We start from the raw sequence: 72089 nt of genomic DNA, 5'->3' as shown, positions 1-72089 counted from the left end.
GAGGTCGCAACCGGGGGGACCAAGAATAAGGAGGGGCCACGTGTCCCTGGCGGGCGGGCATTGCCCTCCCGTCCGGGGCGCCTGGGCCCCTCTCAAGGACGGAGACGTGACGTGTGGGGCCCTCTCACCGGAAGCCATAAGGCACCGGTGGGAGGGCAACACCGTCCACGGAAGGGGGTTTCTCTCCTTCTGAGAGGAACCTCCTGATGAGGGCTCCCTCAGTGAACCGCCGAACCGGACCACCCTTTTGGGGGTCCGGGGGTTGCGATACTGGGGGGGGCGAGGGGCGATGGCTCGAGCGGAAGTTCTCGAGCCATGGCTCCGCCCCTCAAACTCTTTGAGAGGGCGCGGCGTGAGGTCGATGTCGCCTTGCGCCGCAACCGCGAGGAAACCCGTACGATGACGGGGGGAGGGTGTCGCCTTCCGCGGCACCCTCCCAAGAAGGGATAAGGCGGGGGGGCGGCCAGTCGGCATGGGATACCAGCATCCTGGTCGTCCCCCATTAACGCCCGTGAAGGACATCCTCTGGGGTTTTAGTGCGGTAGGTCCTGTCCCGGCTCTCCGGCCCGCTACGGCGGACCGGCCAGGCGGGGCAGGGAGTTCCACATAACCCCCGCCTCTACCCGGAGGCGGATAGTACCATGAGGTTTCCCCAGAGTAACAAAAAAAAAAAAAAAAAAAAGGGGGTATGTTTGGGAAAGATTAAATTTCTGTGTTTCCCGCGCGCCTTCGGTATGCGCTACTGAGAACTCTGTGTAGTTGTGTACACCGATAGATTGTTATTGCGTACGCTCGGGCGAAGCGCCGAATTCGGAGCGAGTTTCCGCGTTTTTCGGGAAGAGCGATGTAGCGCGAAGAGACAGGCTTGTACGACGAACCGACCGGTAAACACGTTCACGAATTCCAAGCCTCTGGAGAACACTCATATTCAAAAGACAAATAATTATTGCTTGTTCTTAATTAGAATAAGGAGAGACAAGTCCCCGCTATTCATCCTTGCCTATCGACGCAATCCACAAGTGAGAACTAGGGAAAAGTTAAAAAAAAAAAAAAAAAAAAAATTAAAAAACATGTATCTTTTTATAATTTTTTATATAAATTTCTAATTTATACAATTTTATCAATTTTATATTATAATAATTACACGTTCACACATCCGCGCACACACACACACAAATTTTTGTAAATATACAAATACACATTTTTTTATAATAAATTACATATTATATATAAACAAATTGTACAATTAAATCTTGTCGTTTTTCCATCCCTTGCAACACCCCGCTAGCATATAAAAAAGTAATTAAAAAAAAAATTAAAATATACAAAATCATTCTCTGTATCAGCATCTCTTCTTTCTCTCGCAAATGCATGGGAGAGCGCGCGCCTCTCCACGTGGGCCTTTTTTTTTTTTTTTGACGCTGGGGAAACCGTCATGGTACCACGCACCCCCGGGTAGAAATGCGGGTTATGTGGGACTCCTTGTTCCCCTTGACCGAGCCACGAATGGTTCGACCAGGGGGCCCAAGTCCTACCTCACTAAAACTCCAGCGGGTGTTCATCCCGGGCGTTGGATGGGGGACGGCGAGGATGCTAGTTTCCTATGCCGTCCCGCCGCCCCCCCGCCAAGCCGTCTCCGGGGAGCTGCCTCAACCTTGCGGCCGAGACCCCTTCCCGACCGCACAGTCAATGACTGTGCGGTTTCTTCGCCTCCACGTGGGCCTGTCTCTCGCCGCGCCGGCTCTCTGGAACACGAGACTGTAAACATTCGGCACTTGGTTTGTTTTTTGAAATAGATAGCGCCTGGCGATATAGTCCTTTGTGAAGATTTTTTAAGTGGGACCTGTGGAGAGCGGTCTGTTTTTGCAATGGGCATCATGTTTCGAGCGGTCGTCGAAGAAAGTGATATAGCGTCAAAAATGGGACCACGTACAGTAGACAGGGTCTTCCACAATTTAGTAAGTATAGTAATTTAAATACAAATAAATATAATATTTTATATATTTAATAGTAATTATTTTTCAGACGATCCAAGCCAATTCTCTTCTTGAACGAGGATACTGGCTATGGAGAAGTGGCAGGAAGGTAGGGAGTGGCGGGAGCCCACTGAGGAACAGTGGGTGAGATGGCAGAGGGCGCGAAGGCGGGAGAAATTGGACCACCTGTGGAGCGACGTTCAGTGGCTCCGCGATTTAGAAGACCATTGCCCGGATATCATGGCAAACACGTTCGACCTGATAGAACTGTTCGATTTACCAGAGCCGTTCATTTGGGGCTCGATTCTCCGAGAACTCAAAGGCGAGGACTGGAACGGTAAGAATAAAATTTAAAAAATTTTTTAAATATAATAAAATATTATAATGTTAAATTAATACATGAGCTTCCGGTTTCGGTGAGTAGAAGAACAGATCGTGTAATTTTTTTCCTGCGTATAAGAATTGATCCTCGTTTTTTTCTGGCCCGTAAGGGCAGTCATTTACAGCTATTGGCCTGGCAATCTGGAGGCTCTCCCTTGAATAGAGGAGGACCCTTAGTTAAATCATTGCCCCTAACTTACGAGGATTAGATTAGATACGTTTATTGTTGCCCCAATTGGAGATTACAAGGCGCTTTTTTCTTATTTAAAGGAGCGATCCCAAACCTTTATGCTTCCATTTACATACAATCCTTAACCTATAACTTAAACCTATAACTTAAACCTAATTAATACATTTAAGACAATTCTATTACATGACACGCCACGCCGCTTTGCTTTGCCGCCTACTACGCTTTTTCTTGCATTTCTATCCTACCTATTTCTTATCAACTCCTCCACACACACGACCTCTTTTCCCTAATCTTTCCTTTCCTACGCCTTCTTACGCATTCTTACGCATTCTTATGTACTACGCATTCTTATGTACTACTTAATTTATGTGGGACCTCCGCTTCCGGTTACTGCTACCCTTTCTCACTTCTTTCACTTATTCCCTCTCTCTCCCTCTTTCCCTCTCTCTCTCTTCTTTCACACTCACTCTCCCCCCCTCTCTCTTCCCTCCACCCTTTTTCACCCTTTTCCCCCTGTCCTCCTTTTCCATCCTTTCCCTTCTCGCCTTCCCCTTCCCCTCTTGCTTTCTCTAACCTTTTTAACCACGTTTCCCCTTCTCCCTCCTCTCCTAATACCTCTTTCACCTATTTCCTGCCAACTCTCCTCCTTTCCCCATTCCATGTATTCCTCCCACACATGCTCCCACGTCTCCATCCCTCTCCCACACATCCTGCACTTCCTATCCTCCTCCTTTTTTCAATATCTATTTCCCCTCATCCCATTTCCCAATCTATATCTTGCAATCCTCCTCCATCTACTTTCCGTCCACCCTTGTTTTAAATAGCCCGGTATCCCCTCCCCTTTAACCTGCTTGTACCATCTATTGTATTCTGACTTTTCCATTTTTTCTAACCTCTCTTCCTTCTGCTTCTTCCTTTCCCAGTCCTCAACTTCTTCCCATCTGAACTCCCCCTTTTCTCTTCTTTCTTCTATCTCCCTTAATTCCATCCCCTTATCTTCAAAGAATTTCCTCCTTTCCCTCTCCCAATCTGACAATTCTCCTCCTTTCTTTGCCCTATCTTTGATCTTCCCCAAACATACTTTTGCTAACCCCTCTCCCTTACCCTCCTCTAGTTTTTTCTCATACCCCCATGCCCTTCTTTCCATCCTTGTCCTTATCTTTTCCCTCTGCAACTCCTCCCTTACTATATACCCAGGCGTTCCCCAATCCACTTCTAGCATCCATCTCAAATAACTTTCTTGTATCCTTTCCAATCCCTCTCTCTCTTCCCACCCCCATATCTCCACCCCATATCCTAAAACCGTCTATACTAATGCATAACAGCTATATCCTCCTCCCCCAGTTACTACCAAATCTTCTCTTACCTATCCTCCATATTTGTCCCATAACTGCTGCCCCTCTCTTTATCCTGTCCCTTACCTGTCCTTCCTGCCTCCTATTCCATTGTATTACATATCCTAGGTACTTATACTCCTTAACGTCCTCTAATTTTTTTCCCTTCCAGAACCAGCTAGCCTTTTTTAACCTCCCTCCACCTTTCCTGCACCTCATCACCTTCGACTTCCTCTCATTCAATTCCAGTCCCTTCCCCTCCAGATATCTCCCTAATCTTTCCATCATGCATCTCATCCCCCTTTCATCCTCTGCCATCAATACCACGTCATCCGCGTACGCTAACGTGTAGACCTTGCTCTCTCCTAGCCTCACTTCTCCCCATCTCCCTTTCCTTAACTCCTCCTCCATGTCTGCTATCAACATATTAAAGAGAAGTGGACTCAGCGGGCACCCCTGTCTCACTTCCCTCCCCGTTCAGAACTTCTCCCCCACCTTCTCCCCTATTCTAACCCTGAATCCTATTTCTTCTAACACTTCCTCACATCTCCTCACCGTCTTTTCCTTCACCCCCCCTCCCTCTTAACGCCGCCATCAACTTCACCCTGTCCACCGAGTCAAACGGCGCTCTCAGGTCCACAAACAATAGCACCTAATTGCCTTCCTTTCCTGCTTATTTGCTTGTTTATCAAATAATTCAGCACATAGATGTTATCCACCGTTCCTATCCCTTTCCTGAACCCAGTTTGATTCGGCGGCAACATTCCTCCACCTCTCCCTTCAACCTCTCTGCTAACACCGTCGCATACACTTTGTACAATGACGGTGTCAACGTTACCCCCCCTGTACTCTGACACCTCCCTTTCCTCTCCCCTCTTCAAAATTGGCACCACCAGCCCCTCACTCCACTCCCTAAGCCACCCTTCCCCCTTCCAAATCCTATTGCATATCTCCCATACCCACTCCCCTATTCCCTCTCCTCCATATTTCCACACTTCTCCCGGTATCCCATCCACCCTTTCTTTCCTTTATCCTGTCTATCGCCCTCCTAATTTCTCTCTTTTCTATCTGATCTTCCCTCTCTTTCTCCACCCTGCTTTCTCCCATTACTACTCTCGACTCTACCCCTCCTAATAGATCCCTAAAATATCTGTTCCACTCTTCTATCTCAATCCCCCCTCCCATTCCTCCTTTACCTTTTCCCCTTTCCCTCCTAACTACCTCCCAAACCTGCCCCTCCGTCCTCGCTTCCATTGCCTTCCTCGTCTACTTCTCATTCTCCTCCTCTTTCTCTTTCCTACATTATCTCTTGTACTCCTTTTTTCTTTTTCCGTATTTTTCTCCTTTCCCCTCTATCCTCTTCCACCTTTTCAACTTCTTTGCCACCTCTCCCTTCTCTCTTCTACACTCCCTGTCAAACCACCCTCTCTTTTTCTCTCCCCTCTCCTTTCCTTCCCCCTCTTTCCCCTTTTCTAGTACTTCCTGTATCTTCTTTTTCTTCTCCCATTCTCCCTCTATCCCTTCTAAGAGGAAGCTCTTCTTGTTCGTTCCTCTGCTTCTCCCATATTTCCCCTATCCTCTCCCTAAATTCCTCCTTCCCCTCCTCTGTCCAGCTCTATCTCCTTTTCCTCCTTTTCCCTTTTCTTTTTCCTCCTCCTCCTTTCCTTGTAAACCATACTATTACCGGCATGTGATCCGAGTCCACCCTTTCTCCTATCTCTAACTTCACAATTTCCTCCCTTACTTCTTCATTCCCTATTACATAATCTATTACCGATCTTCCATTCGGCCCCATATACGTCCACCCCCCTTTCTCATCTCCTGCTACTCCTATATTCATTATCGCCCACCTCCTCTCCTCCAACCTTTTCACCATCCTTCTCCCTTCCCCATTTATCTTTGTATCTTTTGATTTTCTCCCTTTTCCCTCTCCTCCTTCTTCCTCCCCCATCACTACTCCTCCCCCTAAATTTCCCGTTCTTGCATTAAAATCCCCCCCCTTACTACCGTTCTGACCCTGCTTCCCTCCTCCTCCATCCACTCGTTCATCTCCCCTAGTTTCTCCTTCAGCTCTCCGTTAATGTACACTCCCAACAACCTCCATCTCTCCCCTCCTTCTTTCTATCATCACCTCCACCATTCCCCTTTTATCCGCTTTACACTTTTCTTCTATTCTTATCCCTTTTCTCACCCCCACTATAATTCCACCCATTGCTCTTCCTTTCCTACTCTTTCTCTTCGCATATTGCGCCTCCCACTTAAATCCTCCCGGCATCCTCCCTTTTAACTTTTCTCACCCCTTCTCATCCACCCATGTTTCTAGAAAAAACATTACATCCCATTCCCCTACCGTTTCCCAGAAATCCGCGTCCTTATTTTTTAAACCCGCCACATTCCAATATGCCACCTTCCATCCTTCCTCCCTTCCTCCTTCCTCTTTTCCTTCTTCCCCGCCTCTTTCTGGCCTTTTACCTCTCCCTTTCTCTTTTTCACTCTTCCTTTCCCATTCTCTCCCTCCCCTCCTTTCCCGTCTCCTGTGTTGTCTCCATCCCTTTTCCTTCCATTTCCCCCTCTCTCCTCTCTTCCCTTCACTCATCCCTTGCTCCTTCTTCCTTTATTTCCTCTTTCATCTCGTCCCACCTCCACCATTTACCCTTCATCCAAATTCTTTTATATCTTACCCATGCCCTCCTTCCCTCTCTTTCTTACCCTCTCGCCATCTCTCCTAATCTCTACATCATCCTTCTTTTTTTCCACATTAGATCTTCCTCAATCCTTTCCTCCTTCCCCCTCAATCTTCTTTTCTTTTCTATTATTTCCCTTTTAACCTCCATCTCTCCCACCCTTACTAAGGCTATACTTGTCTTGTCCCTTCTCCCTTCCCCTATTTTCCTCACTTCCTCTATTTGCCCCTCTACCCCTATCTCTTTTAATAATTTCTCCACCTCCCCTTTCACCCCCCCTTCTCCTCCCTTAATTCCTTTTATTATAACATTTTTTTTCTTTTCTTCCCTTTCCTTTCTCTCCCATTTCCATTCCAACCTACTTCCTACCTTCCACCTCCTCAGTCTCTTCTCCCTTCTCCTCCCTCCCTCTCTCCCCTTTCTTTCCCAATCTCTAGTTCTTCCATTTTCTTCCCCATCTCCTTAATCTTCTCCATAAACTCCTCCCTTTCCTTCCCCCACCTTTTCTCCCTCTCCTCCATTTCCTTTTTTAGCCCCCTTACCTCTTCCCTTATTTCTTCCTGCCCTCTTATTCCCTCCTTAATCTCTTCTCTAATCTCTCTTCTTATCTCTCTCATTTCCTGAATTATCTCTTCCTTCCATTCCCTCCCCATTTCTCTTATCGTCTCCCCTATCCCTCCTATCTCCTCTCTCCTTTCTACCTCTGGCGATTTTATCACCTTTTTGCTTCTCCTGAACGCCCACTCTAAATCCCCTATCTCCTCTCTCTCCTTTTTTAGCCCTATTTCCTCTAATTTCTCTCTTTTCCTTTTCAAAACTTCCTCCGCCGTCCCTGTGTTCCCTCTTCTCTCTCATTTCTCCACCTTCTTTATTCTTTCTATCTTCTCCATTTCTTTTCTTTCCATCTCTCTTCTATATCTCCTTTACTCTATGCCTAGTGACTTCCCCTATACCAGCGACTCGTTCCTCTGCTACTAGTGACTTTCTCCGCACCTACACCTGTCCCCTTTCTTCCCACTCCTTCTACACCTGCTCTCCCCTTTCCTAGTTCCCTCCTATCCCCTTGTTCCCCTGACCTATCTTCCTAAACGCTGACTCACTCTTCTTGCATCACTTCTCTTCCTTCTCACTGCTCTATTCCCTTCTCACTCCACTTGCTTGCACTCCCCTTGCATTCACTACCTCCAGCCTTTCACTCTCTCTCTCTCTCTTTCTCTTCCTTACACCTCTAATACTCCACTTAGAAACACTCACTGACAGGTACCTCAACCTTCTATCACGCAACCGGAAACGGAAGTTTCCCTAACTTACGAGGATTGGTGAGTGGTAATGATAAACATAACCTATAGTCAATGATCTGTCGGAAATAGCGCTGGTAATCTCGACCCGGCAGAAGTACCGCGCGCACGCGCACCTCAGCATAATCTGGCGCCATATATGAAATACATTATCGTTAGCTATGCAGAACCAAGGTCCATCTGAAGCTCACAGCTCGCACACACAAGAGGCAAACTGACACCATGTGATTAATAAAAAAAGGGAAAAATCTAGCCCGGGTACAACGACAACTAACAAAAAGCAAACCACGATAAACGATTATTGGCTTAAAAATTCGGTCACTACGAGCAACTCCTTTGAAGCACTCGATATAGAAGGGACGCAAGAGTCAGCAACCGGAAATACGAAGATTGACATAAATGGAGAAGAAGAAAAGATAAAATCACCTCCCATATACATAGATGGGGTAGAAAACATAGCGCCACTAAAAAAAGAGCTGGATAGAGTCGCGAAAGATCAATATACAATAAAAATATTAAAAAACAATCAAATTAGAATTCAACCGTTATCTACAATTAAATACATTTCTATCATAAAATCTCTAAAACTAAAAGACAGTCATGGATGTACATACCAATGTAAACAAGACAAAAAATTTAAAGTGGTGCTAAGAAACATGCACCCATCAACCGATATTCAGGAAATTAAGTCAAAAATAGAAGCATTGTGAATCATAAGGTTATAATAATATATTGGATATCATAAGGTTATAATAATAACAAATATATTGGAAACGAAGACAAAAAAACCGCTACCGTTATTCTTCATTAAAATTTAGCCAAGAGAAAATAACAAAGATATTTATAATATTAAACAACTTTTAAACATGATAATCTCGTTCAAACAACCCTATAAAAGGAGGGATATAGTCCAATGCATCAACTGTCAAGCTTATGGCCATACAAAAAATTTTTGTTTTAAAAGTCCTAGATGCGTGAAATGCGCAGGAAAACATCAAACTGCGGACTGCTCCATGAAGCAGAAAAGTAACGAGGTTAAATGCTATAATTGCGGAGAAAATCATCCCGCTAGCTATAAGGGTTGCTCAGTCCGTAAACAACTCCAACAAAAACTCTTTCCCAGTCTAAAACAAAAGAAAATCGAAGTACAAAATATCTACTCAAACCAGTACAAGGAACATACTAATAAAGAGGAACCAAGCCCGCCTCAACCCAAAGCTAGTTACTCACAAGCACTAAAAAATGGTAAACAAAAGCAGCAGCAACCCACAATAAACAGAAATATCGATACTAATACTACGCCCGAACATTGTGTAAACAATAAACTCGAGGACCTAATCACTCAACTTATGGTAAAAATGGATATAATTCTAAATTTACTTACAACAGTAATTGCAAAATTGTAGAGATGGCTAAGTTAATTAAAATAGGTATATGGAACGCTAACGGGCTTGCCCAAAGAAGCCGTGAACTAAAATATTTTCTCTATGAACAAGATATAGATATAATGCTAGTTGCGGAAACACATTTTACAAAGAAAAATTACGTGAACATTCCGAGATACACAGTATATAACACCTTGCATCCCGATGGCAAAGCGCATGGAGGGACTGCTATCTTAATCAAGACTAAAATAAAACACCATGAAAATGAGTCATTTAATCAAGTCTTTTTACAAGCCACCAGCATAACCATTCAGGATAGATATGGTCCGATAACGGTAGCGGCCATATACAGTCTGCCTAAACATACTATTAAGCAGGAACAATATTTCCGATTCTTTACTACTTTGGGAAATAGATTTGTGGCAGGCGGTGACTTTAACGCCAAACATTCCTTGTGGGGCTCAAGGTCTGTTGTATCCTCACCAAAAGGAAGACAACTATATCAATTTATGATCAAGAATAATCTACATCCAGTTTCCACTGGTGAGCCAACATATTGGCCTTTTGATCGCAGAAAGAATCCAGATGTTATAGATTTCTGTGTAGTGAAAGGTATTCCTGCGGGCCGGTTCGAGGCAGAATCCTGTCTTGATCTGACCTCGGATCATTCACCAATTATTGTTACCATTAACGAGGAGGCAATCAAGAAAGAAAATCCTCCAACTTTACATAATTCCAAAACTAATTGGAATTTGTTTAGGGAGCTACTAAACGAACGAACTAATTGTAAAATAGCTCTCAAAAATGAAGAAGACGTTGAAATTGCAATCGAATATATTAATAAGACTATTCAAAAGGCAGCCTGGGAATCAACCCCTGTTAAGAGCGGAAATAAAGATGCAATTTTATGTCCAGCCAATATTAAAGATAAAATATTAGAGAAGAGAAAACTGAGGAGAATTTGACAGAGGACGAGATCGCTGAGTGACAAAGCGAAATTGAACAAAGCAATCAAGCAACTTAAAACCTTGATTAATTACACACAGAATAAATCTGTTGAAGAATATCTTGAGAAGCTCACCCCGACCGAAGCTACAGACTATTCGTTATGGAAGTTAACAAAAAAAATAAAAAAAAGTCCTCAACAATTTATTCCTCCGATTAGACAGAGAAATGGCAAATGGGCAAAAACTAACAAAGATAAAGTAAATATTTTCACGGAACATCTAAGCAAGGTATTTGAACCGCATTTCACAGAAATTCCTAAAGAGAATGAGATATTCGATTATCTTGAGGCGCCTATACAAATGGATCTTCCTATTTCAAAAATTAAACCTAATGAAGTTGGTGAAGTAATATGCAATAATTTAAAAATTAAAAAGGCACCAGGATACGACCTAATCACGGTAAAGATATTGAAAGAGCTACCATCAAAAGTCATAAGATTAATAACAATAATCTAAATGCAATAATAAGACTAAACTACTTCCCGAAACAATGGAAAGTTGCCCAGATAATACTTATACCCAAGCCTGGAAAAGAACCTGAAGAATTAACATAATACAGGCCAATAAGTCTATTGCCGATCTTATCTAAAGTGTTAGAAAAACTACTTGTTAAAAGAATTAAACCAGAGATAGAACGTAACAAATTCGATAAAGCATTCGATAAAGTCTGGCACTTAGGACTGCTATATAAAATTAAAAAGTCTTTACCGCACAACTTTTATCTTCTTCTAAAATCGTATCTCACTGATAGACATTTCATGCTTAGTTACCAAGGTGAATTCTCAGATCTACAGTCCATCAAATCTGGTGTGCCTCAGGGAAGTATTCTTGGCCCTTTGTTATATCTTCTCTTTACTGCCGACATACCGACAACTAAGCAAACCGTTACAGGGACATTCGCAGATGATACAGCCATTCTAGCAATTCACGAAAACCCAGAAGTTGCGTCTAGGAATCTTCAGAGAAACGTCGATAGGCTACAAGAATGGCTAAATAAATGGCATATTAAAGCCAATGAGCTTAAGTCAACACATATAACATTCATCCTCAAAAAAGGCAGTTGTCCTGTGATCAAGTTAAATAAGAAGGAATTACCACAAGCTGATAGTGTAAAACACTTAGGAATCCATTTAGACCGTAAACTTACGTGGAAGACTCACATTTGGAATAAGAGAAAGCAGCTAGGATGTAAGCTCAGGAAAATGTACTGGATACTAGGCAATAAATCCAAACTATCACTCCACAACAAAATACTTTTCTATAAAACTGTTTTAAGGCTAATCTGGACTTATGGCGTTCAACTATGGGGATCAGCCTTTAATTCGAACATTGAAATCCTTGAAAGATTTCAATCCAAAACATTGAGAACAATGGTAAATGCGCCTTGGTTCGTAACAAATAAAATCATACGAAGAGATCTTAAAATTGAAACTGTAAAAGAAGTCATATCTAAATACACCTCGAAGTATGCATGCAGACTTGATATCCATCCTAATCTTTTAGCGAAGGATTTTCTTGAGGAGAAATCCGACGTAAGAAGATTAAAGCGATACAAATTATTGGACTCTAGTTTGCGATTTAATCACACTAACTTTTGACATTTTGTTTAGTATAGTAGGTAATAGATCAACGTAATGTTGGTAGTACTATGGGTGACCTCCAGCGGGAGCTAACCCACACGTTAATTTTGTTCCTGTTAGACCTTTTACTGAATGTCTCATCAGACAGATTGTAAATATTCTCTAGAAGTTAAAAAAAAAAAAAATTAATACATTATTATTTGTTCTGCTTACAGACCCACCGTCCGACGTTCCAGTCAGAAGACCTCAGCCAACGCCGTCGCCCCACCACCGCCGCAACTCTCGTCTCCGCAATCACCCTTTTTATCATTAAGGTTTTATTTTTTATTTTTTATATTTTTATATATTCATATTTTTTTATTTTACATATTTTATTTTTTAATTTTTATATTTACACACACACACAGTAGAGAGGGTTTGGAGTCTAAATACCGCGGGAGTAACGAACCGTGAGGTCCTTATCTCTACTGTGACACACACACACACACACACACACACACAAATGTAAATTTACTCATATTTTATAGATTAAAAAATATTATTATCAAATAAGTGTATTTATTTTAGATTAAAATGTCCTCCTTACCTCTTGTTCCCTTTTAAATTATAAGTCAATAAGTAAATATATAAAGAAATTATTAAAAATTATTATAAATTATTTTAAAAGCTCTCTGAGATGAACATCTCGCGTCTTTTCTCTCGCATCATCTTGTCGCTCCTCTTTCCCTCTCTTTGCGCTCTCCTGTGAACGCCCCGCGTTACCTATTGCATGTGTCTTGCATTATCTCACGCGCTATCTCTTTCTCTCTTGCGTGCGCCTCTCTTCTCGCGCGCGCCTCTCTTCTCTCGAGCCGTCTCTCTCTCATTCTCACGCTGCATCTCTCTCACGTCTCTCTTCTCTCGCGCTCGCGTCTTTTTTCTCGCTGTGGTCCGTATTCTTTCTCTCTCGCGCTGTCGACGAATCCAGACATAGGCCCGTCTTCTCTCTCACGCTCGCGTCTCTTTCGCTGCCGCCGAATCCAGACATGGCCCGTCTTTTCTCTCACGCTCGCATCTTCTTTTTTTTCTAGTGGTTGCTCTCTCGCAATCCCTAGCGTAGCGTTCTCGCATGATAACTCTAGCAAGGAGCTATGCATGAAAGCTGGGAGAGTGCGCGCGTATATAAAAAAAGTACACCATGATATAGACATATAAGTATTTATTTGCCTTATATTTAATACATAATTATATATAAATTTTTCTTACATATTAAGAATTAAAGACTAAAGCTCGCAATCGACGAGTTGGTGCTTGTTGAAGGCATTGCTAGCGCGTATCGCATTTGGCAATTCTCTAGCATCCGTTACAGCGGATGCAATATTAGAGAATTGCGTAAACTTGATGTCTACTGTTGCAGTTAGTCTTGTCAATCGATCAAACGTTAGCTCGATGCATGGATCGAGCTCGAACATTTGGTGTAACTCGATTTGACCATCATCATGCGCACGTCCGCTGATTCAAGACTTATGAGTTTGGTGTCGTTTATTTTGTGAAATCGCACTGTTAGCGGCCCGACACTTATGAAATTATACACATTGTTGTTGGGGGAGTCATTGTTCAGATAATTTTGAATATCGCGTGATGTTGCTCGTAGAGTCCTTTTCACGTTTTGATGGATAGTATTAGCTGTTTTCCCCGATGATCTCCTACGGCGATCTCCACATAACTCGGCAAATCAACTCTGATGCCAATTTGTGTGCGTGCGTGCGTGCTTGTGTGTGTGCGTGTGTGCGCGCGCGCGTGTGTGTGCGTGCGTGTAAGTGTGTGTGTGTGAACGTGTAATTATTATAATATAAAATTTATAAAATTGTATAAATTAGAAATTTATATAAAAAATTATAAAAAGATACAAATATATAAAAAGATATATGAAATAAAAATTATATAAAATATGTATTAAAATGTCGTGCAAATCGCTAGTAAGTTTTTTTCCCGGATGTTTTTTGATTATATTATACGTATCAGCATCTTTGAGGAGATTATTTATCTCATTGTAATAATTATCTTTGTCAAGCGCTACAGTAATATTTCTTTTGTCCGCTCTTGTTAATAACAAGTTCGGATTATTTTTAAGGAACTTGTTAGTGTGGGAAGCAAGATTATGCATTCTTGTGTTTATTTTATATTTAGGAATGTTGTAAGACGGTAAATTGTTAATAATGTCTGTGGTATGGTTCCTAATCTTTATTCTATCGTGTAATGGTATTCTTACTAAATTATTTTCTATATTCTTAACGAATTCAGTTGTTAATTTATTGGAGTCCTCTATTGGTAAGTTGAAATTTTCACCTAGCTGTAAGAGGCCTATTATGTCATGAGGGATGGATACCGACGATAAATTGATAAACCATTTGTCTCTATTATCAGTCAACGAAAATTGGTTATCTTTAAACTGCCCAGGACTTAATTTGATGCTAGAGTTAATGATTTCATTGTTGAAGGGATATGTGTTTTTCTTAGTGGAGTAATGCCACTTATTTTCATTAGTATGTGATATCTACAATAGTAATGAATAGGCTCCGTGTCCAATATTAGGCGTTTATTCTTGAGTCTTAAAAAATTAATTTTTTTGTTGAATTTATCACGCTGATTTTTACGGTATGTGAATAGAGATCCATTTTGTCTATAAAAAAAGGACTCACAAATATATGCTGGGACAAAGCGATATAAATTCTCAGAGATTTTATAAACTTGAGTATGTGCTGTTCTGGCTTGAAAATATGCATCATCAATTTCTATATGTAATAGTTTTTTAATAAATAGAAGTTTGCTATATTTGAACTTATTAATCGATCTTCGGTGTGTTAAAGTACTCTCGAAATTTTTCAATATATTGTTTAAATGTGAAGGTATAACCTTATCGTTTACACATTTACGTGGGAAACTAATCTTTAGTCTCATATAAATAAAAGTTTTTTGAAATTTAATTCACGACTTGAACAATCTGACGGTAGTAATTCCAAACTGACGCTTAATGTTATTGAAGAAAGACGGATCACGCATTTTTTCAGCTAGCGTTAAATAATAAATTGAAATTGATTGAATATGTATAAGCAATCAAACGGCTCTGCTAATTTTAAATCAATATGAGTCTCAAGCTATGAGTTAGCTGTAAGAGCTAAGCGCAGTTAATGAGGCGCGTATTTTTTTTATTATAAATTATAAAGAATTAGTTAGGTTTTAATAATCATAAGAGATAAATTCAATATACAAGTATGACATTAAAGTGCGAACGTTTCGGCTCTTTTTTTAAGCCTTCTTCAGCGCATACGGTATAAATAAATCGCAGAAATATTACATTAACAGAATAAAAATAATTACAAATAAATAATGTTCAAGACGTGAGATCTTGTTTCACTCCATAATATATTCCAATATGTTTCTTAACAATTGTCTCATTTTACTTCTTCTCTAGGTTGAAAAGCCCGGAAGGCAAAATGTGAGTTAAGTCTATATATGTTCTTGCATCTAAAGATGAGAATTTATTGTTTTAAGCCTTTGAAATTTATGGAGTGAAATCAGTTCAATAAGATTAAAGAAAGGTGACTTACATATATGTAGATTTCCATTTTATTTGCTTAAGATTATAATAAAAGCGAATAATGCTGAGACGATAACACGTTATTAGTCCTCTGAAGACGACTACGTAATGATGTTTCAAAATAACTATATGAAGACAAATAAAACAGGAAACTATGTTTTTTCGGAGATAATATAAACATCATATAATAACAAAAATTACTTTAAAAAAGTTAAAAACAAGGTATTGAGCGCTGATTTTTACATATCATGTGTATGTAACTATCTATACTAAATATCAAGTACTTAAAAAATTCTTCTCCTTTAAAAAGAAATAGAAAAATTATATTAAATTTTAGGTAACTTATTAATTATGGTAGAATAAGAGTTTGGTAACATCTCCGTGTCTGTTTGTGAGTTTAAACTATTCTTTTGTCTTTTAATATATAACATTTCGGAGACCAGTCTTTTATTTAGGTTCGGTTCATTATTTAGAATTTCTATGTCATTCCAATTAAATTCATGGTTAAACTCTGTTCTATGGTCAGTTATAACAGAACGATTTGCTGTATTTTTTCTAATGTGGTTGCGATGTTCAGCTATTCTAGTATGCACTTGTCTGCTCGTTTGTCCTACGTAAGAGGCATCGCAATTATTACAATTTATCTTATATACCACGTTCATGCAATTAGAGGTGTCTATTGGATCTTTGTGTACTTTGATGAACTTGCTCGTTTTATTTAGACCTGTGTATGCAATTTTCGCATTTATTTTTTTGGTTATAATTTTTACTTGTTCCGAAATAATTGGGACATACGGTATCGTAAAGAAGAAATTTCGCTCCTCTTTTTGTTTACAAAAATTGTTTTTTCCGTTTAAATTTATACCGTATGCGCTGAAGAAGGCTAAAAAAAAAAGAGTCGAAACGTTCGCACTTTAATGTCATACTTGTATATTGAATTTATCTCTTATGATTATTAAAACCTAACTAATTCTTTATAATTTAAAAAATAGCGCCTTATTAACTGCGCTTGGCTCCTATAGATAACTCATAGCCTGAGACTCATATTGATTTAAAATTAGCAGAGCCGTTTGATTGCTTATACATATTCAATCCATTTCAATTTAAAATATATTAAAATATATAAAAATATATAACAAAAGGCCGTCGGAGGCAAAAGAGGTACGGCGGCTCGGGATCCACACCTGGATTCAGCGGCGAAAGAGATTTGGCGGCTCGGGATCCACGCCTGGATTCAGCAGCGAGAGAGAGCCGACGGCTCGGAATCCACGCCTGGATTCAACGAGCCCGATAGGAAGGGCCGCATCAATAATCGTTGTCCGCACCTGCACACAGAAATATAATAATTTAATATATTTTTATTATAATTTATTTTGGTATTTTAATATATATATACTTACATCATTGGCATACTGGACACATATTGCCCAGGAAGATTGTAAACTTTCCAGGCAATCGATGCAATGGTGATGCGGCACATTCCCTGTACCACATCGTCTCGTGCCTCTGGATGACAGTAATGGTCGCGAACCGATCCCTGTTTCCCATGAAACAAGGAATGCAGAGATTGACGGATTCCCTCGGTGCGACGTACGAGAAGAATACGCACATCCGCGAATTCTCGTTGAGAGATACGATAGCTCGATTCTCCAATGTAATCTCGCGAGACGACTCGATCACGCGATCACTTTTGTAGCCGTCGTCTATTAATCGCTGGTGTTCCTCTGCTTCTTCTTCTTCTTTCTCCTTTTCTTCTCGTTGGGATATGCCCGGCTCGATCTCCATTTCTTCTACATTGTCCAGGATGATATTTACTTCTCTGTCGTACACAGAGTCGTACATATCATAGTCGTCTTCTTTTTCTTTTTTTTCCTCGTCGTCGACCACCTCGTCATCAGAGTCGTCGATCGTGAGAACTTCCATCTCGTCTTCAAAAACGTCGCCAGAAACGTCAACTACAACGATGTCTTTATCCATAGGAATTGGAAACATGTTTCCACAATTTTAGAACACGAAATAAGTCAATGTTCTTACTTCCGCACTTACGTAAAACAATACAAAAAAATAAACTTTTCGCGGACCGGTCAGTGTGCTGTCAAATCCTGGACTATGATTTGAGGACGCATAGGTCCTCATTATATATCCCGTTCAGCCCTTTGTGCTTCACGTGTGATCGAACTTATCTCAGAAAGAAAGATAATCGGTTATAAAAGAGCAGCCGCGGCAGCAGCCAATTATCGTTCTGTTTACACCCTACAAAAATATGTCTCGACACATTCACTACAACCCTCTCTTCCACGCGTGATAAAACGTATCTCAGAAACGTTGATATATCCTTCGCATTCACTTTTCTAATTGACAATAAGCAAACAAATCAATATTCACCCAATTTCTCCAATCGAGTGCTTTTTCTGACGGTGATGGTGATGATAGTGGTGATAGTGTTAATTCACCTGGACATCTATATTTTTTACTATTTTCACTTACAAGTTTATTTCTTGTATATATCTCTCGAAGTCCAGTATGTAACTCAAATTTATAACATGTTGGTATTATGCGTTCAGGCAAAATTTCGCACTTTTTTTGTGTGAGGTTTTTGCACACCAAGTTCGCGATTTTGTACATATTGTATAATCAAAATCACCAGAAAGTTTTCCTTCTTTTTCTCGCAAGGTTTGATTTCCCACCACGTTTCTTTATCTTTATCCCCGAGATGTCCAAACATTTTCTCCATATTTTTATAATCAATTGTGAAATGGTCGCGCTCAACATTCTCCGCGTTCTCCATTTTTATTGTCTGTCACTTTTCACACTTATTACACAGGATTACTAATCTCAGCCTATTTTTGGTGACATTCGCTGCAATCCCTAATCATTGGTGCTGGACCGTCAATGTGCTTTCGCATCCACGGTCGATTGTAATGCTCGAGACAGCGACGATATGTCTGAACCTCCGGATCCGCCTTGATGTGCTTCGGAAGCTTGTCCCACAAATGTTCTACGAAATAGCCGCACTTTTGCAGTAAAACAATCTTCGGAATATATTGAAACTGTTCAGCACTTAAACTGAGAATGTTGGAAGCACTTGATAGCATGACAAACATCTCGCACACCGAATGAGGAAAGCATGCGCTCTCGTGGTCACCGTACTTTGATTTGACTCGGCAGCATCAGGGTCCTCATTATATATCCCGTTCAACCCTTTGTTCGTCAACGTACAAACGATTGTTTAACTTCCCCGGTATGCGTATCCTCCCGGTGATAATTCGTAGGAATTTTTTATAGGAAAAATTTAGATAACGTAGTAATTGATATCTGATTATAAAGCGGCCGCTGATGTTCGGCGCTCGCCAAAGGAACGGTATAATATTTCGCAGCTTTTGTTTAACTTCCCCGATTGATTTATCCCCGTGGATAATTCCCTCAGAAATAGATAACGTAGATTATAAAGCAGCCGCAGATTTTCGGCGCTTCTTTTGTTTATAAATTCCTGCAGCCGCTGGTTATCGGCGCTGATATTTCTTCCTAAAATAAACAATGAAGAACCGCCGCTTATGGGGGGAGGGGAGATACCGCGAGGGCGAAATGCAATCCCCCGCGAAAACATGTCTTGACGCGTTTGCCGCAGATATCGTAGTAATTGATATATGATTATCTTATAATAGATATCGTTGTATTAGATATTTGTTTATCTTATTTTAGTTTATTTAATAGGTATCTTACAAAGATGCCGCTTATTTTATCTTGTAATAGATCTTGTTGTAATAGATATATGTTTATCTTTTGTTTATAAACATATCAGGTAACATGATTCGATAATGACCTCCTATCTGCGATTAGACCCCCCGCCCGCGTGATGTCATATCCTCTCGCTCCTGAAAACCCCCCCGCCTTGCACCCCCCTCAGAGGACCCGGATTAGAACTCTCATATCATACCTACTTACGCACATGCACCTGAAGGCAATTCATAATATAGATTTGCTAAAAAGAAGTACAACATCATTAAATGAAAGTTCGGGTTCAACATTGTCATGTAGTTCCAGCAGTTCTTATACATCATCCAAAAAATTAAACAAAAGTGGATATTACTCAATATTTTCCAACAGACAATAATTAATCTGCAGTATTGACACGTTTAATTAGTCGAAATGGTTTGTCCTTACGAATAATATGTACATTTTTAGATATAAGACTAGGATTAACAATTAGGGGATTTTCCGATATTCCTAAATCGGTAAGCGGTGTTTCGAATATGGTTAAAAATTATGATAATAAAATTAAAGAACAACTTAAAATAGAAAACAAAGACGTAATTTTTTCCAATCGCTAGCCAATAAATAGGTAAATCAAATAATGGACTAAACTAGCAAAAATCAGTTTATTTAATTTCACGACGTTTCGACCATATGATTGTGGTCCTTATCAAATAAACAATAATACTACAAAAAATAATTTAAAATAATATTAAAAATACAAAGCTAAAATAAAATAAAAGTATATAATAACGACTCAAAAAACTGCATATAATAATGTACAACTGCAAACCGATATTCTAGTATAGTAATATTGTTCGAGCGCGAGCAACTGCCTTTATCGATTGCGATCAAGAATGATCGAAATCGCGGGACTCACGACGCGGCGCCACTTCCCGCAATCGACACCCTCGTGAAAGCGCGATAATTCGCAATTTTTCGAGAAACAGCGCTTTTTTCCACGTGGTAGGGAAGAAGGATCGCTTCTTCCTCTTCCGTCTTGAGTTCTCGTGCGAGTCATACGTTCTTCTCAGTTTACGTATATCAACTAAAATTTATTCTAATTAGCAGCGCGCTCCGAACTTCTTGTCTAAGATTAAGTGACAAACCGCGAGTTATGGCTCTCCGTTTGTTGTTGGTGCGAAACAATTACGTGCACCGTTCGTGTGGCCGAGCCGTTCGCATATTTCTGTCGGGATATCGCCATTTTTACTAATCCTTGTCAGCCACGTGTTCGAGTGCTCCGAGAGTTGGAACTCCTCGAGAAATGTTCACGAGCTCGCGGCTACGATTACGGCTCTTGAAAGAGATCAAGTACCATTTAAACCATGCGAAGCGTGTAAATTGAATTTGTCGCAGGACAGATAATAACGCGAAATCTGCTCCAGAGCAGAGACTGCTGATGTGTACGTGATCCGACAGGTCGAACATTCTATATGTACCAAAATTGATGGTGCACGCTGCCTATATTTTGTGATTTGCTATAAAGTTGTGTTGATCCTAATTAATTTGTTTGATTGGTTGGAGTCATATTCCTGAACTATTCGCGATCCCTTGCCGCTTCCGTCAAAGCGAGCATCCAAGCCTCTCTCTCTCTCTCTCTCTCTCTCTCTCAGGGAGAAGAAAAAAGAATATTATGAAAATATGATAGATCTTAATAAAGAAAATCCTACGTCTATGTGGAAAACCTTGAAAGAAATAATTAGAGGCAAGCCAGTAGGCATAAAAGAAGTAGGAAATATAGATTTTGAAATTTTAGGCGATATCGAAGAGTGCAATATAGCTGATAAATTTAATTTATATTATATACAAAGTATTAATAGTATAATAAACTCTATAAAGGTCGTTAGATCCGGTGATATAATAGAACATTGGATGAATATAAATAAGAAAATTATTTATATTATCAAAAATAAAGGATTTATGGAAAATTTAGTGACTATTAAACTAGAGCAGTTAGAAAAAATTGTTATGGAATTGCCAAAAAAGAAAGGTACGGAAGAGGGAATAACTAGCGATATATTGAGGACAACTTTTTCTGTAATAAAAGAGGAATTTGCGAATATAATAAACAATTCTTTAAGAGAAGGTCTCTGTCCGGAAGGTTGGAAAACCTCTACGATAATACCGATTCCAAAGATAGATAAAGCGAAAAAAGCGAGCGAATATAGGCCTATAAATATGTTACCAATATTTGAGAAAGTGTTAGAATTAGTAGTAAAAGAACAACTTGAAATGTATTTGGAAACTAACGATATTATAACAGAACATCAGTCGGGGTTTAGAAAATATTACTCGTGTGAAACAGCGATTCAAACTGTCATTGACGAATGGAAATTAATAGTAAGCGAAGGAAAAATGGTAGGTGTAATTTTCATGGATCTTAAGAGAGCGTTTGAAACAATAGACAGAGAAAGATTATTAGGAAAAATGTATTATTATGGAATTAGAGGAATGGCCTTAGAATGGTTCAAATCATATTTAAATAATAGGAAACAGCAAGTGCGTTTCAATCATACATGGTCTAAATTATTGACAACAGAATACGGAGTGCCACAAGGCTCGGTACTAGGACCTTTACTATTTATAATATATATAAATGATATAATCGAAGGCTGTCCAGAAGGGTGCAATATAAAAATGTTTGCAGACGACACGCTTATATACGTAAATGGAGAAAGTAGCACGGATATAGAGATAAAATTGAACACGGCTTTTAATATAATCGAACGTTGGATGAATATAAATAAGTTAAAAATGAATGCAAGTAAAACGAAGTATATGATAGTTAGAAGTATTCGAAAAGAATTGAGAGGTAATACTATTTTGAAATGTCTGGACGGAATTGAAATAGAGCGTGTAGAGACTATGAAATATCTAGGTATAATTATCGATGACAGACTTCGATTTCAAGATCACTGTGATTATATGTTAAAGAAAATAGGTAAGAAAACGAGTTTCTTAAATAGAGTAGGTAATTACATATCAGTGTATACTAGATGCATTATATATAAGACAATCATAGCTCCTCATTTTGAGTATTGCGCGACAATATTAATAGGCATGGGGGAGACGCAGATAACCCAACTGCAGAAGGTACAAAACAGAGCTATGAGGATAATACTTCAATGTGATAGATACACCAAAGTGGAAGACATGCTAGAGGCGTTGCAATTTATGTCAGTAAGACAAAGATTACAATATAATATATGTATATTTATTTATAAGATATTGAATAACCTGTTACCAATTCAGTTAAGAGATAAGTTACAAATAGTAGGGAACGAATGCGATAGGGAAACAAGACAAGCGGGTAATATCGAAATTCAATTTCGAAAAACAAGGAGTGCACAGAAAAGTTTGTTTTATGAAGGAAGTATATTGTATAACGTCCTGCCAGTAGAAATTAAAACTTGCGATAGGCTCGAATTATTTAAAAGAAGATTAAAAGCGCATATCTTACATATGTAAATGTTAAACTGTATAAGAAAATAGCTGAGAAAGCTAAATAAAAGCTCATCAATCAATCTCCCCCTCCCTCCCTCCTCCCCTCCCTCCCTCACCCCTTTCTCTCTCTCCCTCTCCCTCTTTCTCTCCCTCTCCCCCCTCTCTTTTTCCTCCCCCTCTTTCTCCCTCTCTTTCCCTCTCTCTCCCTCTCCCCCCCCTCTCTCTCTTCCTTTCTTTCTCTCTCACCCTCTCTTTCCCGCTCTCTCCCTCTTTCTCACTCTCTCTCCCTCTCTCTCTCTCTCGTTCCCTCTCCCTTCTTCTCTCTCCCTTTCTCCCCTTTCCCCCCCTCTCTCTCTCTCTCTCTCTCTCTCTCTCTCTCTCTCTGAGTAGACGTGTGTCACATCGCTCCGTCAAAATTCTAAGTTTTCGTTAGTAAATAGAGAGAGAAGAAGGTAAATAAGTTGCTCAAGTTACGCCGCTATAGACCGGGGATAACTATGAGGGTTATCTAGCCGGGATGTCGCGATATGTGAATGTGAGCAGTGAATATATTGTGGAACAGAGAAGTTTTCGCAAGACAGGTAGACATTTTTTGCATTATACGTGGTCATTAGTGCTGACGTGTGTAAGTGGATCACAGGTCTGCGAACGCTTAGATAGCGCTCTCGGCCGGTAATTATCGACATGGACGATGAATATGCAGAGTATAGATGCTCGGCATGTAAAAAGGCTATTGAGGTAAACCGATTGGAAGGCGAGAAGGAGAGTCTCTGAGGAGAATTGTCGAGCAGGTTGAGAAAATAGTTCACTTTTTTTTTCTTTCGGAATAATAATGAAAATAAACTTTATTTCTCTAACTCGTTGCTTGTGTACAAAAAAATATATAAAGAATAATATAAAGACCGAGATTCCGACTGTATGATAATAGCGTGCTCTCTCTCGCGAACTGCCGAACACGAAGTGAAGAACGGAAGCCGGACACGCGCGCTTTCGAGCCCTTTACGCTAGTCTCGGACTCTTATTCGCCGAGTGTTCGCCCGTTTCTGATTGGGCGATCGCGCCTCTCATCCGACCCGCAACGAATCACCTCAATACTTCCGCCGTTTGTGCGCGGTCGCTTTCGTATGCCGATTTCTTCTCTCAGCTCACAAAAACGATTCCTTGGAAGTGCCTTTGTGAAGATATCGGCTTTCTGCTTTGCCGACTCGACATAGTCGACCTCGAGTTCTTTCCTCTGAACTCGCTCTCGGACGAAATGGTATCGGACGTCGATATGCTTCGTCCTCTTGTGAAACTCTGGGTTTCTCACCAGACGAATCGAACTTTGGTTGTCCACAAAGATTGTCGTTGTCCGCTTGCTGAGACAGTTGACTTCTTCGAGTAGCTTTCTCAGCCACACAGCTTCACGTGCAGTAATTGACGCCGCCACGTACTCTGCTTCTGTGGTACTCAATGTCACGAGCTTTTGACGTTGACTCGCCCATGTGACAGGCCCACCTGCCACTTGGAACACGTAGCCGGTCGTTGACCTCCTGGTTTCTACGTCGCCTGCGTAGTCGGAATCCGAATAACCCTCCAGAGTTATCTCGTCGTTTTCGCTTCCTCGGTACTCGATTCCGTAGTCCATCGTCCCTGCGACGTACGATAGAATGCGTTTTACCGCTTGCCAATGTTCTCGATTGTGTTTATTTAGGAATTTGCTCACCGAATTTACAGCAAACGCCAGATCTGGCCTTGACACAATCGACAGGAACATCAGCGATCCAACAGCTTCTCGGTATGGAACCTTCTCGATCCCCTCGTCGTTCTCCGACACCGGCAGCAACGTTGTATTCGGATCGCTCGGCACGCTCACCGACTTTGCCTCGGACATCCCGAATCTCTCGAGAATCTTCTTCACATATTGAATTTGGTGTATGAAGATGGACTTTTTGTCTCGATCTCTCTCTATTTGTACCCCGACAAATAGACTTCCGTCTCCGACCGTGATTTTGAATGCTCGTTTCAGGTACTGAAGCACAACTTCGATGACTCCTTTCGTTCTTCCGATGACCAGCCCGTCGTCGACGAAGAGAGCGAGATAGGCCGTCTCGCCATTTACCTCTCCCACGAATATCAGGAGACGCGGTAGTGTCTCCGGCCATGTTCAAACCCTAAAAGACCTTAAAACACACTACAAGTCTCCTTATCCTGCACCATCAAAGTCCATTTTTTGGGGGTGTAGAACTACTAAAATATAAAAAATTTTGAATTGCACGTAACATAACCTGAAAGGCGGCATCGCCACGAGTAATTTGAGCCAAGAAAAAATAAAATCGGTCAAGCCGTTCTGGAGATACAAGCGGTCAAAAAGTGACGTTTTTCATGAAAAATTAAGAAACGTCGTCTTCTTCTTCTTCTTCTTCTTCTTGTTCTTCTCTGTCCGCGTATAAATCTCTTCCCACCTTTCACTCACACCTCCCTCAACTTCCACCCACTCCTTTCCCTCCAACATCCCGCCCCCACCCCACCCCTACCCCACCCCACCCCCACTCCCACCCCCAACCACCAACTCCCACCCCTCTTTCGCCTTTTCACTCTCTTTCGTCCTCTCTCACCCTCTTTCACCCTCTTTCGCCCTCTCTCACCCTCTTTCGTCCTCTTTCACTCTCTTTCATTCTCTCTCATCCTCTTTCACCCCTCTTTTATTCCCTCTCACCTCCTTCGTCCTCTTCACACCTCTTTCGTCCTACCTCACCCTCTTTCGTCCTCTTTCGTCCTCTTTCACCCTCTTTTCATTCCTCTCACCCTCTTTCGTCCTCTTTCACCCTCTTTCGTCCTCTTTCACACCCTCTTTCATTCTCTCTCACTCACCCTCTTTCGGTCTCTCCTCACCTTCTTTCTTCTCTCTCACCCTCTTTCACCCTGTTTTCGTCTTCTTTCACCCTCTTTCATTCCCTCTCACCCTCTTTCGTCTTCTTTCACCCTCTTTCGTCCTCTTTCATTCTCTTCGTCCTATCTCACCCGCTTTCATTCTTCTCACCCTCTTTTAACCCTCTTTCGTCCTCTTTCACCTTCTTTCAATCTCTTTCGTCCTCTCTCACCTCTTTCATTCTTTCTCACCCTCTTTCGCCCTCTCTCATCTTCTTTCGACCTCTTTCACACTCTTTCGTCCTCTCTCACCCTCTTTCGTCCTCTTTCACCCTCTTTCGTTCTCTCTCATCCCTCTTTCGACCTCTTTCGTCCTCTTTCACCCTCTTTCGTCCTCTCTCACCCTCTCTCACCTCTTTCACCCTCGTACGTCCTTTCTCACCCTTTTTCGTTCTCTTTCACCCTCTTTCGCCTATCTCGTCTTCTCTTACCCTCATTCGTCCTCTCTCACCCTATCTCCAAAAAATCATAAAAATGAAAAGGTCAAGCCATGTTCAAAAGAAGGTCCTCAAAAATTTAAACCTAGTCTGTACAATGAAAAATAATTACTCGTAATTCCAGAGTTCCAATTTGTTAATATCGAATAATGTATTTGTTTCAAGTAATGGCAGTATGGTCAAATACATACCTACGTATATGCAGTTTTTGCTGTTAATTGTACTTAAACGAAAAAAATAATTAAATGATTTAAATATAGCACATTTTAAATCAAGAAACTTATATAATCGAACTCTGTTTAGGCAAAGGTAGAACATTTCATTTGCCTCTGCCTTTACAAGAAACATTGGATAAGGTATGTCCTCCGGAAGATCCTATAAATTTGAATCACGAGTTGCACATTCTCGTTCGAGGTATACCCAAGAAATCTAAAGTGGTTTGGGAAAATTTGGTAGATATTAATAAAATGTATAAGGCTTTACAATGGTTGAAAGAAAATAATCCTCATTATTCAAAAATTCGTCTTCCAGCGTCATCTGATGATCTATTAAAGAATAAGTTGCAGGAAACAGAATATCGGATTGTCGATGAGGAAAGCGACAATGACGAAATAAATGAGGTAATTGAGGAATTACCAGCATTGAATTTGTACAATGTACAGCAAAACAAAAATAATAATGATCAAACCGTTTTAAAACGTACGGCTTTTCTCACACAAATCACTGAAGATTCGGATATTAACGATCAGTATACAATATACCCAATACACGCGAAAAGAATCGATAACGAATCTGCATTGAAGCTTTATCAAATGGTGAAAATTGAAGATTTTCCAATGGATAATCGTTATAAATATCTGGATGTCATGTGTTTCCCTGATTTATATCCTGATGGTGTCAATGGACAACGAGAAGATAGAAACTTTGCATTGCCGGAATATTTATTTATTAGAACACGATTGATGTCGAAACATAGTAGATTCAGGTTGAATCTGCAGTATCTGTTCTTCCTTCTCAATGATGCTAACTACCGACAGTTGAAAAGTGGTATCTATTATACGATGATGGTTTCTAACCCACGAGAGAGATACACTGCTGGTAGATACTTGAACGAATTGAAAGGTTACCAATTAGAATCGAATTTAATGAGTATTTTCGCAAAATTGAGAAATACGGATCAATTTTGGCAACAACCGTCCAATAATGTAAAATGCATGACTTTGCATTACGGTCCAGCGACGTGGTTTTTGACTTTGAGTCCTAGTGAATGGAAATGGTCCGATTTGGGTGAATATTTACGAGATATGAATCCCGATAAAGAGAAGTTAGGCATCAGCGAACTAATCGCATACGATCTTGTAAGTACTTCTAGATTCATGTGTATAAAATTCAAAGCCATGATTGATTTTATTTGTTTGTCCGATAATCCAATAGGAAAGGTTATTCATTACTTCTGGCGACTGGAATATCAACGTAGAAGTATCCAGCACATGCATTGTATGATTTGGATAAAAGATGCTCCAGTATTAGGAAAATCGCCGGATGAAGAAGTTGCTACGTTTATTCAAAAATACGTAACGTGTGAAATTCCAGATGAAAATGTTTCGCCAACGTTGTACGATACGGTAATAAGTGATCAGAATCATAAACATAACTCGTATTGCATGCGTACAAAAAAAACGGAAACTAATATATACAGAAAGTGTCGGTTCGATTTTCCTCGGCCAGTTACTGAGAATTTCGTTTTAAGAGACGTTATCACTTCGATAGTCGGTAGAAAAAATTTACGCAGTAAGAGCAGATTGTACGATCTTCCTCGCAAGGAGTCGGAAAGGTTTATAAATGATTATAATCCGTCTATCAAATTAGCCTGGGAGGGAAATATGGACATACAATTTATTAGAGAAAAATCAGAGTTTTTAAACTCATATTTAACAAAATACACGACAAAGTCGGAAAAATGCAATACAGACTTTGAAGTAATAGATTCGAATAAGTTCTTGGCATCGAAACTGTGGAATTTTGCAATGCGTTCATTAAATAACAGAGAATGCGGTGCTTTAGAAGCTGCGGATACACTATTAGGGAATCCCTTGTACGGTACGGATAATGATACCATGGTCAAATGGATCGATGTTAATGAGGTGAGAAATAGAAAAGTTAAAACATTTAATGAAATTTAAGCTCTCGATGAAAATTCTATGAATATTTACTGTTCGTCACTCATCGATGATTACTATCCAAATAGACCTCAGGAATTAGAATCATTGAATTTGTACGATTTTGCCAGATTCTGGGAAATTACGAAACAGATGTCAAATAATGACGAAGTCAAGTGTTACAAACTGGCATCGGGTTTATTTAAAAAAAAACGAAAAAAGGGTTATTTAATTAACCATTATCGATTTAATATAAAAACTGAGCCCGAAAAATACTTTTACTCGCTGCTTCTTCTGTTCAAACCATGGAGAGATTTGAGTGAACTCAAAGGTACATTCGAGACTTACACGGATGCCTTTAAGAATTCAGAGTCTGTTTTAACGAAGGCAATGAAATATCACGAAAGGCTCGAAGAAATACAGAAAGCTTTTGAGAACGTTGCTGAATTAATCGAGAAGCGCGAAAATGATCTGAAAACAGCAGACAGAGACAAATCCGATGACGATGAACTGGATTGTAATCCGATAGAAGCTGACGACGCGATGAAAGATCTGGAAGATTTTGGTAAGATTGACGACCCGATTGATTTATCGCAAATGATGTTGCAATTGAACGAAGACCAGAAAAGAGTCTTTGATGGAATATGCCAAGTTTTACAAGATAAAAATCAGATTCTGCGACTGTACGTAAGTGGCGAGGGTGGTACAGGGAAAAGTTTTCTAATTGAAACGATTAAACATTGGATCAGAATAAATTTTGAAAAAACGACTGCCATATCTGCTCCCACGGGTATCGCAGCATTCAATATCGATGGCTTGACAATCCATAGAATGTTTCAACTACCGGTTAGTCATGAATCTACACCAAAATATACGCAATTGTCAGACATAGTCTTGAAAACTTTGAGAGACAAATTAAAGAATGTCGAATTATTTATAATCGAAGGAATTACATGTAACAATGCAATTATGGATTTAGGAACGACTGTATTCAGTGATGGTCAAGCCTATGTAGGTTTGTCACGAGTAAGTAAATTGGAAGGCCTACATTTGATAAATTTCAATCCAGCATCAGTTAAAGCAAACTCGAGAGCCATTGTAGAATATAATTGACTGAGATCTATATTCAAATCTGAACTGCCACAAATCAATCCGTCCGAGAAAAAGGTTGTGAAAATGTACGATCGTCGATGGGATATCTCTAATATCAATGATGATATGCAGAATTATGATTGTGAGGAACCAGAAATTATAGTTACGTGGAAAATATATGGCCTTTGCAATAACGATGCTGTTTCGTGTTACGCTAATGTAATATTACAATGTGCGTTTCATTGCGTACGTATTAGGCAACAAATACTGAAAAATAAAGCATCGAATGCATTGATTGATGCTATATGCGCGTATGGTGAACGTAAATATTGCAACATTCAAGCGGTTAGAAGATCTGTCGGAAAACGCTTCGAAGAACGAACACAACAAGATGTTTCGGAATTTTTTACGGCTCTAATATCGACGTATTCCGACGTCAATGATGTATTAAAACTCGAATTAAAGCACGTAACATGTTGCTCGAATATCAAATGTAATTACAATGTAACTAAGCTGGAAAGCAGTAGTTTGTTAATATTACCTATACATTCGACATTAAAAAGGAAAAAAGGTGTCACTCTACAAAGTTTGATTAATGTAGAATTTTCTAAATGGGAAACGATAAACGGCAATTGTAACGAATGTAAGGGCACCGTATTGAAAAAGAAAACCGTAATCGAATCAACTTTTTCCGTCGTAGTAATACAGCTCAATTTATATACTTTTGTAAACGGTGCTTCTAAAAAAATTATCAACAATCGGATTACCGCCGCGCCGACGAGTAATATCACGATTAATAAAAAAAAGTACAAGCTAATAAGCGCTATATTTCACGAAGGTGAAGAAATGAATCGTGGTCACTACACGTGTATGTTGAGAGCTGACACAAAATTGGAATGGTATTACTCTAATGATATGGAAGTGTTCAAGAAAAAATGGCCCAAAGGAGCACAAGGGGCATACATATTGTTCTTAGAACATATTAAATAATGGCGCTGTATAAAGGCTGCCGTAAACGCTACATTAAAACATCAACTGTTCTAGCGCTGTATAAAAGTTGCCGTAAGCGCCAAAATAAAATATCGGCTGCTCTGGCGCTTTATAAAAGCTGCTGTAAGCGCTGCATTAAAACGAGTGCAATAAGTTTCTAATTTGACCTAGGCTTCATGACATTTCAAAAAGTATCATCAAGAAAAAAATTATCAGACATAAATATGTATGTCGTGTTAAAATCGGAGAGACGAAGAAAAATATATGGTTGCGTTCTTACGAGACTGGGCGATAGAGGGGCCCATTCTTTATTTTTAATATTCATACAAGAATATAAATTCATTCTGTTGCAATTGAAATAAATGTGCAATGTATCGTTAAAAGTTATTACAATTATACAAACATTTACATATATGATTAAATAAAATATATATGTATACTATAATATAATTATATATTCTATATATGTACATATATATACCATATATTTCAATTATTTTGAACTGTATTGCATAAATTGTTACTTATACAAAGTTATGTGATAAGAATCGAAAATACATATATTTGTGATACTTGAATTACTATTAATTTATACATGAATTACTATTATAGAAAGCTGCTCTATATATCTGTACTTTAAAAAGTAAGTGATATCCTAAAAAAATCATAAAAATGAAAAGGTCAGGCCATGTTCAAAAGAAGGCACTGAAAAATTTAAACGATCTAATAATAAATTATCACGAAAAGTAACTGATATGTTATTCAAGGTGCCAGTTCAAAGTGAACATACGTAAAGTGTATATTATCTAAATTTAGTAATAATTTATTACCATGAAAAATAACTGTGATATTTTATTCAAGGTGCAAGTTCACATTGAACATACATACATATAAGTAAAACTGATTACAATTTGATTCTAGAAAATAAGTGCGATATGTTATTCTTAGTGCACAAAATATAATAGTCGTTTATAGAGATTTGATTTGAAATTCATACTAGCCCGTACAATGAAAAATAATTGCTCGTAATTCCAGAGTACCAATTTGTTAATTACTCAGAAAAATAACATGGCGGCCTGCTCTCAAAAAACTATGATGTTTCTCGATGTCCATTTAGAAATAATGTCGAAGCTCTTACAGAATAATTACTACAACATTTGAAGTACGAAAAGTATTACATTAGAAGAAGATTAGATTAGAATAAGGATTCAACGTATTTTTAAAAGCTCTACACACAACGAAGTGAATATACAAAACTATATACAAATACCTTTTTCTTCTGTGTTTCTGAAGAAAATCTTTTAAATAGAAAATAGTGTCTTGCGATCATGAAGAATAGGTTTTAAATAGCAAGGTTTCATTTGACTTATAATTTTCGATATTATTCACTTAATTAATATGTAATTTTTTATTGTATATTACGACAAATAATCAGTAAACTTTTTAAGCGTATAGCTTTATTGTACTTGACCTGAGAACTGTACATTTATAAATTTTACTTAATATACACCCGTTTCGAGCAACAAGGCAAAGTTTTCTGATCAATAACTTACTCCCTGAAAATACGGTATAACACAAATCGGAAGTTGATACGAAAATTCGAAATTTTACTAAAGAAAGATTGGAGGTTTTTAATTTATACAATTTTCACAACTCTTATTTCAATTATTTATTCTACCCATCGAAAGTTTTTTGAGAGCAGGCCGCCATGTTATTTTTCTGAGTAATTAACAAATTGGTACTCTGGAATTACGAGCAATTATTTTTCATTGTACGGGCTAGTATGAATTTCAAATCAAATCTCTATAAACGACTATTATATTTTGTGCACTAAGAATAACATATCGCACTTATTTTCTAGAATCAAATTGTAATCAGTTTTACTTATATGTATGTATGTTCAATGTGAACTTGCACCTTGAATAAAATATCACAGTTATTTTTCATGGTAATAAATTATTACTAAATTTAGATAATATACACTTTACGTATGTTCACTTTGAACTGGCACCTTGAATAACATATCAGTTACTTTTCGTGATAATTTATTATTAGATCGTTTAAATTTTTGAGTGCCTTCTTTTGAACATGGCCTGACCTTTTCATTTTTATGATTTTTTTAGGATACACTTATCCGCGGATGTCTCCTGGAACCGGAACTTTCGCAGAAACGAACTGAACTTTTGGTTCCAGCATCTCGGTGACTGCTTGAGTCCGTATAGCGACTTTATAAGTCGACATACTTGCTCTTCTCGAGTTTCTTCATCCATGTTGAGTCCCTCAGGTATCTCCATGTAGATTTCCTCATCTAGAGTTCCGTACAAGAATGCTGTTTGTACATCGAACTGTGCAATCTCGAGATTCTTTGACGCCGCGATCGCAAGAAGCACTCGCAACAAATCATATCTTACAACCGGTGAGAACGTCTCCGTGTAGTCGATGTTCTTCTTCTGCATGAAGCCCCTGGCGCACAGCCGTGCCTTGAACCGACTAATCTGTCCTTTCTCGTTCTTGAGCTTTTTGAAGACCCACTTTGAATCGATAGGTTTCATCTTCGGATCCCTCTTGACTATGTGCCACGTTCCGTTCTTCTCATGCGACTCTAGCTCGGAGTTTATGGCTTCTCGCCATTTTGCTGCATCCTTGGACTCGACAGCCTCACGGTACGTGATCGGAATATCGCATTCCACCGCGTCAGCATCGTACCTCGACGGTTTCTTGATTGAACTCCTGTCTCGGAGCTTTCGCACTGGCTCGTTGACCTGTTGTCGATCTTCATCACGCTGCTCGTTGTCCACAGCATTCTCAAAGACTTCGTCGTCCTCTGCTTCCTCGTCGGTGCTGACGCCTTCCGCCGGGACTAGAGCTTCTCGCTCGACTTTTGGCAAGATCACTTCTCGTGCATCTTTCGGTTCTGACAGCTTCACACTTCCGGTCGTCTCCTGGAACGTCACATCGCGTGACACTGACACTTTCTTCAACACCGGGTTGAACACACGATAGTTTGACGAATTGTTATCGTATCCCACGAAGATCATCTTCCTCGCTCGCGCGTTTAATTTGGTTCTTTTATTTTTCGGCACATTCACGTATGCCTCCGAACCAAATATCTTCAAGTGATGTAGATCTGGCTTCACGCCCATCCACAGCTCGTACGGGGTTGCACCCACTCTCGTGCTCGATGCACCGGCTCTGTTGGCTAAATACACCGCTGTGCTGCAAGCCTCTGTCCACAAGTTCTTCGGAAGTCCCTTCGCCAACAGCATCGTACGCGCGCTCTCAACTAGCGTGCGATTGTCCCGTTCGACTTTCCCGTTCTGTTCGGGTGTATACGGGGCCGTATACTCTCGCTCGATGCCTCTCTTGTCCGTGTACTCATTGAATGCTTGATTCTTGTACTCGAGACCGTTGTCCGATCGTAACACTCGTATGTTTCTTCCAAGCTTGTTCTCTATGAGCCGATCGAGTTTCTTGAACTTCTCTAGCACCTCGTTTTTGTGTTTGAGAAAATACGCGTACCGAAAATTTGTCGCATCGTCCTTGAACACGACCATGAATCGAGATCCTCCGACCGATTCCACTGACATCGGCCCGCATACATCTAAATGTATGACCTCGCCGGGCTCCATGTCCGCACGCACACGCGTCTTCTTGAACGCCTTCCGCTGGGATTTGCCCTCCTGACAGGCTCCGCAGAAATCTTCCGCCCCGTCAGTAATCTCGATGCCGTCGATGAGCTTCTCGCTCACCAGTTTACGCATTGCTCGAACGTTCACGTGTCCGAGTCGCTCGTGCCACGTCAGAAAACTCGTTTTTGCAACGCTCGCTTCGTTTTCGTCCTTTGCGCACTTTGTTTTGAATAGCATCCGATATAAATTGTTTGTTTGTATTACACCGTAACCGACGGTGAAGCCTCGGTTGTCGAACTTTACGTATTCATCGAAAAAGTACACCCCGATTTTCTTTTTCGCGCACGCGCCGACCGAAAATAGATTTTTCTTCAGTTCCGGTACGTAAAGAACTGTCTTGATATGCGATGCTATCCATTTCCCGTTCACGAACTTCTCGATGTCGACCGTACCGACTCCCAATGCGTAACATACTTTATCGTCTCCGAGGGCGACTTCGTGCTCTCCCTTCGGCAACTCGCGAAAGTCACGCAACCACTCGCGTCGGAACGTCATGTGCTGCGACGCTCCGCTGTCTGAAATCCAGCAGTCTTTCTTATCGGCTTTCAGTATCGCGCGCGCCAAGTCTGTCGGTATCTCGCCGAACCCGCTTTTACCGGCACTGCTTTTCCCGCTCTTGACAACAAAGGCACAATTGCTCGATTCACCCGTACCACGATTCCCCTCCTTTTTGTCCTTTTTGCACTTGCGCGCAAAATGTCCGAGCCCCTGACACCGAAAACACCGCACTTTCTTTTTATCTTTTCTTTCTTTAATGTCTTTACTGTCCTTTTTATTTTTCGCTTCTCGCGAACTCGCACTCGATTTCGATTTTTCTTTTGATTTCTTCGAAATCACGAACGCACTTTCACTTTCGTCGTTCTCTGTCATTCTTGCTTCTTCTCGAAGCAACCGCTCTTCCAGGTTCCGCAACGTCTGCATATCCGGCGGCATGTTGTCCCACGCTGTCTGAAATGTCGCGAACTTCGGCGTCAGACTCCCCAGGATCTTCGCCATGATCGCCGTATCGGTCACCGTTTTGCCCACGTCGAGCAACTGCGCTGCCATATTTTGCACTTTTGTAATATGCTGCGTTATCGAATCGCTTGCATTCATGCGATATTCGTATAAACGTGTCGACAGCAACAGCTTATTCGATGCCGATTTCTGTTCATGGATTCGCGCTAATTTTTCCACATTTCACACGCGGTTTCACACGTTAACATTGGCCTCTTTTGTTCCGGCTCAAGTGTCAAGCTTAACAAATACATCGCGTTCGCGTTCTGTACTGACCACGTTTCACGCGCGGCAGCCGCTTCCGGTATCGGCTTCGAGCCATTTACAATATCCCATAACCGATGGGCCATAAATAACGTCCGCATCTCGAATTTCCAACTCTGGTAATCCGTACCATCGAATTTTGTGATGTTCTTTACTGAGATTGCCTCAGCCATCGCGGATTACTTTTTGCTCGCACACCGCGTCGAATTCACTCGCGAACACGATGCCAATATGGCCGCCCCGTGCAGTCTCACGTGTCTCTACCAGCGCTTTTCACGCACCACGTTTTTCACTCACTAGCGATTTTCTCTCTTTCGCGCGATCCACTCGCGCGCTCGACAACTCAACGACTCACACTCGTCCTCATAAACGCCTCGCAGTCAGCGTGACTGGGCCCATAACCTATTGAGGTAAACCGATTGGAAGGCGAGAAGGAAAGTCTCTGAGGAGAATTGTCGAGCAGGTTGAGAAAATAGTTCACTTTTTTTTTCTTTCGGAATAATAGTGAAAATAAACTTTATTTCTCTAACTCGTTGCTTGTGTACAAAAAAATATATAAAGAATAATATAAAGACCGAGATTCCGACTGTATGATAATAGCGTGCTCTCTCTCGCGAACTGCCGAACACGAAGTGAAGAACGGAAGCCGGACACGCGCGCTTTCGAGCCCTTTACGCTAGTCTCGGACTCTTATTCGCCGAGTGTTCGCCCGTTTCTGATTGGGCGATCGCGCCTCTCATCCGACCCGCAACGAATCACCTTAATAAAGGCAATAAAGAGTAAAGTTGTTAAATGTAATACTTGTTCAAAGCTTTTTTATCATCCAGGATGTGTAAGTAAGCATAAAATTCTAGATAGAAATCAAGAATACGTGCTGTGTAAAGGACCATTTGTGGAGTTTTTGATCGATAGTGAGAAAGAAACAATCATGAAGAAAACACCGGCGGCGGGAGGAAAAGATAGAACATTATCTACAGGATCTACAGGACCGTCCACAAGCGGTGGTATTCAAGGGTTAGGCATTGACGTAAAAGTAGACTGGATCATTAAAGCTGTAAAAGAAATAAAAAATGAAATGACCTGTAAAAATGAAATTAAAAGTATGATTAAAGAAGCACTTCATGAAGAACTAGGAAGTATTAAACAAGAAATAGAAAATTTGAAGAAGATGATGCAAGAAGTAGCAGGTGGCTCAAAGGAAGGATTGCAGAGGACCTACAGTGAAGCGGTAAAAAATAAGAAGAAAGAAAACATTATAATTGTGCAACCGAAGAGGGAGCAGGAAAGTGAAACTACCAAAAAATTGGTGAAAGAGAAGATAGATATAAAGAAGCTGGAAGTGGGAATATCAAAGTTGAAGAAAGGAAATAAAGGATCGATTATTCTCGGATGTGAGAGCGAGGGAGAAATGGAAAAGCTGAGGGATACAGTACGTGAGAAGCTAGGTGACGATTTCAAGGTCACAGAACCGAAAGGAGTAAAACCAAAAATAAAGGCTGTAAATGTTGGAAAAGAAGAAATGCAGATGGATGATGAAGCCTTAATTGACACAATCAAAAAACAAAATAAAATTGACGAAGAACTCCACATAAAAATAGTAAAGAGAATGGCCAAAGGTAACGAAAATTCTCGTGCTGGAAGTGGAAGAAAAGAAGACGGTTCCTTAATAATGGAGGTAGATGAAATTGCCCATGAGCTGATGCTGAAAAAAGAAAAAATAAATATCGGATGGAGGAAATATCCTGTGTTTGAACATTACAGTGTTAAGAGATGCTTTAAATGTTGGGGTTACTATCATACCCATACAGCACAGATTATTGCAATTATATTGCAGCAACGTTGCAATGTTGCAAGTTGCAATGCAACATTATAAAGACATTGCAGAGATATAGGTGCACAAAATTCCAGCACACTTGTAGCAACATGACATTAATATTTCGGAAATATTGCATGTAATCCAAATTCTATAATTTATATATTGTAATATATATACATGTACCCAGCAAACACCAAATTACAGCTATATAATTGTTAGTTGTAATTCCCACTCAAAAATGGAAAATTACAACTAACAATTATATAACTGTAACTTGGTATTTGCTGGGTATAATACTGTAATAAAATAATTTTTTGCAATATTGTACAATAAAAGATGTTAACGATAATCAATAATTTTATTAAATCATTGGCTTAAATTTCTGCGCCGAACGCTCTGCGCAATACATGTGTGCGTGTATAGTAGGCGCCGGCTTCGCTACGTAGTAGACGTAGACCGTTGCAACTCGTGGTTATCACGTGTACAGTAACTCGCATTGACTTGTTTTGCTGTGTAAAGGAAAAGGTAAGCATTTTTTTGATAATACTATGTTTAATTATAACGATATACTATAAAGTTAAAAATCTATATTTCGTAATTATAAAAGAGAATTACTTGTCCCAAAGTTAATAAGAACCTATAACCTCTATAACCTCAAGGAGACTGAGACTGATTGGGAAAGTAAAAACTATATATTTATTTATGATATATCTTCGTATATTTTTTAAGTGAATATTTTTGCTTTATTTAATTTTCTATTTTGCTATGGGATATATGTACATATCTCTATGATACAGTAATATGAAACTATAGATACTTTAGAGGTAAATATAGGCAGCAGTTAAAATAAATAATTATAATACATAAAAAGTAATATAATATATATAAATCTGTAGCTAGTGCTTTATGTGTGTATATTTTATATTATCATTTCTTACTTGTGATGAGTGTTTCAACTATTTATACAGTTCGCACTGTGCATATACATTTGTCGCATTGCAGATAATATGTATTTGTATATTGTGAAATAGAAAACCAGAAAGAAAGCAAGAAATATTGAAATAAGAAAATATATAAAGGCACATAATAGATAAATATAATTATTACTGTTCTAATCAAGTTGAAATTTTGAGAGGATATATGTGATTTTGTCTCTAGAATAAGCATATGTTTTTGTATTATGTGTAATAGTACAAACAACACATTATATACAAATAAATATAGGCAAATTAATCTGTTTTTATATTAAAATATTTTTACTATATTGTTTCAGAGAATATTACTAAACATTTTGGCAAGGAGGATTCTACGTATAATATCTTGAGTAATACGTACATACTTTTGATATATTTATGTAGGTGAGGTTTTATGTAAGTATATGAATTTTAATATTATTTTATTTTTACAGATCCTTAACAGGAAAGGAAAATCAGCCTCGTTAAGTTTATAATATTTATAATGCTCTTTCTAAGTTTTTTTTATGTTCAATGATTTACTTTATTTGTTTTAACATAATTCCTTATCTTTATTTTTAAGTTCTCTTAACTGAAAACAAACTATGTTTTAAGGCTCAAATGTTATGTTTGGAATTATATAGTTTATGGTTCAAACTCTACGTCGTTACTATCTTTAAGTTTCTTTATAGCTAGTGGGCAATTAATGCTAGCCCATACGCCAAATTTAAAATTATCTTTAAGTTTCGATTAATCGATTGTGATTATATTTATGATTATATAATCAACTGTGATTAATATTTATTTATTGTGATTATATATAATCGACTGTGATTATATTTATTTGTGATTACATTGCAATAAACAAAAATATAGATAACATTTAACTACAACGTATTTTCATTAATGATTTATTTACATTTATATACCTGTATATGCAACATTAGTTTATGGTTGCAATAACAATGCATTATTGCAAACTCATAACATTGCAATATTGTTGTAATATTTTGTTGCAATCTTCCAAAAAGCGGACATTTTAACATTGCTGCAATTCAACAGCAATGATGTAGCAACATTTTGCAGTGAATTTACAATATTGCAATATTGCGGTGAAAGATTGTTGTAATGTTTTTGCAATCTATCGGTGCTGTATGGGTATTGCTAAAAATTGTAAACGAGAAGAAACATGTCATAAATGTGCTGGAAATCATAAAGCAAGTGACTGTAAGGTAACGAAGATGAGGTGTGTAAATTGTATGTACAAAAGTAAAACGTACAACTTAAAGATAAATGACGAACATGATGCGTTAAGCAGAAAATGTCCGACTTTCACCAGAGCACTAGAGGAGGAGAAAAAAAGAACGGGCTGGGAGTCCACTAAGTAGCAATCATGGATGGAATCAATTGTATACACGAACTCGCAGAGTGTGATGGCGCACAAAGATGAAATTCAAGACTATATGACGAAGATGAATCTTGCAGTCGTGGCGTTGTCGGAGACTAGGCTCATTGCGGAAATAGAAGACAGTGAAGTGAATGCGCCGGGATATAGTTTAGTTAGATGCGATGGGGAAAATAGAAACACAGGAGGCGTAATGACTTACATAAGAAATGATATCAAATATGAGGTAATAGTTAAAGAAAAAATAGTCTCTAACTGTTGGTGTGTAGCGATCGAAATGCGAGATAATATACAGGGTGATGCTTTTAACTTGAGACATTCAAATATCTCAAAAAATAAGCACACTACGAAAAAAATGTTAAAAATCAAAATTTTATCATTTCGAGAGGGACATACAATGACGTTAACATCAGACCCCCCACCCCGCCCCCTGGGCAGTGAGGGGGGGGCAAGTTTTAAATGTTAAATGGGAACCCCTATTTTTTATTGCATATTTGGAATCTTTGGCTAAAAACACATACAATTTATCTGAAACATTTTTTTCGATTCATGATAGATGGCGCTGTAATCGACGAAATTCAATTTCTTTGATTTTTCTTACTGAGAACCCATGCTTACGATTTTACAATACATTAACAATAAAAATACCACGTTTTCATTGTTAATACTCGAAATTAATCTTAAAACAAACTTTTCATTATTTTTTATTACTCATTAATTACTTCTCAAGAAACTTACTTTTAGCGTAACCCAGGAACAACGACGTGGACGTAGCAGTTTTCTGTTCCCTTCGGGGTGCTTGATTAACGTGAGTCCCCTCGCCTCTCACGATTCGGAGTACTCAGGGAATCATCTTTTAATTAAAAAAGGTGCTCAAAGTGATGACCTTCGACTTCGATGCACTTGTTAAGTTCTGGCGTATTTTAGAGATCAGACGAGGCCTACAAATTAAGTCTAATTGTATAAGAAAAAATTGAAATGGTTTTATCGAGGCAACTTGAATGGTCCAAAGTACCGAGACATTTTGGAAAATGAACTGCCAATATTACTTGAAGACTTGAGCTTAGAAATACGACAGAACATGTGGTTTCAACATGATGGTTGTCTGGCACACTATTCGGTGGGAGCACGAGAAGTTTTTGATCATGATTTCAATGGTCGCTGGATCGGTAGAGCTGGTCCGGTAAATTGGCCTGCTAGATCACCAGATCTTACTTCACCAGATTTTTTTTTGTGGGGCTATCTCAAAGACAAAGTGTACAAAAAAGAACCAACAACACGTGAGAATATGATTGACCGAATCAGAAATGCATGTGCTGAAATTCAAGGAGATACACTCATCAGTTGTGTACGTTCATTTGAATTGCGGATTAACAAGTGCATTGAAGTCGAAGGTCATCACTTTGAGCACCTTCTTTAATTGAAAGATGATTCCCTGAGTACTCCGAATCGTGAGAGGCGAGGGGACTCACGTTAATCAAGCACCCCGAAGGGAACAGAAAACTGCTACGTCCACGTCGTTGTTCCTGGGTTACGCTAAAAGTAAGTTTCTTGAGAAGTAATTAATGAGTAATAAAAAATAATGAGAAGTTTGTTTTAAGATTAATTTCGAGTATTAACAATGAAAACGTGGTATTTTTATTGTTAATGTATTGCAAAATCGTAAGCATGGGTTCTCAGTAAGAAAAATCAAAGAAATTGAATTTCGTCGATTACAGCGCCATCTATCATGAATCGAAAAAAATGTTTTAGACAAATTGTATGTGTTTTTAGCCAAAGATTCCGAATATGCAATAAAAAATAGGGGTTCCCATTTAAGATTTAAAACTTGCCCCCCCTCACTGCCCAGGGGGCGGGGTGGGGGGTCTGATTTTAACGTCATTGTATGTCCTCCTCGAAATAATAAAATTTTGATTTTTAACATTTTTTTCGTAGTGTGCTTATTTTTTGAGATATTTGAATGTCTCAAGTTAAAAGCATCACCCTGTATATAAAGGAGTAATTATAGTAGTGTACCATTCACCGAGCGCGTCGGATGGTGATTTCTTAAGATTTATAGAGGATGTAGTGGACCGTTTAGTAGCGAAAGGGCAATGCATCATGTTGGGTGATTTTAATATAAACTTAATGACGGAAGTGTTTTATGCTAAAAAGCTAGTAAATGAGATGTTGTGTTTGGGCTGCAACGTCTTTTCCTGTGCCGAAACGCCAAGTTCGGACAGGGGAGCGTTCAATTTAAAGATTCTCCAAGTTTCACTAATAAACGGTAAAAAATCGGTATCAGAAGAGTTAATTCTACGCACTTAGGGGCGTTCATTAACTCACGGTACAGTTGGGCGCCAGGCGCGTGTGAACGCGCCACGATAATACTGTGAACGGTACTTAACGTCACTTTTCCAAAAGTCATACAGAGTCGCGGGTCTATAGGAGTGATGGGTCTATGGTTGAGAGAGAGGTATAGAGAGACATACAATGGTGTTAGAGTTTGACAGGTATATATATTTGACACTTAGGAAATACAATTTGACATCGGATACATACAATAGAACAATAAAATTATGTAACAAACAGTAAGATATAACTAGCGGTAGCGAATCGAAAATAGAATATAATAAAATCTGTGAGTAACGGTATTTTCGGAATTGACTTAGAAAATCAGTAGTAATTATCCACGGTGAAACATTCTATGTACTTTCGCGACAACAATATACAAGCGGAATAACAAATACAAAATCAGTAAACGTTATGATGGTCTAACTTATTTTCGCGGGCACGCGGAATAGACAGAGGTCACAATGCGATATTCTGACACACGGCACGGTATGAAAAAAACGAGATAAAAAAACTAGATGACGGAGATTTCGTGATTCTCTCGCACGACTCTCTCGCCGAGTCGAGAACAAGGAAATAGTTCACAAACTCGCGAAGACGGCTACACGCAAATCCCGAAAATCTAATAATCGAGCTAATAAAAAAAAACGTGACTCTGAATATTTCGGTAACCTGAATTTACGATAATTATTTCCGAGACGATAGACTGTCGGCGGCACTTTTCGGAGAGGGCTCTCTTCGCGAAACGCAAGTCGGCTGGCCCCGCGATACGATATCCCGAAAAACGAAAAGAGAGAGACCGCTCTCTCACACACAAGACGGTACGAAAAATGAGAAAGTACGGTACTCACGATAATCACGGTATACGATCAATCTGTACGGTACCAACCAACACGTAACTACGACTACTCGAGAGGCGGCTTACAGTTCAGGCGGTGAAATTGAGTCCTGGAATCGTCTTGTGGAGTCCTGGAGGCACCCTCTCTTGGCTACGGCACACCGAACAGTGGAGAGCCGGGCCTCGCGCCTCTCGGTACCCTCTTTTTCGCGCCGATCTTTTGCGCATCCCTCGATGATAGGGTCGATGGCGGGGGCCCTAAGGTCTCCCCCCGCCTCCTCCTTTAGCTGAGGTAATTCTTACGCCGGTAATGTATCGCTGGTCGACAGGATTTTCCTCCGGGTTTCTTCCCGCGGCCTCTCTCCTTCGGGAACAAACGGGAGGCTGGCCGGGCCCTCCGCAGTCCCCCTTCAGGATCGGCCCCGTGGTCTATTTGGCTCCCGGAGTCCTCTCGGTATCTATAATATTCCAACGCCTAGATTCTGCGCCAGATATATCAAATTAAATTACGAATATTTGATACTTAACTGCGCGAGGTCCCGCGCTCTCTCTCTCTCTTATGCTCGCTCCATCCTCCTTTCGCGCTGCGGTATTCCGGCATCCTCCTTCTCTCTCTTGCTTAACATGTCTCTCTCCGGCCGCTCTCTCGAGCCGTCCTTGTCGCTCTACCTGTGAACCGCGTCGCACGCGCATCGACATGCCGATGCTGCGTGCAACGGCGATTCTCGCAAAAAATACGGTAATACGGAATACGAAAACCGACGGATCGCACCCTCCCCGAAATGAGGGGCGCTCCAGGTCTCCGCGACCTACCCGATCGGGCGTTTTCGCCCTTGTGACGGCGCTCCAAAAGCGTCACGTCACAACTCCCCCCTCCTAGGGGAGGACCGAGGAGGTCTCGCTACGAACCCTTCACCTGCCGCCTCTCCGGCAGATTCTCTTTCACATGCTTAAAAAAAAATCGAAAACGGTAGTCCGCCCTGTATCTCCCTGACTGCCCCGACAGCAACCTCGCGACATATTCTTTTCCCGTCCGCGCTCTCAAACCTCGCATGAGCCGCTCCGCGACCTCGCGATAGGGGGAAATTAGGAAAAAGGAAATAAAGAATACTCTGATTCCAATACTATGGGTTTATTTCCCTCATTGGCCCTCGTCCATTATACACACAATTCTCCAAAAAAACAAACACAAAATAAAAATAAAAGAAAAATATGCGGAAAGAGAGAAAAAAAAAAATCGAACAACCAAAAAGAAGAAGAAAAACAAAGAACGAAAACAAAGAAAAGAGGTATATATAAAAAAAAAACTCCTCGCTCGTCTCCGCGGCCCCCGCGACGTCCTTATATAGACTTCCCGTCCGTGTCACGGGCCCACGGCCACCCGTCCCGCGTCGGCGAGTCCTCGCGCGCCGGCGATGGCATTCGGGGTGCTCGCGGTCCTCGCTCGGCCGTACACGGCTCTGCCCTGCGGTAGTTTGGGCCGCAGCGGGGGCATTGGCGTAGAGTTACGCCCCGCCACCCGCACCCATAGCAGAAATCGTGCGTGCGCCCCAACGGGCAGGCCGTGTATGCGTGGGCCTGGTTGCCACAGTTCCAGCACCCTCGCTGGAGTTCGCGGGCCGGCATCCCTCGGGGAGACCGAGTGCGCTGCACTCGGCCGGAGCGCACCCTCGGGGTTCGCCCCGGAGATGTCGCCCGCTCCGTCGTCCGCGGCGCTGGAGGTGTTCGCGGCTCGGGCTCCACCCGCGGCTCGTCGGGCGTCTGAACCGGAGTTTCCGGAACTCCCGCACCACCGCCCCCTCGGTAGTGTATACGGCCTCATGGTACTGTCTGGCCGTATCCTCCATGTCGGGCCAGAAGCCCTCGTCGTGCTCCTCGATGAAGGCCGCGACCTCGGGGTGCCGCCTCCAGAAGTTCCGCAGCAGCGTCCGGGCTGCAACCCGTCCGTAACATTTAAACGGCATCTACAAAACGGTATCCGGAACGTGATAAGCTTTAAGGTCCTTAATGTGCCATTCGCCTGCAGGGGGTCCCGTCCAGTTGCGCTAATTCGTACACAACTGGAGAGATCACCCGCGCTATCCTATATGGTCCCTGAAACTTGTGAGCCAATTTCGCCGCGATCCTCTCCGCGGCGGACGATAAAACGTGTTGTCGTTTCAGTACCAGGTCTCCCTACCCGAAATCTTTTATCCCGTCTACGTAAATTGTAGTGGGAGGCCTGTTTCTCGTACGCTTTATTTAAATTCTCGACTACCCATTCTCTCAATGACTGTAATTTCCGCATCCTATCTGCCCACTTCGCGGTATCTTCGGCGGTAACTTCGGTAGCTTGCTGAGTGCGCCTACTCAGGGAGTAGACCGGTACTAATTCCCGCCCCAAATTCAAGAAAGCGGGAGACGCGCCTAACGACGAATGACATGCGGTATTGTAAGCGAACCGAAATTCGGGAAGGTGTTCGTCCCATTCTCGATGATCTTTATCTATGAACGAGATTATCATCGTTTTAAGAATTCGATTCACTAGCTCTACGGGGTTAGCCTGGGGGTGGTATGGCGGTACGGTAGTGTGCGTTAGATTGTATTCTTCCGCGAACGTCTTCAGGACTTTATTTATAAATTCGGTACCGTTATCGGTCAACAAAAATCGCGGCGCGCCCCATCGGGATATCACTAAATCCTCGAGGGCCTCGCTAATTTTACTCCCGTTGGCCGCTCTTAGGGCCTTGCATTCGACCCACTTTGTAAATAAATCCTGTATCACCAAAAGATACTGAAATCCAGCCTTGCTACGGGGCAGCGGACCCACGATATCGGCCGCGACTACGGTCCACGGGCCGCGGTGCGACGTCCCATCAGACCCGCCGGACCTGCTTGATCCACCTTTGTCCGTTGACACAAATCGCAATCTCGCACATAAGCGGTAACTTCCCGAAACAAATTCGGCCAAAAATACGATACGGCCACGCGCTGATAAGTTTTTTCCACCCCCAAGTGTCCCGCCTGCGGCATGTCATGCGACTCCCTTAGGGCTTCTATACGGTATTCCTTCGGTAGTACAAGTTTCCATCGGTCTAAGTCCTCCACGATATCCGAAATTACGCGCTTCGGTCTCAAAAAATACAGTCTACCGTCCAGCACCTTCCATTGCGTGAACTTATTTGGGGTTTCGATAACCTCCCTCAATCGCTTTCGGTACCATTCGTCCGTAATATTCTCTACATCTACGGTCTCTATCGCGGCATTCACCAAAGCGTTAGTGGGCTCGGTATACGGTATCATGTCGGTATCTTCCCCCTCGTACATTCGCGATAGGGCATCCGGTACATGATGCAGCGCTCCCTTACGATGTATGACCTCGTAGTCATACTCCAATAATTCCAACGCCCATCTTGCCAATCTACCCGTCGGGTTCTTTAAATTATGTAGCCAGCGTAGGCTACTATGGTCGGTAACTACCGTAAAGCGGTATCCTTCGAGGTACGGCCGAAACTTCTTAATCGCCCATACGACCGCTAAGCATTCCTGTTCGGTAACCGTGTACCTCGTTTCGGGATCTGCCAGTGCTCTACTCGCGAACGCTATCACTCTTTCTTCCCCGTCTATCATTTGCGTTAACACCGCGCCTAATCCCACCGAACTCGCGTCTGTCTGCAGCACGAACGGTATCTCGAAGTCTGGACAAGCCAGAGTCGGTGCGGTAACTAAATGATCTCGGATCTCCTGAAAGGCGCGATCCTGATCATCCCCCCATTCCCAGCGCCTGCCCTTCTTCAACAGACGCGTTATAGGCTCGCTGAGCGTCGCGAACTGCGGTATAAAGCGACGGTACCAAGATGACATCCCCATAAACCTCCTTAACTGCTTGATATTTCGCGGCGCGGGATATTCCAAGATCGGTCGCGTCTTTTCGGGATCCACGGTAAGGCCCTCTCGTTGCACGATAAATCCTAAATAACGCACCTGAGAGCGGCAAAATTCGCACTTGTCCGGGTTAACTGTAAGTCCGGCGGTAACTATTTTATCTAACACTTTCTTCAACCAAATCATGTGTTCCTCGAATGTAGGCGTAACTATCACTATATCATCTAGGTACGCGAACGCGTGCGGTTCCATTTCGGGCCCTATCAACCGGTCTAATAAGCGTTGGAAGGTAGCCGGAGCCCCCGTAAGACCATATGGCATTCGCGTAAAATGATATAATCCCATCCCTGGGACACTAAAAGCGGTAATTTCTCGACTGTTCTTTGCCAACGGTGTCTGAAAGTATGCCTGACTTAAATCGATTGTCGAGATGTATTTTGCCGACCGTAACTTGTCCAAAATTCCGTTCATGTTTGGTAACGGATACGCGTCTTTCTTTGATACCCCGTTAACCTTGCGAAAATCTAAACAAAAGCGGTATTTACCGGTCGGCTTTTTCACCATTACGATCGGATTCGACCACTCGCTATAGGATGGCTCAATAATTCCCGTCGCGAGCATTTTCTCGGTCTCCGCCCGTATTGCTTCCTGCACTTTCGGCGATACTACATAGCAGCGTTGCTTAATCGGGGGGCTCGAACCCACATCTATCGTGTGTTCGGTTAATGCGGTAACTCCGGGGGTGTCTGAGACTGGCGGTAACGTTCGTAAAAAAAATTCTAAACTTTGTTCTTGTTTGGGCGTCAAGTCGGATAATCCACAGCACGAAATCCCCTGCGTACTTTCCGTAGTGAGGCGGTACCGGATGTGTGGCGATTGCGAAAAATGCCATTCGTTTGTGGCGAAATCTATTACTATTCCAAATTTCGTTAAGAAATCAATCCCGAGTATACACGGTACAGCTAAATTCGGTAACAAACCAACGGTAATTTCGCGGCATCTATCCTCTAATTGTATCGGTACAGTGGCCTCGGCTATAATATCCGCGAGCTGACCGTTTGCGGTGCGGATCTGAATCCCTCTAGTACGGGAAGTCGGGATGTTTAGCGCTTCGATTATTTTCATCCCTTCGCGGCCCATTAATGTGCGATTGGACCCCGAGTCCACGAAAGCCGTGAGACTATGGCCGCGTATCGTGACACAGAAGAAACGTAGAGACGGTAATATTTCTTCCCCGACAATAACATACGAATAATTTCGGGTCTCGTTCCTCAAACTCGGAGTCGTAGGGACCCTTTCTACGGGCTCCGGTTCGCGTTTTCCGCACACTTGGTACACGTTTGTACGGTAACGTCCGGTTTCCCGCAGCGGTAACAATACTTTCGGCGCGGTTCCGCGCACCTGCGTGCGCGATGTCCGGTCTTATTGCAGTTCCAGCAGTTTATCGTGCTGGTGTTATCTGCAGCCGGCCTGACGGTATCCCCGGAGACGGTATCCGAAACGGTAGCCGCCGCGTTTACTGGAGCTCCGATATTTGAGGCGGTATTCGCGGTTGTATTTTTCGCGGCCTTTTTTTCTTTGCGAGTGGCGGTCGCGGCCGCAACGGTAATCGGGGCTCGCGTTTTCCCCTTTGGCGCGTGATACCCCAAATCCGGGAAAATAGATTGTTCGGGCGATAAAGGGGGACGGTAATTTTTCTCGGCCAGAAAACTGCGTTCGACTCGCGTTGCCAAATACTCGAGTGTCGAAAAATCCTCGAATTCCTGCCGCCGAATCGTGATTTGCAGCTTCGGCAACATATTGCGATGCGCGAAATTTAGCTGCTCCGCCAGGGGCCACTGCGGAGACATCCGACTTAACAAGGCCCTCAAACACGTCAAATAATCGGCCGCGCTCTCGAATTCTCCCTGCGTTCGTCGGAAAATTTCGTCTCGGAGCGCGTACTGATAATCGGGGTCTCCGAATCTCCCCCTCCAGGCAGTCTCAAAATTCCGCCAATCCCTCCAATTTTCCGCCTCTAACCTCACCCAATATAGTGCGGTATCCGATAAGAACAACGGCAGGCACCTGAACAGATCCGCGTCCGAAATCGGCACTATGGCGCGGGCCTCCTTAAAACGCAACAAAAATGCCTCCGCGTCGCTACCCCGTTTCCCCGAGAAATTCAAATTCCATTTCCGCATGAAGTTGTATGCCTCTGCGGTGGAAGCTCGTCCGGGTCGCGGGTTATTCGCCTCCGGCGCGGGATTGCGGTATCTAACTTGAGGCCTTACGGATTTTCGCTCGACCTCATGAATCCCGTCGAAGGATTCGAATAAGGGAGGTGTGGGGTCAACTGCGGCCCCCTCTTCTAAGGGGTTCCTACTCAGTCGAGGTTCCGATACCCCACTGGAGGTCCCTTCCTCTGTCGACATTTGCCCTCTCGCTATTCCTTCCTCGTACTGTAACAATCGTGCCCTTAAGACCGGTACAATTCCCTGCGTGCTTAGATTCCTATCCGCCAAATGATGTCGCGCTTGACTTTCCGTCAGACTTTGTATCCACTGGTGTGGATCGCTGCCTGGCCTCATCGGTAACTTTAAACGGAACGGTAATAAAATCGGAAAGTTTGAATGCAGTTGAGAGTAAACCGAGCAAAACTGTTAAAAGTGAGTAGTTAATTTACGAAAAGAAAGGAAGAAAACGAAAAAAAAAGTATTCCGCGCTATAAATAAAAAAAATTTTATGAAAGGGAATCTGAAGTAGTACTAAAGTAATAATAAAAATAATAATAAGAGAAGGAAAAAATTATACTTAGGAATAAACTACAATAAAGAATCGAAGTGCCCCGAGAAAAACAAAAGAAATAATAATAATAATCTTATAGGTGACACGAAGTTAAACCCGTATAAGTAAATATTAAAAATAGAAAAAGAAATAATAATAAGTTTGAACAAAAAGGAAAAGAGATGAAAAAAAAAACAAAAAAAATATATATAGGTTCGCTAAGAAATTTCGTGAAGCTAGAATTTAAAACAAAAACAAAAAAAACGATAATGATAAGTCTCGGTATTAAAAAAAAATAATAACTTTCCGTCACGAAGTGAAGATCCTAAAAGGCAAAAAAAAACAAAAAAAAAATATAATAACTCTAACAATATTGAAAGAGGATAATAAAAGAACAAAGCTAAAAAAAACAAAAAAAAATTACTCTAACAATATTCGAGATAAAGGCAGAAGAAAAAAAAGAAAAGGGAAAAAAAAATATAAACTAATAATAAGTAAGGTTAACTCTCAACGGTTGACTCCAGATATCCGAAAAAAGAAAACAAGAAAATAAAAACACGACTATTATTCCAAAAAAAGTAACACGAACGAGAAGAAAAGAAAAAAAATAATAATAGTCAATACGAAGTAAACGATCAGGTTCGGTGTATTTGTCTAGGTCGAAACGGTATCAAGAGGCCAGGGTACTCGCCCTAAGGCTGAGTAACGGTATCCGCGCACAATAAACAAAACAAAAAAATGTATATAACTGAAATTAAAAATATCCACTTGCTCGACTTCTTTAGAAGTCGAGACAAAACCGATACGGAAAGCGAGAAGGCAAAAAAAACAACAAAGTTATCCCTAACAATAATATATTCCTATATTTCCCTCGACTTATTTTCGCTAACGATAATCACCCGTATGGCGGCGAATAACCGAAAATTTCCGGACGGTTACCAAAATAAATGAAACACGGGCGAGAGAAAAAAAAAACCCAAAAGAAAAACGAACAAGCTTAAATATTCAACAGACGAAAGTACTGGAACGGTATTCGGTATCCAGATAGACGGTAACAAAAAAAAAAGAAAAATCGCAAAATGGTCGATATCAGGCCTAAAACGAAAGACAAAGAAGGGAGAAAAAAAAACTGCGAAAAATTGTCGGCACTTTCCCCTCACGAATTATACTAATAGCGTTTTCGATTGGGAAAAAGTTAGTGCGCACCAGTGCGCACTCAGTTCATACGAACACTGGACAAGTTCCATGGGTTGCACTGAATAGTGCAGGTGAAAAAGAACACGCCGAAATTTTCAGTGCCACTTGAGTTGATTAGATTCCGGGAAGAACGAAAAAGTAACCTCGACATCTTGTGTTCAGTTAAGTAATGATTTTTATTATATGTAATTAAATATAGAAGATGATCAAGAATATCACGTATGACAAATATAAAAATTATTCAGAAATAAATATTTTTATCGGCTCTCAATATAAATAATACAATTCGTTTTATTATGAACTCGACTTATTTTATGTTTAATAATGTATGTTATCAACAGACTTTTGGCACACCTATGGGTTCCCCCCTCTCACCGATCATTGCGGATATCACGTTGCAAGATTTGGAGAGTAGAGCGATTGCTGCGATTCCATTGTTATTTCCATTTTATTTTAGATATGTTGACGATATCGCGTTGGCGGCCCCACCCTCCATGCTTAAAATAGTTTTAAACACTTTCAATTCTTTCCATCCTAGATTGCAGTTCACCATGGAGGAGGGGGTTGACAACCGATTGAATTTTTTAGATGTCACCATTATTATAAATAATGGGAGCATTGAGTTCGATTTGTTTCATAAGCCGACGTATTCAGGTAGATATTTAAATTTTGAATCGCAGCATCCTCTCTGTCATAAAAAGGGCACCATTATCAGCCTCATAGATAGAGTTTTTTGGCTATCTCATCCGAAATTCCATAAAGGTAACTTTGAGTCTATGATTGGAGTTCTTTTGTCTAATAATTATCCTCTCAATTTGATATTTCATACTTTGCAAGCGCGGTTAAAAAAGTTGTTCTTCCGCTATAATAATAAGTTGCATAACAATAGAGCAAATATATGCAATGACAAGATTCCAACGCAGAAAAAAGTTTCGTACTTTAATATTCCGTATATTAATAATGTATCGAAGAGAATCGAGGACATTACACGTGATTTGGATGTCACTCCATCATATACAGCAATTAACAGTCTCCGTGAATTCATTAAAGTACACAAGGATAAGTTACCAAGGGAACTCCATAATAATGTAGTTTATAAAATTGATTGTATGGATTGTGATGCGTCGTACGTAGGGCAGACAGGTAGATTGTTGAAAACTAGGATGAAAGAACATCGCAACAACATAAAAAGAAACGCGTCACAATTATCAGTCATATCGGAACATAGATTATTGAACCATGAATTTAATTGGGAGGATGTAAAAGTCTTAGACGAGGAGCCTTTTTTAGGTAAACGTTTGACATCCGAAATGATCCACATAAAACGTCAGAAGAAAAGTTTAAATTTACATAGCGACACTGATAAATTAAATGAGAATCTTGATTTGTTAATAGAAAAATTTACCAAAATCTAGCTTCGTGATTTTACATAGCCGGGTTTTTTTGTTAGACTTTTGACATGAGTGCCGATTAGTTTAGTTGTTTTTATTTTTATTTTTATTTTTATATTTTATTTTTATATTTGTTTTTGCGTATATATGTATCGACTGTGTCGAGGTAGAATACCGCACAGTCGTTAGAGTGATGTGTCACGTGTAGCATCGTCTTCTCTCTGTTTTTACTGTCGGGGTGAGTGTTCTTCCCGGTTTTTAATTTTTAATTCTTGTGAATTGTTCTACGTTTAATTTATACCATGTTGATTAGTGTTGGTAAGGGAGTCACGGCTCTGCTTCCTTCCTGACGATGGTCACCGTTAGGGAGACACTCCGACGGCCGGACGGTTTGAATAGGGAGGAGAATTATATTTAATTTATTTGCGGATTGTATGTATACGAGTTTTATAATTTTCTGATTGTACCGATTATCTTCTACTTTTGTTTCGTTGTATTTTGCAGCTACTGAAGAAGACCCGAAGTGGGTCGAAACGTTTAGAACTTAATAAATGAGTTTGATTTGAGATCTCATTTTAATTTATTAATTTTGTGCATGTCATCCGCATAGGCTCCGATTGCCGTCGATATTTTATTTTTATTGTAACACAATAATTCGAGCCGAGATTAACAGTTTTTTTATATTAAATAATATAAGTATGCTGTCTTCTAAGCTGGGCAATAGAGCCAAGGAAACGAAACGAAAAATTAATTAAACGGAACTGTATCTCAATTTGAGATCCCAAAGTTCCACATATAAATTAATTTCGAAACTTACATATGAAGAAATAAGCGAGAAAAATATAGGTCCGAAAAGTCGCTGAAGCGGGAATCGAACCCGCGTCTTTCACTTTCCGGGCGACTGCTCTTACCAACTAAGCTATTCAGACCCTTTCGATCCTATATTTTTCATTTGCCTTTTTAGTAGATGTTAGTAAATACCGCCGTGATTAGCCCAAGGCGTGAATAAACTCAGAAATAAATATTTTTATCGGCTCTCAATATAAATAATATAAGTATGCTGTCTTCTAAGCTGGGCAATAGAGCCAAGGAAACGAAACGAAAAATTAATTAAACGGAACTGTATCTCAATTTGAGATCCCAAAGTTCCACATATAAATTAATTTCGAAACTTACATATGGAGAAATAAGCGAGAAAAATATAGGTCCGAAAAGTCGCTGAAGCGGGAATCGAACCCGCGTCTTTCACTTTCCGGGCGACTGCTCTTACCAACTAAGCTATTCAGACCCTTTCGATCCTATATTTTTCATTTGCCTTTTTAGTAGATGTTAGTAAATACCGCCGTGATTAGCCCAAGGCGTGAATAAACTCAGAAATAAATATTTTTATCGGCTCTCAATATAAATAATATAAGTATGCTGTCTTCTAAGCTGGGCAATAGAGCCAAGGAAACGAAACGAAAAATTAATTAAACGGAACTGTATCTCAATTTGAGATCCCAAAGTTCCACATATAAATTAATTTCGAAACTTACATATGGAGAAATAAGCGAGAAAAATATAGGTCCGAAAAATCGCTGAAGCGGGAATCGAACCCGCGTCTTTCACTTTCCGGGCGACTGCTCTTACCAACTAAGTTATTCAGACCCTTTCGATCCTATATTTTTCATTTGCCTTTTTAGTAGATGTTAGTAAATACCGCCGTGATTAGCCCAAGGCGTGAATAAACTCAGAAATAAATATTTTTATCGGCTCTCAATATAAATAATATAAGTATGCTGTCTTCTAAGCTGGGCAATAGAGCCAAGGAAACGAAACGAAAAATTAATTAAACGGAACTGTATCTCAATTTGAGATCCCAAAGTTCCACATATAAATTAATTTCGAAACTTACATATGGAGAAATAAGTGACCGTTTCGGACCTATATTTTTCTCGCTTATTTCTCCATATGTAAGGTTCGAAATTAATTTATATGTGGAACTTTGGGATCTCAAATTGAGATACAGTTCCGTTTAATTAATTTTTCGTTTCGTTTCCTTGGCTCTATTGCCCAGCTTAGAAGACAGCATACTTATATTATTTATATTGAGAGCCGATAAAAATATTTATTTCTGAGTTTATTCACGCCTTGGGCTAATCACGGCGGTATTTACCAACATCTACTAAAAAGGCAAATGAAAAGTATAGGATCGAAAGGGTCTGAATAGCTTAGTTGGTAAGAGCAGTCGCCCGGAAAGTGAAAGACGCGGGTTCGATTCCCGCTTCAGCGACTTTTCGGACCTATATTTTTCTCGCTTATTTCTCCATATGTAAGTTTCGAAATTAATTTATATGTGGAACTTTGGGATCTCAAATTGAGATACAGTTCCGTTTAATTAATTTTTCGTTTCGTTTCCTTGGCTCTATTGCCCAGCTTAGAAGACAGCATACTTATATTATAAAAATTATTATTATTCAGTATAAAAATGCTATTAGATTAAGTACATTAATTATATTTCAAAAAAGGGTATAGGTTCGATGTTTATATAAAAAGATATAACACTTACGGTGTCATTATCCATTTTTTTCACACATTCTATATAATTTACAGTTTTTGGAATTATTCTTCTAGTTCGAAGAGTTGTAATTATTTCTTCTTGCTCGCTTGAACTAGAAGAAGATTCCAAAAATGTCTCCAAAATATTAAAGAGAGCCAAATCCGAATTGCTCATTATGTCGAATTATCATTCAAAAGAATGCCCTACTGCTTGCATGCATCCAGTGCACTGAACTGGCACCGTCAAAATATCTCGTGCCACTTAGTGCGCACTGAGTGCGCACTATGCGAGTGTTGTGCGTTCAAACGAACACGCAACACTAGCCAAGTGCGCATTGGCACTACCAATCGAACACGCGCCTGACATTCAGTGCAGCCAGTGCACCCCAATCGAAAACGCTATAAATAAACGGTAAATGGGCGCACTCAATTACGGCGCCGCGGTATCAAAATTGGCATATTTCCGAGGGCTCACAAGTTTCAAAGACGTGGATAGCTGGCTCAATTACTTACGGCCAGATAATATTTTCCACAACCTTCAAATGATCAGTTTACGGTATCACTGTACGACACTAAAAATTTTCCCCACTAATAAACGAACGATAAACGAAAAAGAACGAAAACGAGAACCAAAAAGGCGAAAGAACAAACAAAAAAAAAATTTTCCAGATAATATGAAAAAAAACATATACTATAATAACTCACATACAAAAAAAATATGTTCGGTACACAGATTCAAAAAGGAAAAGGAAAAATTTTCAGGAATATTACTCTCTCTCTCTCTTCCGATAATATTCTATTGGCGTGGCCCCACGTTGGGCGCCAAAAAATTTGCAACGTCTTTTCCTGTGCCGAAACGCCAAGTTCGGACAGGGGAGCGTTCAATTTAAAGATTCTCCAAGTTTCACTAATAAACGGTAAAAAATCGGTATCAGAAGAGTTAATTCTACGCACTTAGGGGCGTTCATTAACTCACGGTACAGTTGGGCGCCAGGCGCGTGTGAACGCGCCACGATAATACTGTGAACGGTACTTAACGTCACTTTTCCAAAAGTCATACAGAGTCGCGGGTCTATAGGAGTGATGGATCTATGGTTGAGAGAGAGGTATAGAGAGACATACACGTGGTGTTAGAGTTTGACAGGTATATATATTTGACACTTAGGAAATACAATTTGACATCGGATACATACAATAGAACAATAAAATTATGTAACAAACAGTAAGATATAACTAGCGGTAGCGAATCGAAAATAGAATATAATAAAATCTGTGAGTAACGGTATTTTCGGAATTGACTTAGAAAATCAGTAGTAATTATCCACGGTGAAACATTCTATGTACTTTCGCGACAACAATATACAAGCGGAATAACAAATACAAAATCAGTAAACGTTATGATGGTCTAACTTATTTTCGCGGGCACGCGGAATAGACAGAGGTCACAATGCGATATTCTGACACACGGCACGGTATGAAAAAAACGAGATAAAAAAACTAGATGACGGAGATTTCGTGATTCTCTCGCACGACTCTCTCGCCGAGTCGAGAACAAGGAAATAGTTCACAAACTCGCGAAGACGGCTACACGCAAATCCCGAAAATCTAATAATCGAGCTAATAAAAAAAAACGTGACTCTGAATATTTCGGTAACCTGAATTTACGATAATTATTTCCGAGACGATAGACTGTCGGCGGCACTTTTCGGAGAGGGCTCTCTTCGCGAAACGCAAGTTGGCTGGCCCCGCGATACGATATCCCGAAAAACGAAAAGAGAGAGACCGCTCTCTCACACACAAGACGGTACGAAAAATGAGAAAGTACGGTACTCACGATAATCACGGTATACGATCAATCTGTACGGTACCAACCAACACGTAACTACGACTACTCGAGAGGCGGCTTACAGTTCAGGCGGTGAAATTGAGTCCTGGAATCGTCTTGTGGAGTCCTGGAGGCACCCTCTCTTGGCTACGGCACACCAAACAGTGGAGAGCCGGGCCTCGCGCCTCTCGGTACCCTCTTTTTCGCGCCGATCTTTTGCGCATCCCTCGATGATAGGGTCGATGGCGGGGGCCCTAAGGTCTCCCCCCGCCTCCTCCTTTAGCTGAGGTAATTCTTACGCCGGTAATGTATCGCTGGTCGACAGGATTTTCCTCCGGGTTTCTTCCCGCGGCCTCTCTCCTTCGGGAACAAACGGGAGGCTGGCCGGGCCCTCCGCAGTCCCCCTTCAGGATCGGCCCCGTGGTCTATTTGGCTCCCGGAGTCCTCTCGGTATCTACAATATTCCAACGCCTAGATTCTGCGCCAGATATATCAAATTAAATTACGAATATTTGATACTTAACTGCGCGAGGTCCCGCGCTCTCTCTCTCTCTTATGCTCGCTCCATCCTCCTTTCGCGCTGCGGTATTCCGGCATCCTCCTTCTCTCTCTTGCTTAACATGTCTCTCTCCGGCCGCTCTCTCGAGCCGTCCTTGTCGCTCTACCTGTGAACCGCGTCGCACGCGCATCGACATGCCGATGCTGCGTGCAACGGCGATTCTCGCAAAAAATACGGTAATACGGAATACGAAAACCGACGGATCGCACCCTCCCCGAAATGAGGGGCGCTCCAGGTCTCCGCGACCTACCCGATCGGGCGTTTTCGCCCTTGTGACGGCGCTCCAAAAACGTCACGTCACAGGGCATGAAACAATACGTAGATAAACCAACTAGGATTACAGAAAATAGTCAATCTTTGATAGATTTAGTTTTTGCAAATACTAAGGTAAACTGTATCGTATATGATAAGCCGAGGATAACAGATCATTTATGGATAAGCGTTGAACTTAATAGAAGTAATATTGAAGAAAAATATAGAGAATTCATTGGTAGAGATTACAGCATATTTCAAATAGATGATTTTCTATATGCAATAGAGGAAGGATTAGAAAGTAGAATTAATTTAGGGGTAAATGAAAGAGCAGAGAAATTTGTGCAGAATATGGTAGCGGCGTTAGATAGGGTAGCACCAAAGAAAAAATTTAAAATTCCAAAGATATGGGAAGGAAAAAAATGGTATACGGATGATATAAGATTAGCTACAAATGCAAGGGATGAGGCGTATGCAAGAGCGGTATATACGGGTGAAGAACAAGATTGGTTACAGTTTAAAACTGAGAGAAATACGGCAGTCAAAATAATTAGAAAGAAAAAGAAAGAATATTATGAGAACATGATAGATGATAATAAAAATGATCCTGTATTAATGTGGAAAACTCTAAAGGAAGTCATAAGAGGAGAGACTAGGGGTTCGAAAGAAATTAATAACATAGACTTTGAAATATTAAAGAATGTAGAAGAATGTACGTTAGTGAATAATTTTAATATATTTTATATACAGAGCATTAACGATATAATAGAATCTATAAAAAAAAGAGACAGTAAAAATACAAAAACCATTTATGTTGTAAATAGTAGTGATAAAATGGAATATTTTAAGTTGATAAATTTAAGGAAACTTGAACAAATTGTTATGACTTTGCCAAAGAAAAAAGGAACAGATGAGAGAATATCTAGTGATATATTAAAAATGAGCTTTCACGTAATAAAAAATGAACTATTGAAGATAATAAATGATTCATTAATAAAAGGAGTGTGTCCGGAGGTATGGAAAACATCTACTATTGTACCAATTCCTAAGGTAGAGAAACCAAAGAAAGCAAGCGAATTTAGACCAATTAATATATTACCAATTTATGAGAAAGTCTTAGAATTAGTCGTAAAGGAACAAATAGATGAATATTTACATAATAATGATATTATATCAGAGCATCAATCAGGATTTAGAAAATACCATTCGTGCGAAACAGCGATACAAAAAAGTCGTTGATGATTGGAAGTTAACAATTAGTGAAGGGGAAATAGTAGGAGTAATATTCCTAGACTTAAAACGGGCATTTGAAACGGTGGATAGGACAAGATTGTTAGAAAAATTAGAGTTATATGGAATGAAAGGAATAGTGCTAGAATGGTTTAGAACATATCTAAACAACAGAACGCAACAAGTCAAATTTAACAATCAGTGGTCAGAACGTCTTAGAACGGAATACGGAGTGCCACAAGGTTCGGTACTAGGACCTCTACTATTTATAATATATATAAATGATATAATCGAAGTATGTCCGGAGGGATGCAATATAAAAATGTTTGCAGACGATACGCTTATATATGTAAGTGGAGAAAATAGCGCAGATATAGAGATAAAAATGAATATGGTTTTTAATATAATTGAACGATGGATGAATATAAATAAATTAAAAATGAATGCGGATAAAACGAAATATATGGTAGTTAGAAGTATTCGAAAAGAATTGAGAGGCAATACTATTTTGAAATGTTTGGATGGAACTAAAATAGAACGTGTGGAAACTATAAAATATTTAGGTATAATTATTGATGGCAGACTACGATTTCAAGATCATTGCGATTGTATAAGATTTAACGTTGTAGGATGCCGGGTTAACGTGATCAAATAATTGTACGCGTTTTGAAACGGTTTAATTTAGTTTATTCACTTTCTACAAGTTCGTCGCGTACCTAGACTTATGTTTCTCGGCGCTCGCTCTCTCGAGGACTGACTCGAGGGCTGCGCGAATTTCGGAGCTCGCGTAGGGCGGCAGCCGATCGGGGTCCTCGATTGGACCATCGGAAAATCAGGCGATGTACACACGCCAATTAGCGGCGAGTGTACACGTTGGTTTCACGTGTTTCCTTGGCGTAAACACTAAGGAATTTAACAAAAAACATTCTAGAAAATTCGATCGTCCTCGAGGATTCGATCCGAAGAACAAATCTTCAACATACCGCCCGCCTCGTATGCGAACGAATGCGAAATAAAGTTAAACGAAGCGGGAACGAATCGTCGAGGAAGATGATTACAAAACATACAGGTGAAGACGACTCGCGCTGAGAAAGTCGTCTCGAAGATTACATAACTCTTACAAGTTAGCGGCTTTATCCGTTGCGGACGCGTTAGAGTTATCACGTATTGGCAGTCGGCATAATTGCGCAATAGGTCGTTTCAATGTGGACCGTGCGGTGCGTATGGTCACAACTCGAACGAGTCCATCAGATCCAGGATGGATCTGCTGTACTCGGGCAAGCTCCCATTTGCTCGGAGGGAGCACGGGACTTTTAACTAATACTAATTCGCCTATTGCGAAGTTAGGAGACTGCTTGCACCACTTGTTTCGCTGTTGAAGCGAATGTAAATAATCCTGTGACCAGGCACGCCACACGGTTTCCTGCATGGCACGGACTAGTTGCCATCGCGAGAGCCTACGCGGGTCGATCGCGAGTACCGATTCCTCCGGAACGGCTACGAGGGGCCGTCCAATCAGAAAGTGACCCGGGGTGAGCGCCGACAAGTCACCCGGGTCGTCACTAAGCGGAGCGATTGGTCGCGAGTTAAGGCACGCTTCTATTTTACATAGAAGCGTCGCGAGTTCAGCCCTCGAAAGTGTGTGGGAACCAACAGCGCGCCTCAGATGCGTTTTAAGGCTCTTGACTCCGGCCTCCCAAAGGCCGCCGAAATGTGGAGCGGCGGAGGGAATGAAATGCCAGTTCACTCCGTCGCCTGCGAGCGCGTTTCGCAATTCAGCATCCTTCGATAAGGATTGAAAGTGTCGATGGAGTTCGTGGTTGGCTCCATGAAAATTTGTGCCGTTGTCGCTATACATGTGACGCGGCAGACCTCTTCGGCTAGCGAACCTCTGATAGGCTGCAAGAAAGCCGGGCGTGGAGTAATCTTCCACTAATTCGAGGTGAATCGCCCTTGTAGCAAGACAAACAAACAGAGCGATATATACCTTTCTGGCCTTTTGCCCTCTGCCGACGAATGAAATTACGTGGAGTGGGCCGGCGTAATCAACCCCACAATGAGTAAAAGGCGCCGAAGGGGTGACACGAGCGGCTGGAAGGTCGCCCATGAACTGAGAAGACAATTTAGCCGCTTGACGAGTGCAGACTACACATTTTCGAATGTGCGCCTTTACTGAGCTGCGGCCTCCAATGATCCAGTATCGCTGACGCAGCACACGGAGTACTAGCTGTGTTCCCCCGTGGAGCGTGGATTTATGAGCGCGATCAATTAAGAGATCGGATAAGTGATGTTTCGGAATTATTATAGGATGTTGCTCGTCATAGCTGAGCGCGGAATTCGTCAACCGCCCGCCAAGACGGAGTAAAGAGTCCTCTCCTAGAAAAGGACTCAATCTGCTCAACGAGCTCGAATGCGGTATGGTGCCGTTATTCTTTAGTGAGCGCGTTTCCCGTTCGAAGAATCTCTGTTGCAGATAGCGCAACCAGAAGAGTTCCGCCCTCCTAAACTCGTCGGCGTTCAGAAAGGGGGATTGTTGGGAGCGAGACGCGCTCTTTTCTTTTACACGATGAATAAAGCGATTCATATAGGCAGTCACGCGGACAAGCTTGGTCCAAGTGGAAAACCTATATGGGAGTTCCCAACCCTCGGCCTCTTGAACATGGAGCGTCACAGGCCGTCTTCTTTCCACCGACACCTGCTGATCGGTGACAGAGTCGAGCGGAGCTGAGACATTCAGAATCGGCCACGCAGTTGATGGTTTCTGAAGCCATCGTGGACCGTTCCACCATAGCGGGTGAGTCACGAGCTCGGAGGCGGTCAAGCCGCGCGAGGCACAGTCCGCCGGATTATCGCGAGACGGAACGTGATTCCAACAAACGGAATCCAGACCGGTATGCACCTCGGATACGCGGTTAGCCACGTAGGTGCTCCATTTTGATGGATGTTGACGGAGCCACGCGAGAGCGATGGTCGAATCCGTCCATCCGTATATTGGAATCGGAGGTAATTTCAATGATGTCAAGGTCCACTTGATTAGCCGGCTGAGGAGGACGATAGCGTTCAGTTCCAAGCGCGGGATGCTTACGGTTTTGATCGGCGCGACCTTTGTTTTAGCAGCGAGCAGAGTGATTTGAAACTTCGTTGGCGAAGGAAGCACTCGAATATAAACGACCGCCGCGTAAGCGCGGTTTGAAGCGTCGGCAAACCCGTGGATTTCGAACGCGAGGTTATTGGAATGTCGACCGGTCCAACGCGGTATTCGGACGCGGTTCAATGATTCTAAATCGTTGGTGTAGCTCTCCCAACGATCGCGCAACTCCTCTGGAAGAGGGGAGTCCCAATCACATTTGAGAAGCCATAATTCTTGTAGCAAGATTTTCGCGGTTACAACAACCGGAGCAGCCCATCCTAGTGGGTCGTATAATTTTGCCGTGAACGAGAGAACGGAACGTTTCGTGTGCGTAACCAATCTCAACGGAGTTATCACGAATTTGAACGCGTCCTTTTTAGCAAGCCATGAAAGCCCGAGAACCTTGAGATTATCTTCTTTTACGAGTAAATGATCGGTGACTTCCGGCTGATGAGCCGAAAGTCCTTGAAGAAGAGAGGAGGCATTAGAAGCCCACTTTCGTAGTTGAAAACCTCCCTTTCGCAGGATCTCAACTAGTTGGACACGAGCTTCTATCAATGAAGTCGTATCGTCCGCTCCAAAGAGTGCATCGTCCACGTAGAGGGACTCGCTGAGAATTGGAACAGCCGCGGGATAGTTGTCGCCTTCATCTAGAGAAAGCTGTTTCAGTACCCTCATTGTGAGGTACGGAGCGGGGGCGAGCCCGTACGTTACAGTGAAAAGGCGATAGTGTTCAATCGGCCCATCGGCCGACGATCGCCATAAGATTCTTTGAAAATCCGCGTCAGATGGATGCACGAGAATTTGGCGGAACATTTGAGCAATGTCCGCCGTGTAAACAAATTGCCATTGACGCCAGCGCAATAATATAGCGGAGAGGTCTTGCTGCAGTCTCTGACCGATCAGTAAGTGATCGTTAAGCGAAGTCTTATTGCTCGTTTTGCACGAAGCGTTGAAGACAACGCGCAATTTCGTAGTGCAACTCGAGTCGCGCAAAACGGGATGATGAGGAATATATACCGGCTCGAACTCGGAGCGGTCAGATAATTCCACCTTCCTCATGTGACCGAGCGAATTGTACTCTCGTAAGAACTCGTTGTACTGCGCGTGAAGTTCAGGACAAAGCCGTAGCTTTCCTTCCATTTTATTATAAAGCGAGGTTGCAATGTGCAAAGAATCACCGATTTTTATCGGGAAATCATGCCTGAAGGGCAATCGAACCGCATAGCGTCCCTGAGGGGTACGATAGTGGTTGGCGATGAAATGAGCCTCGCACCTCTCCTCCTCCTCCGTGAGGGGGACAGGCCGCGAGATCTCCTCATCTTCCCAGAACTTCTGGAGAAGAGAGTGCGTGCTTTGTTCCAACACGCAGTTTAATACAGATGCTTGAGCAGTAGTAGTCGGCCTACTATTTGTAGGGCCGGAAAGGATCCAACCGAGAGCGGTCAATTGCGCTGTCGGAGTTCCAATAGGACCTTGACGGACATCGCGCTTCAGAAGCGAGCCGTAAAGGTCAGCACCGATCAACAAATGAATTTGATGTTGACTGGAAGGATCAGGGTCAGCAAAAGATAGACCCTGTAAATGAGGCCACGCATCGAAGGGCTGAATCCGCGAGGCAGCGTATGAACTAATGCGTTGAAAAATGTAAGCCGTCAGAGGAAAGCTCGGATCGGCTTGAGCACACGGGGTTAACTGTAGTTTTACGCGCGATTTCGCAGTACCCGTGTATTTTTCGCCGAAGCATTTAATTTGTAAATCGGCTCGTTGCCGTTTAGTGCGCAACGCCTGTGAGAGCGATTCTGATATAAAGCTAAAAGTGGATCCTTGATCCAACAACGCGCGAACCTTTAAGCAGCGACCCTCCCCGGTGTGGAGGTCGACCCATGCGGTCGCCAAAAGGACATTTGGATGTTCCTGAAGCGAGGGGGGTACTATCTGGACGGCCGCAATCGTATTGACCGTTTGATTAGTAGTCTCATTAGATGCGGCTTGTGACGCTGATTCGGAGATAGTAGCCTCGGAACTGGCCAAGTTATCGGAGGCATTTTGATTTGCCGCTGAATGCAGCAATGTGTGATGCGAGCGACGACATTGTCTGCACCAATATTTGCTCGGGCATTTCGACGGGAAATGTCCGGACTTTAAGCAGTTAAAGCAGAGTTTATGCTGGCGCGCGAGAGCAAAGCGCTGTGAAGTTGATTTCTTCGCGTAGTCTTCGCATTTCGAAACGTGATGCTCACCGGAGCAACAAATACATTTAAAGGCAGTCACGTTGTTTACTGTTAAACGCGGTTTATCATTTTTCGAAAAACCGGAGTCCTTGCTTGAATCGGCAAAGTCCGACAATCCGCGTATACGGAGAGTTAAAAACTCATTAAGCTCCTGATAAGAAGAAGGCTCATTTCGTTTGATTCGCCTTAAATTCCATTCGGTACGTGTTCTCGCGCTAAACTTTTGCGTTATTGTATAAACAAGAATGTCGTCCCATTGTTCTACGGGACGATCGAGATTTTTTAACGCGGCTAACGATGCAGACACTGTGTCGCGCAATTTTTGCAAATCGCTGACAATCTCGCTTTTCATTACCGGAAGGCTAATAAACGCGTGTAAATGAGCATAGATTAACGCTTGCTTATCGTCGTATTCATTGGTTAACAATTGCCAGGCAGATTCGTAATTCGCATCGGAAATTTTTAAATTATTGATCAGCAAGGAAGCGTCTCCCGTTACGCTCGTTTTTAAGTAATGAAATTTTTGTGAATTTGAAAGAGCGTCGTTACTTACTACAAGAGATTCGAAAATGTTTCGGAAATTTTCCCAATCGGTTAATTTCCCAGAAAACTTTGGCAGCGCGATGCGTGGCAATTGGAAGCAATGATTATTTGTTTCGCGAACGGAGGAATCGGAACTACGATCGGTAAACGGAATTGTATTAGGAGATAATCGACTTATCGTATCTTGCAGCAGATCGGCCGTGTCGATGTAGACATCCTCAGCTCTCAGGAACTCTTCCAGAGTGAAATACGGCAAGGTCGTTTGCTGCTCCGTGGTCGTCTTTTGAAGCAGTTTGACATGAAGGCCGCGGCAGGCGGCCCAGTGCTCCTCCAACTTGGCAAGCCTACTTCGCGTCTTGGCGAGTGTCACGTTGGATTTGGCCAGCTTCTTGAAGTTGACGAGATCTCGTTTGATCTCGTCAATACAAGCTCCCTGCTCGATGAGCAGGTCACTCACGACAGTCGACATGATTATCGATGCCGGATTGTTGAATCGTTTATCGATTATTCGCTACTGAAGCGAAATCTTCAAGCGCGCGCGCGGACTTGAAGCGCCCGCTGATTGACGCGCGAGAGAGAGAGAGAGAGAGAGAGAGTCCGAGCGCGAGCTAGCGCACCGTCTCGTTAAGCCGTTATCGGCTGTCTTTCTCACACGAAGCGATTGCGTGGCGCGTGATAGCGGCGTCGAAATTGCAAATCGCGTGGTTTTTTAAATCTTAGAAACGTCGAAAATCACCGGGATGATCGAGAGAGTCAAGAGATATGCACGACGCGGACGCGTGATAGCGGCGTCGAAATAGCGAGTCGCGCACTTTTTTAAATGTTTAGAAACGTCGAAAATCAACAAGATAATCGAGAGAGGCACAGAGTGATGCACGACGGCGGACGCGTAATAGCGGCGTCGAAATAGCGAGTCGCGCACCTTTTAAAATGTTTAGAAACGTCGAAAATCACCAAGATGATCGAGAGAGTCACAGAGAGATGCACGACGCATACGCGTGATAGCGGCGTTCGCGGTCGTTTACACTTCGGTCTGCGAGAGTCAAAAGTCAGTGAGAAAAATGCACTGGTTAAGATTCACCGGTGCGGTGCGCGTGATAGCGGCGCACGTTCACTGAGAGTCACTGTTAATCAGTACGAGTCACGATTAATCATTGAGAGTCACTGCGAATACCGTAACGCAAAGCGCGTGCTTGCGGCGCTTGCGGATAACTCGCGTATGTTCACCGCACTCAATTAAAAATCACTGGCGCGTGATAGCGGCGCCGGAGTTGAGAGTCACTGAGCGCGAGTAGCGGAGTACACGTGCAGTCACTAATCTCGAACGGCGTTTAACTGCCGTCCGAATGCAAGATTGCAAAGCGCGTGATAGCGGCGCTTGCACTGCAAGTGACACTTCAACGTCGAAATTCTGTCTACTCAAATGCAGAATTCGATGTACACCGGGTACGTGAGGGCGCGTGACCGTCACGTGGCCGGAGCGCCGCGGCTTAGGCCGGAGCGACGGCAGGCGCGCGGCCGAGAGAGCCGCAGCTAGAGAGAGAGAGAGCGAGCGAGAGAGCTTCGGAGCGCGCGGCGTGATACCGTCTCTCTCGCTCTTCACGTCTTGGAGAGAGCGCGAGAGAGAGAGAGAGATAGACTGTTTCGGAGCGCGCGCGACGGCTTGTTGTCTTGTAGCGCGGTCTCACTCCCGCACACGGAGTTTTTCTACTCTAAACGAGAACGCGTAATTAGCGTATTTCTCTTGCCGCGGATCACTGCGTTTTTAAATTTACTGCCCCGATATAGGCACACGAGGCAGAAATTGTCAATTGTTCGAATAAGGTACGAAACGAAGGAGCCCGTTCTTTTCGCGATTTCACTATCACTCGATCGGTTTTTAATATCCGGCTCGAAGGACCATTTTTATATGTATAAGATTTAACGTTGTAGGATGCCGGGTTAACGTGATCAAATAATTGTACGCGTTTTGAAACGGTTTAATTTAGTTTATTCACTTTCTACAAGTTCGTCGCGTACCTAGACTTATGTTTCTCGGCGCTCGCTCTCTCGAGGACTGACTCGAGGGCTGCGCGAATTTCGGAGCTCGCGTAGGGCGGCAGCCGATCGGGGTCCTCGATTGGACCATCGGAAAATCAGGCGATGTACACACGCCAATTAGCGGTGAGTGTACACGTTGGTTTCACGTGTTTCCTTGGCGTAAACACTAAGGAATTTAACAAAAAACATTCTAGAAAATTCGATCGTCCTCGAGGATTCGATCCGAAGAACGAATCTTCAACAGCGATTATATGCTTAAGAAAATAGGAAAAAAGACTAGTTTTTTAAACAGAATAGGTAACTTCGTGTCAGCCTACACTAGATGTATTGTATATAAATCCATAATAGCGCCTCATTTCGAGTATTGTGCCACTCTATCAGTCGGGATGGGAGAAGCGCAGTTGAATAAACTGCAGGTAGCTCAAAACCGTGCCATGAGAGTCATATTGCAATGTAATAGATATACCAAAGTTGAGGACATGCTGCAGGCGCTGCAGTTTATGTCCGTAAGGAAACGATTATATATAATGTAGGTGTATTTATTTTTAAAATACTAAATAACATGGCATCAATGGCGTTAAGTAATAAAATAGAAATAGTGGGAAAAGAATGTGATAGACAAACGAGGCAGGCCGGAAACATAGTACTAACATTGCGTAAAACGAGAAGTGCGCAAAAAAGCCTGTTTTACGAAGGAATAAAAATGTATAATGCGTTACCCACCGAGATAAAACAATGTGAAGAATTAATATTATATAAGAAACTGTTAAAAGAATATGTGTTAAATAATGTATAGTAATTATGTATATGTGTAATAGCTGTGAAAGCTAATAAAGATCAATCAATCAATCAATCAATCTCTCTCTCTCTCTCTCTCTCTCTCTCTCTCTCTCTCTCTTTCTCTCTCTCTCTCTCTTTCTTTCTCTCTCCCTCCCCCCTTTTTCTCTCTCCCTTCTTCTTTCCCTCTCTCCCTCTCTCTCTCTCTCTCCCCCCCTTCTTTCTCTCTTTGTCTCTCACTCCCTTGGCGTTTCTACTTCTTCTTCAACTTTGAGTAAAGCAGAACAAAAGGGACGGAGTAACTCAGCTATTCCAGCGATTGCTCCAACAAATATTAGTTACAATTAAGTCATATCAGGAGTTTACAAATTATTGTCAAATTAAAACATTATAAATCTTTATGCTACCAGTCAGAAATAAAAAAGACTAGAGACAGCATTGAACATATTACGGTAACGATCGTCAACAGAATGGTAAAAATTTTGTCAGTAAGGATATTTTATACGATCTTAATTATTTTGTTATAGATGTCATTTAAACGCTCTGTATTTTTTTGTGAGTTTTTTGTGTGTATAATCGTTCTATTCCCACATTTTTTATTCGAATACATATCCGAAAGATTGCAAAAATAGCTGATAATATGCAAGAACCCCCTTTTTCTCCAATTCCCTTTTCCTTGTACATATACTTAATAATATACTTACACAATTTCACGCATTGTGTGTGTTATACAAATTACAAGTCATAATCACAAGCTATTTCTTCATGCATCTTTGTTTTGGACGATCGATCCATGAAATTGTTTCGCGTTTCCCTCAGCACACAAAACTATTCTCCAAGATATAAATAGCATTAAAAACCTCGAAGTGTAAATGTAACGTAAATGAACACAAAAATATGACTTACCATTTTTTTGAATTCTGAACAGGAAGGGAAAGAAAAAGAGAGAAGCAGTACATCAATGCAACATAAAGAGAAAAATATTACATGCATAAAAGACAAGTGGACTTATATATACTTTTTACTTGCCTGTCTTTCCTTTTGTGTCTACATTTTTGTAATTTCTTATTATTTTTCTCTCCAAAGACCTATTATATATCTCTTTTTAATCAGTATCATGTATATAAATAAATTTTCAGAGGCGATTTTTAGTAAATGCATTGGATAATTTAACTTACGAAAATTTTGTTTCTTTTGACACAATCAAAAATAAAAAATAAATAAATAAATATAACAAATGGATATGAAAAAATAAGATAGTTGATACATCTTCTTAACATAGAGATATTTGATTTATATAGAACTTTAAACTCACTTAATAAAAAACGGTCAAGACAATTCCAAATTCTCCAAAATCTTTTACCATCTTATATCTGGCAGGAGATTTTAAATCACCATTGCAACTCCTTTTCTTTGTTCAACCAAAAATTATATCTCATACATAAGAAAAAATTCCTATGGCTACGTAAATCGCATGAAACAGAGTACATTAAAAATATTGATCCTATCGAATTAAAAACAACATCTTCGACAAATATTGTTGATAACATTGTTTCTGCCAACAGTTTTCGTTATGCTACACATAACCCTTTACAACAAACTAACCAGAAATGGTTTATTAATTTAACTGATAAAAAAATTCCCCCCAATGTAACCAATCTATTACAATTGGGAGGTGAATTTAGTCTCCCAGTTAACTTAAATAAAAAAGTAGCTATACACGAATTCATCAAAGATATAGAAAGCAATTCTAACGGGATCAGAAATCTTACTTCGATTCGTAATGCTGCCATTCCACAATTTTCATTATTTTTAAACAATAACGACAAAAAAACGGACATACAAGAAAAATTATTTCACATGCATAAAGACACAATTAAATTCTGCAATCAAAATCCTAATATTTTATTTACCAGAGCAGATAAAGGCAGCATTACAGTCGCACTAGAAAAAGAATTTTATATAAAAAAAGTTGAGAGTCTCCTAGAAGACGATTCTACGTATACCATAGTTAAAAACAATCCATCAACAAAAATAGAAAAAGACCTCAATATTTGTTTAAAAAAATGGTTGAAAAAAGACTTCATCAACAAAAAAGAATATTATTATTTATTTTCAAGCGACTCTCTTCTTCCTAAAGCTTATGGGCTCCCCAAGATCCACAAGAAAAATATTCCTTTTAGATTAATAGTTTCCTCAATAAATACTTCTCTATATAATATTGCTTCTTTCTTTCATAAAATTTTAAAAGATAGCCTTCCTAGAGCGGACAGTTTTGTAAATAACAGTTTTGATATATGCAACATTCTATCAGGGAAAACAATACAAGATACCGACATAATAGCTTCATTGGACGTTGTTTCATTATTTACTAATGTTTCCGTAGATCTTGCATTAAACGGTATCAATAATAGATGGCATTTTATAGAGTCACACACAAAGATTCCCAAAAATGAATTCATAGGTATGATAAAATTTATATTAACTTCTACATTTTTCACTTTTAATAACATAACTTACAAACAAATTTATGGGACTCTTATGGGTTCCCCACTTTCTCCGATCATTGCCGATATAGTCATGCAGGACTTGGAAACATTAGTAATTAGTAATTTAAATTGCGAAATGACTTTCTATTTCCGTTATGTAGACGACATTATTTTATGCACTTCCGCTGACAATATTACATATGTTTTGAACGAATTCAACAATTATAACGATAGACTACAATTTACATTGGAAAAGGAGGATAATCGTTGTATAAGCTTTTTAGACATAATGATCAAAGTAATAGATAACAAAATTTATTTAGATTGGTATCACAAAAAGACATTCTCAGGTAGATTACTTTCATTTTTTTCAAATCATCCGACTTGTCATAAAATAGGAACAATTTATAACTTGGTAGATAGAGCTTTATTACTATCACATCCGCAATTTCACAAAAAAAATATAGAGAAAGCTATTAACATTTTGCTATCCAACGGTTATCCTCTTGATCTAATTTTCACAGAAATAAAACGCAGATTAAAAAATCTCTCAACTAAGAAATTTAACAAGCCTAATAATAACAATATAACAGATACTAATAATACTAATACTAACATTAAATATTTTGTCATACCATATATAGAATCAATATCTGAGAAAGTTGCTTCAGCAATAAGAAGACCTGACGTAGTGGTAGGATATCGTTGCATTAAAAAATTAAATGATTTCATAAGAGTTCAAAAGGACAAAAATAATTGCCCCACGAATTCTAACGTTATTTACAAATTGAATTGCAACGATTGTGACGCCACATATGTCGGACAGACAAAAAGACAGTTAGGAACGAGACTTAAAGAACATAAAAATAATATTAAATTAGACTCTGCTAGACATTCGGTTATCACGGAACACATTCTAAACGAACAACATACATTTGACTGGGACAATATTAAAATTATGGATCATGAAAAGAATTACCAAAAAAGACTAATATCTGAAATGATCCACATTAAAGAACAGAAAAATGGAATTAATTTAAATACAGACACCGAATTGTTAGACAGTAGTTATTTTGACATACTTAAAAAATTTGCTGAATCATAATTTAGAAAAAACATTGGTAATAAATAAATACATCACGCTCTCTATTTTGACATTTGGTATTCAGACTTCGCAACACACACTTGAAATATCGGGGAAAAGGACTTGTTAAAACGATAATGTAAGTTGAAAGATTTTTTAATTTTTTCTGACATTGATTTAATTCGCGTATTATATCTGTAGCATGCTCAAATGTCGCATAACTTGGCATCTCAGACCAATCGCCTTGCATATCTATTGGTCAACAGCGAAGAATCGTTTCAATTTTATATTTTAATATTCAACTAACTTTGTATTTTTAACATCTAACTTTATATTTTAATATTTAATTTTTATGTATTGATAAAGACTGTAGTGCAGTCGAAACGTTTACAATTTATATCGATTCTGTAACGGAATGTTAATTTAATGATTTAACTATTAATAAAAAAATTTTTACATCTTATTTATTTGCTCGTTTAGTTGGCCTACTATATATGATTGTTTAATAGTTGATACAGATTAACAGCATAATTTATAGTTTTCAAAAATCAAATCCATCGACTTTAACATTACATATGAGATATATCATTGTTGAACTGTGAATTTTAAAATATGCATAAACACATGATTTATGGACTCAACGTCAGTCTGATTTTCATTTTTAGGAAGACAATGAGACAAAATATAAAAAAAATTTTATGTGTAATAACATTATATTAAAAATAATTATGTATAATTAACGACTATTTCTCTCAATATGATAACATTAATTCTGGAAAGAACGTAGTACCGTAAAATAAGACATCGATGTTTTCAAAACCTTTAAAAAATATCAAACTTCTTGTCATATATTCTTTAACATAATTACAAAATAATTTTTCGTGCTTTGGCTCTGTTGGCCGATTTAGAAAACATCATATTTATATTCTTTATATTGAGAGCCGATAAAAATATTTATTTCTGCGTGATTACAAAATGTTATGTATATAACTAATTGTACAATATATACAAATGTACAATTTTACTTTACCGTTCCAAAATTTTCAATTGATAAGAGCATGATGTTGCCAGCAGTTACTTTGCAGGGCGACATAGTTCTGCTTAAAATTAGAAGAAAGATCTTTCTACATCTTCGAGAAGTATAGTACCATCTTCTTTTGCAACTATAATGCAAAATGAGATTCATATTATTTTAGATATAAAAACTAGCAATAAAACTTATATTTATAAGCGTTATGCTTCGCAATGAAGGACACAAGAGGATTTTCTGATAATTTAACAAAAAATACTGAATCATGATGTAAGTGTTCGCGCCTTACGAAAAAATATGAATTAAAAATAATTGACGATAAACGCATTCAAAGATATTCAAAGAAATTCTAACATAGACTTATACGGAATATCGCTGTAATCCAATAGAAATTGAGCCTGCCAGAATTATAGATAGAGATGGAAGAATTGTGCAAAATAGAAAGACACAGGTGCTACAATACTGTCTCCATTGTCTAAATTCACCATCACCTGGAAGACAAATTTAAGTTTTTAGAAAAATCAAAGTTTTTTTGTCTTCGACTTTAATTAAGGTTAATTGATTTTAAAAGACACATATGCAATGTTATAATAAAATTATGTTCCAAATTAAAATACTGTCTTTTTCCTTTTTTAACAGCTGTTG

At 40.5% G+C, this 72089-nt stretch overlaps 2 protein-coding genes and 1 long non-coding RNA gene across 4 annotated transcripts; 2 read left to right on the top strand and 1 right to left on the bottom strand.

Annotated features, from left to right (window-relative positions):
- Window positions 1–36254: 36254 nt before the first annotated feature.
- LOC146723542 (uncharacterized) lies at window positions 36255–39309 on the top strand. The gene is made up of 2 exons (XM_085481637.1): window positions 36255–36949; window positions 39081–39309. Exons 1-2 carry the CDS (start codon window positions 36255–36257, stop codon window positions 39307–39309), a joined length of 924 nt encoding a protein of 307 aa, XP_085337763.1.
- LOC114944213 (uncharacterized) lies at window positions 37046–38808 on the top strand. 2 transcript variants are annotated; one of them, XR_003822130.2, is made up of 3 exons: window positions 37046–37493; window positions 38242–38299; window positions 38377–38808. It is a non-coding gene; the product is annotated as an uncharacterized LOC114944213 (long non-coding RNA). The 2 variants fall into 2 exon arrangements; XR_003822131.2 differs by having other exon boundaries at window positions 37070–37493; window positions 38242–38292.
- Window positions 39310–59234: 19925 nt separating the features above from the next.
- On the bottom strand, window positions 59235–64493 carry LOC146723541 (uncharacterized). The gene has a single exon (XM_085481635.1). The coding sequence runs from the start codon at window positions 64491–64493 to the stop codon at window positions 59235–59237; it is 5259 nt and encodes a 1752-aa protein (XP_085337761.1).
- Window positions 64494–72089: the final 7596 nt, after the last annotated feature.

The sequence above is a fragment of the Nylanderia fulva genome, unplaced genomic scaffold, assembly GCF_048542155.1.
Source record: "Nylanderia fulva isolate GAGA-0341 unplaced genomic scaffold, ASM4854215v1 Scaffold188, whole genome shotgun sequence".
Classification (NCBI taxonomy): domain Eukaryota; kingdom Metazoa; phylum Arthropoda; class Insecta; order Hymenoptera; family Formicidae; genus Nylanderia; species Nylanderia fulva.
Note: the sequence above shows the minus strand (reverse complement) of the source record. Positions and strands in the feature narration are given on the sequence as shown.

Coding starts and splice junctions, on each gene's coding strand:
- LOC146723542 (XM_085481637.1), top strand. CDS start 36,255: ATGATTAAAGAAGCACTTCATGAAGAACTAGGAAGTATTAAACAAGAA. Junction 36,950..39,080: donor AAATGTTGGGGTTACTATCA/TACCCATACAGC, acceptor GTGCTGTATGGG/TATTGCTAAAAATTGTAAAC.
- LOC146723541 (XM_085481635.1), bottom strand. CDS start 64,493: ATGTCGACTGTCGTGAGTGACCTGCTCATCGAGCAGGGAGCTTGTATT.